At 39.0% G+C, this 72,089-nt stretch overlaps 1 protein-coding gene across 3 annotated transcripts; it reads right to left on the minus strand.

Moving 5' to 3' along the window:
- Positions 1-9,090: 9,090 nt before the first annotated feature.
- On the minus strand, positions 9,091-59,919 carry RHOBTB1 (Rho related BTB domain containing 1). Of its 3 annotated transcripts, XM_051619214.1 has the most exons (11): positions 59,832-59,919; positions 55,808-55,906; positions 33,138-33,339; positions 32,685-32,788; positions 20,867-21,052; positions 18,133-19,100; positions 17,611-17,729; positions 15,097-15,247; positions 13,318-13,406; positions 11,774-11,879; positions 9,091-11,389 (listed from the first exon to the last, which is right to left on the minus strand). In XM_051619214.1, the coding sequence occupies exons 3-11, from the start codon at positions 33,327-33,329 to the stop codon at positions 11,220-11,222; spliced, it is 2,085 nt and encodes a 694-aa protein (XP_051475174.1). In that variant the 5' UTR covers positions 33,330-33,339; positions 55,808-55,906; positions 59,832-59,919; the 3' UTR covers positions 9,091-11,219. The 3 variants fall into 3 exon arrangements, with proteins under 3 accessions (XP_051475174.1, XP_051475176.1, XP_051475175.1); XM_051619216.1 differs by lacking the exons at positions 55,808-55,906; positions 59,832-59,919 and adding an exon at positions 44,459-44,627; XM_051619215.1 differs by lacking the exons at positions 55,808-55,906; positions 59,832-59,919 and having other exon boundaries at positions 33,138-35,960.
- Positions 59,920-72,089: the final 12,170 nt, after the last annotated feature.

Here is a 72,089-nt window from a genome sequence, read left to right on the forward strand (position 1 = left end):
AGTTAATGATCAGGCACTCCTATTGCTTGAATCAGGCTTTCAACACCCTAGTCAGCTTTCAGTTTACCCCTTTTAAATGTCATAATGCATTTTTTTTTTGGTTGAGACATTTTCCTCTGCTCCTGGCACCTTTCAAAACCCTTAGCAGGTGTGTAAAATACCACAAATCTGAAGAAGTGAGCCTCACTTAAGGGAATGTGATTCTCTTTCACAACTAGCCACACAGCTCTGCTAAAGCAGACTTTATCTAAGGCAGGCTCTAGTATGTATAACTCAGCAGAAAGCAGAGCCAAAAAAGAAGCCATCTGTGCAGCTGGAACACATCCAGAGATGGTGTAAAGGTTGTCCTAACTGTTCACCTGTGGTACTGCAAACAAGCTGCTCCAGTGTTTTCCTGAATCTGGAGGTTGGAGTCTGGTGGTGCAAGAGGAAGGATTAGGAGCTGTGTGCTTGTGGAAGGTTTGAAAACACCCTTCTCAGGAAGATGAATACGGGTGAAAGCACTTGTGGTGATGATTGGGCATCTAACAACAAGCCCCAGGTTCTCCTGGGCTGTTCAGCTTACTTTAAGTATTTTCTTTTACTGTCTCCCCAGTCCAAAAGGCAGCAAAGGATACACAGTTTTTTCAAGGGCCCAGTTTGCAAACCAGGGTGCCACAGATGCAGGGCAAGTACAAAAGACACTGCTCTCCCTGATCTTTGAATCCTCCAAACTTATTTTAGAAAAAAGCTGTTTTTTATTAACCCGCTTATTATCAATAGAGTAAGCACTGAGTTTATTGGTGCTAATAGCTGAACCTAGGTGCTTCCCAAAAGGCATTTATGATAAAGTGATGTGCAGTGCCTACAATCTGCTAGCATATCTAAGAGGAATGTGTTGCCCCTTCCTTCTTTTCCAAGAAATATTGAGGACTGGGTAGTGTTGTGTTCTGTCCCACTGGAAGCACTGTACAAGCTCTTTGTCACTAATGGTGCTTGCACAAAACCAAGTTAAGTTTTTCCTATATGCTGATGTTGGTATACTCGGAGTCATCTTTAATCACAGTTAATGCCCACATTTTGCCACACAGCTTTAGAAAAGCTTAAGCTACAACAGGAAGGAGGGTGTATGTGGAAGAAGAAAACATTTCTGTCTTCAAGATAACACTAGGTAGAGCCTAAACTTTTAAAACCATATTTAACATATATGGGTTAAAATATGTAACTTATAATAAGGGCATAGAACCAGAAAACCAAAGGACAACAACTCAGAAGGATGGTTGCAGCTTTCTATTTGAAGGGTCCTCAGCTGCTCTGTACAGAAGTGAGAAGCTCCTGCTGCAGGGAAGATGCCAGACCTTACACTGCCTGTCTGGAGCTGAGAATTGAACCAGTGTGAGGTGGCAGAAGTCAGCAGGCTTGAAGCCTCATTTTTAGGTGAAAAATTGCACCTTGAAAGTCGAGTTACAATTTTAAAAAAGCACAGCACTGATCCACAAGCCAGCAAAGAACCTATCAGAGACATATAAATACAATGTCACATGTGTTAACAAGTAAACCACTCAACAAAATAAATTGTGCTGGTGAAGTGGTAAAGGTCCTTAGAAAATCCAAAAAGATTCTAATGATGGAAGATTATTCCCAGTGCAATAGAAGAAATGTGTATCACATCAAGTGATGGTTGTCAGTCTTGTGTGTGAAAATAAGTAACTGAGGAAGAGGCCTCCTAAATAGCAAGGCAGCACAGATCACTCTGGGGGTCACAACACAAAGAGCTGAATCTGATGTGTTACTTAGGTACTTGGTTAAGGTGAAATAATTCAAGATGCTTTAAAATCCCTGATGGACACCTTGTTCATGCTTTGTGTTCTCAAATAGTTTAGCATCATCCAGAACAATGACCAGTGTCTGCTGTAGACCATGAGGCCAGATTTCATCACTCAGCATCTTGGGCAGGACTAGTGCATCTTATTCCCAGGAGCTGGTATCTGGATCTGATTCCTGTGCTCAAAGGGATTTCTGTTTTGCAATCCGTAGACACAATCGCAATCTAAAGGACTAATCCTTTGCAAAGAACAATGCAGGAACACAATCTTGCAGGAATGGTTGAAGGATGAATTCCTCTGCTTTCCCTCCTCCCTCTTCACAGTCTAAGACTGTACTTGCCAGCAGGTAAGCGATGAGCTCTTGAACTGACATCAAGTAGAAGACCTGCCTGTTCAAATACAAGGGACTCTGCCTGCAGCACAGGGAGGGGAAGAAGAAGACTTAGGTATTTCTGCAGTGAAGTAGGACTGTCCTTAATAAGGGTCACCGGACCAGCAATAAGCAGATCACCAAAGATCTTCTCAGGCCCAAACTTTGCCTCTGACAGTGTTCAACAGTAGATACTTTGCTCATGTTGCTTTGTTTCCCAATATATAGTACTTGGTAGTATACATCTAACTTTCAGTGCCTTTCTCTGCCTTGGGCTTAAGAGGTGATGATCTTGTATTGGACAGATTTCCACCCCAGAGGTTTATTTTGGAAGGAGTGTGAGCTTCCAGACAGTGTTCTCAGGCAAGAAATTTTGCAGCTTAACTAATACTGGTGGGAAGAGATGCTCTTGCTTGTGAACCAGCTGTGTGCAAGTTTCAATTGATGCTATTCTACTCTCATACTATGGGAATGCTTGGTTACTTCCTGATAGCCTTTCCACCTTCCATGAGTTTGGGCTTCTCCAGTTTCAGCCACCCCCAGGGTTGAAGGCAGCCCTTAGTGTAATACAGACGTCAGCTTTCTTAGCAGGCTGGAAGGACTATGTCTTCCTGAAGAGCCTTCTGGTTTCCTTGAGTATGCCACTCCCTACAAATGTGCAGCACAAATACAGTGATGGTGCCAGCCTGCCCTCCCTATGCTCAGTTGTAGCCTCTATCAAAGAAAGAGGATGTTCATGAAATGTCAAGTGCCCACAGCAAAAGTTTTTTTTACTTGATTGGTGCTTCACTCAAATGCTGTCAAATCAGAAGATGGCAGTGTAGCTGACTGCTGAAAGGACATGGGGAAAATGTTGTGGCTGCATTTTTCTCCCTAGGTATTGAACTTAAGTCCAAAAGGGAATTCAAAGACAAGCTGTCTTACACTGATGGGTCCCTGAAAGAGTAGAGCAGTGGATGAAATGGCAAAAGAGCAAATGAATTGAACTTGTGGCTTACACCTGGCAGACCATTCAAGAATTAATTATGATTAGCTGTGCACATAAAGAAGAGAGATCAGGGGCAGGTCTTGGTCACTTGTATGACCCTGGTAAAACCACTTCTGTTTCAACTCTGCTGCAAAATAAATATAACAATCCAGAGCTAGTATGGTACAGCTTTTGGATGAACATTCAGGAGATGTAAGGTGTGCTAGAGCAGTTATGGGCTCTTGTGGATGGTGTAGAACCTACCAAGATGTGTCTTACTGAATGGACAATCCCATTAAGTGCAGGTGGTGCAATGAAGACAAATTGAAGAACTCAACCTGCAAAAAGCATAGGTGAATGTTTTTTAAATGAATGCTATCATTGCAACCCGGATTTATAATTAGTATTAGAACAGCAGAATTCGAGCATCGTGTGAGCTTCCAATAATGGATGGTGATCAGGAAAATGGCCTGTTAGGTACGTTTCACTGCAAAGGAGCACATAGATGGGTGGGACAGTCTCCCCCCTGCTCTGAATTGTTCATAGAATCACTGAATGGTTTGGTTTAGAAGGGACCTTAAAGATGACCTAATTCTAACTGTGCTGCCATGGGCAGGGACACCTTCCACTAGACCAGGTTGCTCCAAGCCCCATTGAACCTGGCCTTGAACACTTGCAGGGATGGAGCATCCATTACTTCCCTGGGCAACCTGTGCCAGTCTTGCCACCCTCACAGCAAAGAATTTCTTCCTAATGTCTAATCTAAGTCTGTCCTCTTTCAGATTTAAACTGTTACACCATCACCTGGCCAAGGATTCATGTGTCCCTTACAGTAGCTCTGACAGTGGCCAAAACCTCATTCCCAGAGAAACAAAGAACAGAATGACCAGTTAGTGATACCTCTCCTGAAAACTCTCAGCTATTTGTTTGACTTTGGAAATTGCTCCGTCAGGCATGCTTTCTATGTATTTATTAACTCCCAGTAAACTTCTCATCCATGAACCTTTCCAGATTACCAGGAAAGTAGTGCAAGCTCTTCACATCCTCAGTGTCACATGGCAAGTTCTGCAACTTGGCTGCTCTGCATGGTTGACAAGGACTGAAAAACATCTTAGAAGGAATGGAAGTGCAATGGGCAGAATGTCTGGATTTCTGTTTGGTGTCTGTGTACCCTGGTTTAAAGAAACAAACTTTTGGAAGCCTAAGGAGAGACTGTTTTAAGCTACCCTGTGTTAATGGGCTAGGAGGGTCAGGAATGTGTCCTTGGTATCTTGTAGAAAAACAAAAGCCAGGGATTTAAAAGAGAATAGCAAGGTCATCAAATGCTGTCCCTATGGTTGCAGCTTAGGCATCATGTATGGGTGCATGGTACATCTGCTCCAGGTGCCACTACTTAGTGCAAGCCACAGAACCCTTTCTGGAGCCTTATGGCAAGCTCAGACCAACAACACCTGCTGGGGTGTCTGCCAAAAAGTAGCAGGGAAGATGGAAGGCAAATCATTCTATGGTTACTAACAAACTCTGAAGCACCAGCCTCCTTGCCCCTCTGTTCAGCTATGGAGGAGCCATCAGTTCTCTTAACAGGCATGAAAATACTGCCCAGCAGCCCCTGCACTGGCCTTCAGTCCCCTCCTCACCTTCAGACATACTGGAGAGGCATAAGAAGAAAGGAAAGCAAGTCTGTAACCTAATTACCCAATTATCTTTTGATGTAGTAACATTTATTTCTCATTCCTCCTATTTTCTTAACAAATAAGCTTCCACAACACAAACCTTCTGTGACTACAGCAAACAGACCCTACATAGCAGATAAAAAAAACAACCAAACAAAACCTACATTAAGTGCAGACACCAGTGTCTAAAGCTCATTATCACTGTTTCTTTTCCACCCTTAGAAGTCTGAGAAAGCAAAAGCTGTGCAGCTGTGGGAGCTGCAGTCCTCTGCTGGCCACAGCACCTGCCACAGAGGTGCACTCTGTCCCACAGGCCAGGAATTGCATCTGTGTACTTCAACTTTACTGCCCTTGGCCAGCCAAAATGAAGGGGGGGAAAAAGCTGGGGAGGATCTGCATTAGCAGACCATCCTGAGGGAGGCAGGAAAAGTTCTGTGTGCCCCTGAGACAGCTATGAAGTAGAGACAAAGCTTAATCTCTTAAGATGAGTAGTAAGTGTGTGAGTACTTGCACTTGACTGAGGTTGTTTTACAGTGTACTGTTGGATGTCTTACAGACCACAGGACTAGTGACAATTGCATTCCCTGCAAACCAATACACCTTTTCCCATGGACTCTGTGGTGCAGGAATGGGAGGGATCCACAGAGCTTCCCTGGCCCTGGAGAGTCTTTGGAGGCTCCTTAGAAAACCCCCCTTTCTTTATACAGCTTGGTGGAAAAGGCATCATCATCTAACAGACTTATCACATGATGAGATTTTTCTAATTATCTGAAAACTAACCCCAGACACACTAAAACTGAAAATGTAGATGTGATATAATCAGCACTGTGATCCACACAACTTTGAAAGCAGGCTGTAAGTCTAATTGAGGACCCAGGAGAGAAACTGAAAAATTTCTTTGCGATAAGTAGAGCATAACCTATTATTTCTAATAGCTGGGAGGCGGGAGCAATCACATCTGATCATCCAGTCAGAATGACCAGCTTATATTTAATTACTAAGATTCATATTTAATCATATAGTCTTAAACTACTGATAATTGTGGGATTTTTTAATCTCTGAGGATACTTTTGAACACTCTGCACTAATACCTGACATGCCCTGTAATCCTTATTAATTTAAAGCCATAACATGCAAAAAAATATTAAACCTCATGGGGAATTGAAAGTCTCTTTTCTGTTTTTTAGTGTTAAAAGCAAGACTATATCCTAAGAAAATCTTCCCTGTGAAGTGTCTTTATCTGGCTGCTTATCCAAAACTTCAGCACAGCCACAATCTGGTGGGTGGAAAGAGACATTCACCCAGTGTGGCTGCTCAAACCTGTGCAATGTGGGTTGGCACCCAGCTTTCTAATCTTATTTAGTAGTGAAGGCTGTTTTTTTAAAAAAGCTGAAAACCAGAGCTGATATCTACAAGGAATCTTCCCTGCCCCAGTTTAGTATCTTTAAATGGTACCTGAAATGCTGCTTTCCAGGCTGTCATGCAGCTGGTGCTTCTGTGCTCAGTGACTTGGTCTCTGATTTTTTTTTGGAAGTTGTTAACTTTCTATTTTTTATCTTAATCCCTGAACAGGACAATGCCTGGCTGCCTCAGAGCTTTGTTCTACCACTGTGTGCTGTCGTAGCAAAGGAGACTGGCTGGAGATCCTTCATATGCTGGGGTAAGGTCCTTGCTGTTCTTGAATGTCCTTCAACATAAGACAAAAATAGATACACTATGTCAAGGAGGTGGTACTGGGCTCTTCTGCAGGCCAAAGGACAGATTGTAGGGTAACAGCTGTACAGGAAAGGACTTGAGATGGATCAGCAATATAATGTTTTCTTTGTAGCCTGTGACCCCCACTGTGGGGATGAAACACAGGATTTGCACCCGGGAACATCTATGGTTGCAGAAACAGCCCAGCAGGATGTTGTAGCTATATGGCCTGTTTACAAATGAAATAGTAAGGCTGAACAATTATAAAAGAGCCATCACAATTCTGTTGTCCCATGCCAACTGCTTACTCTGAATCACATCTTTATCTTCTTGATTTGATTTTTCTCTAGAGTTGGAATACATTAACATAATCATTCTTGCATCTTCTGGTGTTCAAATTTTCTTCTTAGTCTCCTGCAGCCTTGATCCAAAAGCTTTTCACATTTCTACCAGAAATCAAGATTTTTATGTAAGCAGCAGTGAGGAATTTAGTTTACATGTATAAATATACAATGGTCTCACTACACTGGCTGGTAGTGCAAAGTGAATCCATTAGGGAGGATATATTCCCTTAGCTAAAGGCAAAGGCATATGTTAACTGACAATGAATTATCCTATTGTAGTGCCTGCAGGAAGGGAATTATTGCTGCTAACACAGTCTTATCCTGCATGCAGTACACAGAGCAAATCTCTACTAGCAGATTTGGAACACAGGCAAGCAATAACATGTACATTCATTAGGTGGCATCTCAAAGTCCAAAGTGTGTGTGTGTGTGGTATCTTGGCCATTTCGACAGGAATTTTGCCTGCAGGAGAAGCGGACTCATGCAAAAACTGTTAGATCATTTTTAATAGAACAAAAATCTGAGGGGTTTCAGGAGTGGCAGGCACTTAAAGACACCTGCATACTACAGACCTTGGACTTCAACCCAGAGCAAGTAAATGCTGGCGTATCCAGTGACAAGGGAATAAAAAATATGATATAGAAAAAAGGGGACAGAATAGGGACAAAACTGTAGTTTCATCTGACAAAGCCAATCTCTTCACCACACTGTGATCTTAAAAAGTCTGGAGTTTAGGTAAAAAAATTAATCCTATTTAGAACATTAGAGTTTTGTTTAAACCTCTGTACAGAAGATGGAAGACTTGGGTTTCAGAGCAGGATTTCCAAGATGCCTTCAGCTGTTTTCCTAGCGCTTGCTACTGGAACATGGGGGGGAAAAAAAAACCCTGATTTTACAAATTAATCACTCAAAGGCATAAGTTATTCTTGAGGGATATTCTGTGGGTACATTGCTGAAGAATTAGGGCAATAAAGCACTGTGGTGCTCTTCCTTTATTTGCTGTGGTACAATCCTGCTTTCAGTGCTCAGGAGGGATGTTCAGATCAGTCTGTTCTCCTAGACAACCCTTTGTAATGTACCCACATATTTAGTACTATCTAGCTTACCTTTGCTGCTCATTTCCAGGCCTGATCTGACTAAAATACACTGAGTAGGTCTTCAGTGAATCAAACTAGAGAGTTGTGGTTGAAGTCTGGTCAATCCCATCTTACTCACAGAGCACTTCTATTTCTGACTTTGTGCTATTTTTGCGTGGGAAGCCACAAAAGCTGGTTTGTGTTGTGATGCACAGGAACTTGCTAGCAGAAATTCTCACTTAAAGAACAAACAGAAAAACACTGTTTCTAAGAAATAAGCTGAATGAGATTCCCCAGAAACAAAGAACATTCAATTTCTTCTGAATGTCATAGTATTTAAAAGTGTCCCAAAGAGCGATGCTTCTTACTTATTCCTTCTTTCCATGCTACTGGTTTTATCATAATCAGGAGAAACAGTTTAGCATCTAATGTCACCACTTTTCTCTTGAGCCTACTACCTTTTCTAATGATGAGTTCAAAGAAATAAATTTTTGCTTCCAAAAATAAATCACCAAGATACATAACATTCTCATAAATTAGTACCTTAAAAAAATGTACATTGTGCTGAATATGCTTGCTTTTAATGTCCTTGGCACTGCTTGAGAGCTTTAAAAATCACAAAAATAGCACAAAATTGACATCTTGCAAAAATCCTCTAGAAAAGCACCAGTTTTCTACTTCTATCAAGTAAACTATATTCAGGGAGGTAGTTGCTCAGAGTCCACTAGGATTACTGCGTAATGTTTGGCAAGTAAGGCAGTGAGGAAGCCGGGAAACCAGTGTTTGTACAAGGTTTAGCAGGAAGTCAGTGAGGCTTTCAGTATGCTCTGTTTACTTGCATATCTGTCATGAATAATTAGTTTTGTGTCCCTTGGGTAACATCATGGTAATTAAATATCACAAACCATGGGGGAAAGTGGTGACATTTTTTTTGCTGTGTAATTTAACAGTAAGTTACAAGCACCAACCTTGCACTATCATATACAAACACTGTGGGATTTCCTTGTGACTTTCCAAACCATAAGTCTTAACATACCATGCAAGTACTAGTTCAGTAAAAATCAATGACTGATACCACAACTGAATGCATACAAGCAGCACTAAAAAGGGTGACACCTAATGCAAAATTTAGGAAGCTTCTTCAAAGAGCTGGGAGACAATTTGTAACTAAACAGTTTTATTGACTTTTTTTGCAAAATAAAAACCACAAAATAACGACCAAGATTAAAGGCCATAGACAGCATTAACCAAATGAACCAGCCACTTGGTTATAGTAGCTGATAACTAGCACAACTGGATATTATTGCATATACCTCAGGTTCATTTATATATATATATCCATTACAGTTTGGCAAGATTACAATCATACAGTAGCTTTGGTTGTGTAAAACCTAGTAGCAATACTTACTTAAAATGTGACTGGTTAGCATTTTATGACAACAGATATTTATCTTATCTTAGTCTTGACACATCTCTCATTCCATTTTTCTCCTCCACAATATACATGATAATTGACCAAGAATTAAGGAGACATATTTGCAAACATCATTTATAGCCCTTCTTTATCACTGTAAGGTGATGAACCTAAGAGGGGTAGGAATCTGTCAGTTGCTTTCATTACAGAAGTTTGTAGAGCAGCATCTCCTTCCAAGCTGCGTGGCTTCTACCATCCTGTGGTAGCATCTGCCAAGAATTAGTCCATTCAGAATGCAAATATATAGAGGTGTATATGGCTTTCAGTCCAAAGCTTTTCCTGACCTACAGTACTGGGGTTTGACTGTACTGCCTTGCCTTTGAATACAGAAAAAAAAAACACAAACAGCTTTTCACATTGGTAGGCTGAGATGCCAGCACAAAACAGTATTAAAGAACCTAATACATGATACTACCTTGGTTACAGAATTGCGCCTGAGACACTGCACAGGATTGCATGTGTATGTTGTACAGTCTACTTATTTTAGTTTTGGTCTTTTTAAAAAAATGCTCTCATCCTTATGTAACCTAGTATAACACTGCAGCTTTAGAGTAATGGTTGATAAAAAGCCATAAACACACAGGCTATTTGAAAACACTGGAGGCTTTTTTTTTTTCTTGCACCACTTGTGCAGAATTCCTGCCTTTCTGCTGTCATTTTCCCTCCAGCTTTCTGGGAGTACCTACTTCCAGGGGAAACATAATCTACTTTAAAATAGTCTAACATTTTGAGTTCTACCTGGGGAAAGCTATAAAATAATTTGGATAAAACTAAAGTGATCTTGTGTGTGAAGACCCTTCTTCATTTACAAAATGCTGTAACACTAGATAAAATCTACTCGTTTTTGCAGCCCTTTCATTTGCTTGCACTGAAGCAAAAAGGAATTCAGCATGAGGAATGGCTGCATGGTTAAGATCTCACAGAGCAAGGTAACTACCATGCAGGTAATTCAAATGCAAGCAGTATAACTGCTTTTTGAATTCAGATCCATACTTGTATAAGGATATAAATTAATAAGCCCTTCTAAATTATTTTAGAAATACTTTCTTTGATCTAGATGTATAAAACCTCTGAATACTTAGAATCACTAGATTTCACATGGCCCACATAGTCATAATTATTTGCACTTACATGGCAAATATTAAAAATACATTTGCCTGCAGTTGAACAGGTAGTTATACTGCCTGTTATTCAGCTGAGCAAAGATCAAGCACTCTTTATCTTGCAGTTATTGGATCTTATTCCAACCCTTTACTTTAGAAAGGGGAAAGAACCATCTAATTATATTACCAGTGCACAGTACTTAGTTTAAAAAAGACAACCTATACTAGGCAACTAGATTTTTTCCTAAGATGACTTCTTATGAGATACTCTAAAAGCAGTCTCTAATGACTGAAGATTGTCTATTTCACTGAACTCGCATAGTAAAAATAGTTAAAATCTAATTACAAAGCTGCTACATGGTTACTTTGTGGTCTGTAAAATAAAACAGTATCCAGAAATTTATCCAAATAAAATACACCAGACAGTATAAAAATATTTCCCAACTGGAGATTGAAACATTAATGCTGGAATTTTTTTTTGTATAAAAAGAAATGTAATAATGGTAGACATTTATCTGCTTACTAGCCAAAAATATACATATGACTTCAAGGAGCTGTTCCAGGCTCACTTTCAGTGATCTTGTGCTTTTGACCCTAGCAATAATAAATGCACACATGGAACAAAGTTTCCTGAAAACCTGAACTACATCTGATTTCTAACAATAAGACTAATTTCAGACACTGGCTATGGATTTCCACTTCTTTGCTTTGTTCAGGCAACTACAGCAGAGGAATTCCAGAAGCACCACTTCCGCTTTGAATGGTGTTTATTCAGTGCAACATCTTCCTTTTCTCTTTCTTTTTTAACTCGCTGGTAGTGATCTTCTTCCTTTAAATACCAGACAGGTGGCCAGCGGTGCCTCTCAAAATACTCTTGATTATCTGATTAAAAAGAAACAACCAAAAAGCCCCCAAACAAGCCAATTAGATACACAAATCCCAGAAATGTGAGGAGGCCATAGTCCAATGAATAGTGTAAAAGACCAAGTCCTTTACAGAGGGTGTTTTTCCTTGTGGAGCCTGAAAACAGCTCTGTTCCTTTTAACCTAATTGAAATAAGTATAAAAGATAATGTTTGCCCAAGAATCAGGCTAATAATTATGACCTTTCCTTACAGATAATAATTTATTAATACTAACCAAGATAGTGCAGAGGTTCAGTCTCATTAGCTATCAGAGCTTATCTTTGTCTTCCTGTTTAATCAACTGAGTAGGGGGAGAAAGAAGGGGAAATATTGTGAGAACCGGGGAGGAAAGTTGCCCATACCTGAAGATTTAGCTTTGATTTCCTTGCGGTATTTGGAGCAAACGCTGTTGTAGTTGGTGCAGATGTAGTGCAAGCACCAAGCTGCCAGCTGGTTAGCATTGTGAAACTGTAAAGAAAAACAGCTCATTTCACTTCTTGAGGTTATCATCCATTTTGCAGCCTCAATTAAGAGCTAAAGCTAGGATGGACTGTATCTGGCAGCACTCTCCCAAGATTACAGGAGAGCTTCTGGGGCTGAAGTGCCCTCTAGATGCCCTAAATCTTGTTGCACAATTCTGCTGGAACAACCAGTGGCAGAAAAGTCTTAAGAACAGGTGCTTAACATGCACAGCATCTGGCAAACTGCATTCAGTCCCACACAGACTCTGAACCCAAGGCACACTGGACCTGAATTCTCTAGTTATGATTCTATCAGTCATGTATTCCTATCAGCTACTGCAAACCCTGATTTGAAGTAACTCCCTGGAAAAGTATGCTCATTTATAGAATTAAAGCCTTTCAAATAAAGAATCTTATACAAGCTTCCTAGGATTGTATGAAGCACAGCTATAATGAAAGTCAGATTACATAGCATATGTACCTGTTTTGGTGTTCTGACAATCTACTATGATCTTGTCAGATTATAAACATCCTACTGATGTAGGTACTGTGCATAGAGGATATCCTAACTGTAGTTATACTACTTCTGTCTTCAACCAGGAGGAAAAACCCACAAACAAAACCCTCATAAAATCAAAAGTAAAGCAAGCTGCCTTTTCTTGGAAGGGGTTCAGTCCTGGTTTTGCAACAGCAGGATAGGTATTGCAAAGGAGGGACTTAAGCAGCTGCAGGAAATCTTGTATAATGTCTAGCTTGTGCTGTATTTCAGTACTACTTTAACTCCAGACTTCAAGCCAAGCTGCAGCCAGATTCAAGGTTAGTGTAAAATCCAGAATAATTAAATTAAAAAATATTTTAGCTTGTAGTACTGTATCTGGGAGACTGCTGTAGCACTGCTTTTGGAAAACGGAGGCATCCAGTTTCACTGTGAGCATGTGCTCTGTTTGTGGTTACTGTGGCTCAGGAAATATTGAAATGTGTGTGAATGTGAAGTAGTAGGGTTTGATCAAATGACTGGCTCTGAGTAGCCAGTCTATGTCAAGTTTAAGAATACAAAAAATGTAACCTTTTCAATACAGGTCTAAATGTATCTAGAAGAACTGAATTGAAAGGACCCCAAGAATCAGTCAATATTATAAAGCTGAACAGCTTCATTACATTACATTTCATATTACTGAAACATGGCCACAGGAACAGAGCTGGGAAGCTCCACAGTCAAGAAAAAAAATGTTTGAAAGACAACTCCTCCCAGATTAGTCCAAAGATGAAACATCTATTTAAGTAATGTAGAGAACTTCTTTACAATAGAAAATAAAACTATGTTATTGTAAGTCACCCTCAGATCTGCAGACTCTGAGCCGCTTAGAAGCAATGCCCAGGACCAGTAAGGTGCTAAAAGCAAGCCCTGCAGTTGGCCACATCTTTTAAAACCAGTGCACACTGACCTGAGCCAATTCCAAATAGGATAGAACTTCTCCCTCTATTGCAATGCCGCTCATGGAGGCTTTTGTCAGCTCCTGTACTGCATGTTGTTCTGTTAGAGGAGAAAACTCATTCACTCATGTTGGAAAGTCCCATTTCAAGGTCAGATCATACACAAGTAACGGAACCAAGAAGGCATGTTCTCCCTGCTCCTTGTGTTAACTCTAGCATTATGCAAATGGAACATTCACCCAGATATCCTGAGCAACTTCAGATCTGGGTGCAGTTACTTTCTGGTGCTTAGAGTTGTGGCTGGAGATTATGCATCACAGCTACAAACTGTTTTCTGGTGGTGCACAATCCAGACCAGGTTTTGCCCCTTTGCTTAAACCCAAACTATTTATTTCTGGTTTCATACAAAATTCTTATGTTTTTCTTACAGAAAGGGAGCCTGCAATTAATAACCATTTATATAAGAACAAAGTTCAGCAGCCACCAGTCTCTTTCTGGCAGAATGATGGATGCAATATCAACATAAACTAGAAATATGGATCAGCTGTCTCTTAGGTAATACAAATGCAAGAGTTTTTAGGCAAAAGTGCACTTGCCATTGCATTCTGGGTTTATTAATGAGTGTACCCACAGCACTGATACAGAAAAGTTCACTTCAGGCCCTCAGATTAGTTGTTCCTAGGAATCCATATGAAGGCTAACCAGCTCCCCCAAAAGTCACTTCAGTTCAAGAGTCTCCTTAACCTTTTCCGAGAAGCAGAAATGTTTTAGAGGTTTGAGAGTATCTTGGGAAATGTTGCCAGCTGATTTGATTCTGCTGGATCCAGTTGTTGGCAGTAGCTTTTGGACTAAATAATATTTCATCAAGATTTAAATGGAATGAAATATTTTTAAAACAATATTTATTTTTATGCTGCAATTACTTTAAAGAATAACCAAGACTTCAGTTAAAATGTGAGTATAACATCAAGCAATAAAGATTCGGTCTGTCAGAGCTAGTGAAGACAAGGTACATAGCCCTGATGCACAACTGAAGGAGAGCACGGATTTAGTATGTGATTTAATTTTGCCTGATTTTTATGCTGTAAACATGTGTAGCTCTTCAGTTTTGGCTTTGGCCAGAACAGTGCCAATTTGCATACACAGAAACAAATAAACAATTCTCCTCCGCTGGAGGTCTGGGCTGTGTACAGATTTAATTTTAAAACCAAATTGTATCCTATCCTGAAATTTTCTCTAAATATGTGATAGGAAAGGTTTTCTTTCTGAAATGGGGGTTTTGAATCCCCACCTATATATCAAAATAACCAATTCCCATCCAGGCAATGAAAAGGGACCCAAACACAATTTCTAAAAAACATAACCATCTAGATCAGTTTTGAATTGGCTCAGTTACTCTTAGAAACATATATAGAAACACATAATGGAACATTTTATTTGTTATGCGGTGGAAAGCCTGGAGTCCATCCTGTTTTCAGGTAGATTAACAATGACAGAATGGATACTACAAACTACAGACACTATATCAATGCTAAAGAGAAGGTTTACTTTTTCTGTTTTTAAAGCACAGAATACTTCAGTGTTCTGAACTGGTTTAGCATTAAACTAAAAAAGGCAAGGGAAAGGCAAATACATTTTTCTAAGTGAAAATATCAATTTGTATTATGATCATTTCAGAAAAAATTATTTCTCTTCCCTGACACATGAGAAAATCCTGTGCTTGCTAAAAACATTAAAATCTGTTTCAGCCATTGCAGAAAAGGCTGCACTGGACAAGGCCACACACTTACCTGCGAGTGCAACCAGGTGAGGAAGGCAAAACCTGTTTGCCAATGCAATTAACTCAAGTGTGTCCAGTTCCTGACTGGAGGACAGTTGCTTGGTGTACAAGTAATCTAAAACAGCTTGCATGGAAGTCTTGTTTATGTTGGGAAGAACTACCTGGAAAAGATATTTAAGAGCCTTTAATAATTGAGGATTTTTCATGAGGATGTTTCCCTTCTGTCAATTTTCTGGACTGTCTCTTTTTCTCTTAATGTCATTTTAGACATGCAAGGAGAACATTTTTCAAAAAAGAACTTTCCCATTAAAATTCAAGAAGCTGCCATCAGGTAAGCAAACTTCCAGATTCAGATCTTCTGCCAGTTTGCATACAACTCAGTACCAGGTTACTGCAATTGGATCCACATCAGACAATGAATCTGCCCAATGCTTTCTAGCCTGCAAATAAACAGCTTTGTGGGATACATAAAAGCCACTGAGAACTTCCCATGCCAAACCTTCCTTGATAGACTTCTCAAGGAAAGCAACTTAACTGCTCCTGGCAAGGCATTTTCCAGGGATTCTAAGGATAACAGAAATCAGAGGATAACAAAAAAGCCACCTCTCTCAGTCCATTTTTAAATAAACAACTTATTGAATTAAATTATGGTTAGGAAGGGAGTGAGAACTGAAGAAATGAGGCAAAGAAAATATGAACCATTTGCCCAGGGAAGTTGTGGATGCCCTCTCCCTGGAAGTGTTCAAGGCCAGGTTGGATGGAGCTCTGAGACAACCTGGTGTAGTGCAAGGTGTCCCTACCCATGCAGGAGGGTTGGAACTAGATGATCTTTAAGGTCCCTTCCAACCCAAACGATTCTATGATTTCTCCCACACAGGTATAATTAATGTAACCACCATGTAATGAAACTACCAAGACTAGAACAAAGGCTATCTAATTTCTCACCAGCAGAACCCTAACTCCATTTTACTGCAGGAAAGCCTAAAGTAAGAGGAAGGAGACTTAGAAAGCCTCACTGTAACCTGTCACTGTAGCATCTCAACTACAGTGTGTGTACACAAACACTCCTCCAAAGGACAGGGTGTAACTGATTGTTAGGAGACTCAGGGTTGCAGCACCTAAGTCTGCTTGCAATAATCAAGTTAGTCAAATCTCATTAGCAATTTGCCATGTACATCTTCATAACTCAAGAGATTCTGAATTTTCTTTCAGCTTTGCTTGGATAGTTGGGATTCAAACCCAGATCTGTCAGTGCTAAAGCATGAACCTCTTATGCATATCAGCCACTCTGGGAAGCAGCTCAGTCCTCCAAGTAAGACGAAATAATTGTGAAGCTCATTCATTATTAATATATTTTTGTTAGTGTGGAGAACAGTAAACTCAGTGCAGGAGTTTATAAAATGTTGTGTTCCAAATACAAAAAAAACCCCAAACAACAAAACAAAACAACAACAAAAAAACAAGTAAAAAGTAGATGGGTTTATTTTTTTGTAAATCAGTTGGAGGAAACCATTTCATTAATATCTACTTGTATTTTAAAACTTCCAAAGGCATTCCTGAATGCTTTAAACTCTGCAAACCAGAAGCTAAATATTTTTTAGTTGGAAAGATGAGTTAAGACTGCTAGGGTAATAATTAAAAATAGGCTGGTAGAAAATAAATGCATGTTCTTCTTTGCTAAATGTTGCTTACTAGAATCCCACTATATATATTTTAATGAACCACTTGTTGAGCATGCCTCTGGGAAATAAATTAAATTTAAAGCTGTATTAAAAGAAGCAAGAAAAATCTAAGTAGAACACAATCTTCCAGAATATTAAGCACAAGAAACTTGAACTCCTCTTATGAGTAAGACCCTTGAGTATGGAAAGGAACATGAAAATCAAAACAAAAATCCAATCCTGGGTATGGATAAGACACAAGAATAAAATGTTAGTTGAGTGTTTAGAATTTGAAAAACAGGTCATGAAGGCACAAGAAAATACAAGGTTTCTGCTGTGAAATCTTAATTCAAAGCATTGAGATCTGGTTTGCTGAAGAGGACAATGATGTACTAGAGAATCTGAGCTTAATTTCTACTGAAGTATTGTGAAGTCAGGTCCCTTTTCTAGTTTAACAGTCTGTGTTCCTTAAACATGTTTTTCCCTTTAATTCATCAATGCTTCTGCCCTGAGTATTCCTTTTAATGCTTCTGATTGTATAAACAGATATTCACACAACTTTAAAACTTATTTCAAATGAATTAACAAATTCCTATTTAATTCTGTCCCCTCCCCCCTATTTAATAATTTAAGGAATTTCAGGTTTAAACACATACTCCAGCTTTGCAGGAAGTCTGATGCCTTGCAGAAAATGTGTTTTTCTCCTAGCCATCCTAATTTAATGCCTTAAGAAGAAAGCATCCCAGGTTCTCAAGGGAGGAATAAAGAATCATTCCAACCCTTCAAATAGATACAGAATGATGTTTTTATCACTCTAAACCCATCAGACATTACAAGCAGAATGGACAAAAATGGATACATACCTCACTGTTTGAGCTTTCAATGAATGATCCTCCAAACATAGCAGACATCCATTCACAGCTACAGATCAGCAGTGGCTTGTGGGCATTTATGGTTCCATCATCCAATTTAAATGTCACATCTGCCAGGGGAACAAAGAAACAGGTATGCTGCAAGTCTGTACTTAAAGTGATTAAAGTGTATTTGAAGTGTTAACTAGGGACTTCTTTCACTTCCTGTGATGCCAACCCTGAAGATAACTAGCATTTTGTATACTTAAGTAAAACACCTCACTTAAAAGGGAGATAACTGGCCATTCAACACTTGAGAAAATGAGGTAGCTTGTATAAAAGCTTTCAGATTTTCAGAAATTAAGCTGCAGAATCCTAGGTTGGAACTGTTGGCCCTGGGTAATCCTGTAATTTTGGGTTCATCCTTCCTCTCAGAACAATGTGAGCTGTCATAATTTTTTAGTTCTGTGAAGGAACATAACATGAACAAGAAAAGAATTAGTTCATTTCATGTTAGAGCATGTATTTCCTTACCAGAAAATGTCCCTTTTGAAAGGCACTCTTTTATCCGATTAGCTTTTCTGACATGAAATGCTTTAGTAATCTCTTGATTCATGAAGGCTTCTTTATTCATAATATTCTCCACCATCATTCGCAAATCAAATACTTCCAATATTTCAGCGATCTGAGCCAGTCTTGTGAGATCTTTTTCATTTTCATCCAGTTGTCCAGTGTATAAAAACTGCAAAACAGTTTTAAAAGGTCCAGCCTGCACAGATGAATCCATTTTTACCACAGTTACAGGACATGTCCTATTCGATACAGGATTCACTTGCATTTCCTTATGCACACTAAGAAACCCCTTTCCCAAGGATGACAGAGATCTTGCTGCAGAATTTGTTTCACCAGGTTCAGGTTCTAGCATGTTTAAAGAGTCAGTACTTTCTAGTGTGAGAGTTTTAACATCAGCAGATTTCAAGGATGTCTCATCACTGTCAACATTTGTCTCAAGGTGACTTGTCAGAACTTCTTTATTTGTATTTTCCTTATTATACTGTGTTTCATCCAAGTCTGGACTTTCCTCACATTCTGTTAAGAAAAGGTCATAAAACTTTGAAGAGGAGGTAGCTAGGTAAATCTTGTGAGCAAAAATGCAGTCCTGCTCCTGGAGAACAAACATAACATCTGCACACAGTGGGCTGTCCAGTAAATATCCAGCTTCATTCATGCTTGGTACAGGACACTCTGGAATTTTGATGACTGGAGGAGGAGCTTTTGGAGGTAGGAATGGAGCCTGAAGCAAAGGTTTTTGGACCTTCTTCAAATGAGATTTCCAGAACTGCAAGTGTCTTCTGGAGATCAAGGCAGCTCTAATTGCATTGTCAAACACATCTTTAATGCCAAACTGGTCAAATACACTCGTTTCATAGTATGGTATCCCAAGTTCCTTGGCAACCTCTCTGCCTTTTTCTGGTGGCAAAATGTCTCCTCTTTTTATTGGCCTGGGGTTAAAATAAATAAATAAACCTTCTCACATACAGCAGTCATCACAAAGTTACTTCAGAAAGCGTGGAATATTACAAAGTGTCCAAGTATCAATTCTGAGATAAATGCCATTCAAAAGAAATAAAATGTAAAATTAAACCCATAAAGCCCTTCGGAAACCTACAACCATTACTCCAGAGAGTTTTAGAAAAGCACATGCTTGTAATTTTAAGTTTGGTGGCATCTTTGCTATGTTACTAAAAGTACACAGAAATCATTTGCACAAAATGAAGGAACCCTTCTCTCTGTTAAGGGGAAATTTACAGTAAAAGAGTGGAGAGGATGCTTGAGAACTTTTCACTATTTAAAAAAAAACAACCCTCCTACCATCCCTTTCTACTCAGGTAGTCTGTCAGCTTCTTTGTATCCACTGTTTAAACTCAAAATTGAATTTCTTATGACACAGAAATGCTGCAAGTATAGCTAAATATGAAATGAGAACTATTTCTTAAGCTTATGTTTTTTAAGGAAAATTGTAGTGGCTTATGAAAAAAGTGTAACAGAACATGCACTTCAAGGCATAGCCCTGCTTTGGCTGTATAAGCATTATGTGCAAACTCATGTGTTTCCAGGGCTGCTCTAGTACACAATGTAGGGTAAATAAACCAGAAAAAAATCTGGGCTAGGATCCATTTTCCCAACAGAAAAATAATCTCACCAGAAGACATGACCCAACAGTGTGTTCTCTGAGCATACCATATTGAGCAGACACAAGCTGGCACAGACTTCACCACACTCCAGACAACAGCTTGCTTTAGTTGCCAGCTAATAATCAGTTCAGGTGGCAGAAGTCTGTACTAGACATGCAGAGTACTGATTCAAATTTTATTAATGGTGAAATCAGAAAGGATTAGGGCAGAAGAAGAATTTTGAGTTTTGAAAAAACCTTTCATTTTAAAGAGTGAACCAAAAAGCCCACCACACCCACACAATTAAGAAATGTTTAATAAACAAACAGAACTATGAAAATGCAATGTTTTCTAAGAGCCCGTAAAATATTAATTCAATCCCTTAATGGAAATTTGTTACAATAGTCTTTAATTACATAATCATGGATATTACTTCTATGAATATTGTCTCATTCAAATTTACATAAAAGGAGGAAATTAGAAGCGTGCAGGTAACTGGGACTGTTTTACCCAAACAGATCAATGCTTGTCTTCTGAATCTGGGAAAAACAAAACTTCTCAAGAATGACCCTAAACACACTTTTAATCTCAAAACTTTAAAAAAATTAATTTGCAACCACTTATTTTCTGCCAATATCTAGGATTACACTTACAAAAGATAATAGTTGAGAATTAAGAAAACTTGAGTAGAATCTGTCATTTTAAAACAGTACCTGGCAATAGCGACTGGGCAGGACATGATACACGTGCTCAATTGGAGAAAGACATATATGAAAACCTCCAGTAATCATTATTATCTCTATATTGTTGTAACGTTAAGGCAGCCAAACAAGTTGAGATGTCCAGTGTGCAAACATATTGTGGGACACATAATAACTACTGTATGTTAAAGAACTAACCAACTCAGAATTAAAAAGAAGAAAGCACATTTATTCTCATTTTACAAAAAAAAACACACACACAAAAAAACCAAACAGAACAAAACAAACAAAAAAAAACCCCAAGAAACTAGGCTCTATTATTTCTCTTTTGAAAGTACTGCACCTGATTATCTAGGTGATTTTTTAAAATTCTGACTTTTGTTTAAACTTTACCTTGCCAAAGGCCGCCTGGCTCTGTTAACAGCCTCAAGGTCTGCATAGCGGAGATCGAGTTGGCAGCCCACCAGGATGACAGGTGTGCGAGGACAGAAGTGCTTGATTTCTTGATACCACATTGTTTTCACATGATTCAGGGAATTAGGATTAGCAATTGAAAAACACAGAACTACAACATCAGACCTAGAAAGGCAACAAGAAATTATCCAATTAAAACCCATCAAACACGCTTTCTGCTGCAGCTTCACCAACTTTGTTCACTCCATCTTAAAGATACTCCACTCTACACTTTGAAAAATACACTGACACCCAGATGCCAGGATACATGTTGTTTGTGCAGAGGTTTGATAGAAGCTGCACATTTCACCACAAAGCATGGGAGCACAAAGCCATAGACCTAGGAAGCACTATCTATGCCAAGATGATCCCTGCATATATGAACAGAGCACAAAGAAAAGAGGCAGGGCTTGTCATTCTCTACTTTTACATTCACAGGTTGTCATTGCTTAAGAAATAATTCTGCTGATTGGACGTTAAAATTGCAATTCTGTGATTACTGGTGCTTAGGAATTAGGAGTTATACAAAACTTCGGAACAGCCACACAGGCAGACACAAAACCACTTCTGAACTTCTTACAGAAAAATTTCTTTATTGCACCCCTTTTAGATACTGAGGTTGTCTCCTTTTCCGTGTACTTTGCACAGCAATTCTCTGACATCTTTAATAAATTACCTGTTAAAAGGCCAAATTACTGCAGAAGCACCACTTCTACAATATAATTAAGAATAAATATTATGTTAAAAATAAGGGCAGTAAAGTGTAGAATAGGACAGTGGCTTATATCATACTAAGCATGAAAAGATTTGCAAGCTTTTAAGGATTTAGAGGAAAAAAAATGGGATGTTACAAGCAGTTCTCAAGTTCTTGGGTATCTTCTGGGAAAAAAAAAATAAATAAAAAAAATTGATTGAAACTCTCAAGAAAAATTCAAGGGAAGGGATATTCTGGGGAGACAACTTATTGCTACAGAATTGTCAGCAGGATAAGATCAGCAATACCATGCTTATGTCACTTCTATTAATCTGTAATCTAGCACAAATGTGTTGTGCCTGCAGTTTTTGTAATGTATAGAGCAGCAGCAGTGAATCTTAATATTCACCTTCTAAATAATGAAATACCTCCTCAGAACTGCTGTTTTCAACATTTCACGGAGGGCAGAGATATATCCAGCAAGACTGTTTCTAAAGATAGCTGCGTACAATACAGGTATTGTTGTAAGGATAAATTTAATGCAAGAGAAATGTTCCTGCTCCAAGTTTGTATCTTATATAAATGCAACACACCTGTCATATCTAGAAACAAGGCCTTTTCAAGCTGGAAAGTTATCTGCCAAATAGTGAAGTAGTAAGCAGCTAATATACTGGTCTTCTACACAACTGAGGCAAACACCCTTTAAACTCAAATTTGCCCCATTCAAGGTCACTTAAGAGCAAAACTTAGACTCCAGCAGACAGTGCCCAGAAAGGGTAACTCTATGTACAGCTAAGATGTAAAAAAAATAATGTTACAGATATTCTAATCAGGTCAATTGTTGTTTAATTCAAGATCATCAGGACTGCTAGAGAGGCAAGGGTCGACTGTCTGGGTGGTCATAACTATAACTAAGCATCTCAGAGAGACTGAATATCTAGTGCCCTTCAGAAATTAATACCCAAGCCAATCAACTGCAGTCACAATTAACCAACCCTCCTGACTCTACAAACCACAAGACACGTATCACATAGCTCAGAAAGTCAAAAGGAAAAAGCTCCAGTGGGACTTCACAGTCAGGAGAGGACAACAGCTCCCTCACAGCGCTGCTGCTGATCAGTGGTGGGCTGGCCACAGACCTGGGCTCCTGAAAAGAGCCAGTGATGATGCATTTCCATTGACAGGACAGGTCCAGACTATCCAGCAGACTGGCCCCAGCACAGCCCTGTGTGTGTTACAGCCCTTGCCAAGGCAGTCTCACATTTTTACCACAGAGCTGCATGTGGTTCTTGAGCTACTCATCACCTCTGACCTTCCCTGGGCGATCATAGAACGGAGCTGCAGAAGGTTGATTTATTTACAGATAACTCACAAAACACATAGTGTTGCACTAACAGGACATTTCCATCTTACTGCCTTCATAATTAAGTCAAAACAGAATAAAAAGGTTAAGAAATGTGATTTCCTTGTTATTTATCCCATTCTAAAACCTGGACTTCTCCATAAAATGAATATCCTGAGAGTTCTGTACTGAACAGGGAGAAATAAATGGCCCTGTGCCATAAATAGGGCAGATGGGAAATCACTGGGTAGTGACAGTACTCACATGCTCACAAAATACATCCACCTTCTTATAATAAATTAAGTTTTCATTCAAGTCATAAGCATGATTTGTACTTAGTACAAACTGGAAAGACTGAAATATTATTAACTGTCTACATAGGACTGAATATTTGAGGAAAACTGTCCTTTAGAAACTTTAATTAAAATACCTACAGTTCCATTTAATGTCAAAGGCACATTTACAACTTACTAATGCCTCAATATAAAGTTCGGTTTGACATTTGTTCATAAAGACCAGAACATGTCAGATTAAAGTAATGCATTAATATTTCCCCAACATTAAAAATTTACTAAGATAATGCATTAATATTTCCAAAACATTAAAAATTTACCAATGCTGTTTTAATATTCTCCAGGAACATAAAAGGATAGGATTAAAAAGAAAGAAGATCTAATTTATTGCCTTTTTGTGCAGTTTGATTACTTGGAGAATGAGAAGGGATGAATCAGGTTTACTTCTACTTTCTTATCTGCACAGCAATATATTCACAAATACAAGCTGCTTTATTCTAAAAATAAATTTCATAGCTGTTTCCCAGTAAAATTCAGAAAATATTCAAGAAATGTTTCCACAGACTTGAATATCAAAAAGTGCTTTAACACTTCTCCATCACATTCTTCCTAGAGGACCATCCAACTGAGCTAGCATATTGATAAGGCACTGTGTCCATCCACCTTTGTTAAATACAACAGAAGGATGTGGTTACACTTGGTGCATATACTGATGTTTGATACCGAAGTATCACAAGAAACACAGTATCACAAATAACTCAAAGGGAAATGGTAGCTTGGACATCCAATACATGGTCTTGTAGATTCAGTGGCACGTGTTGGAAATGCTTAACTCATTTATTCTTACATTCTGCTTTTCACAGGCTTATCAGAAAAAATTGTGAATCATCTAGTTTTATTATCTGAAACATCTGAACATACTTAAGTATCATGAAAACTTATAACTTTTGTGTGACTTGCTCTAGGGTGTGATCAAGCCCCAGTGAAACACACTGAATCACCAAGGTAAGAAAACAGGTGTCTTTCTACTTACTGGGGCTTCAAACAGGGGAGAACAATGTATATATGTGGGACTTGACAGGTGGAAAAGGAGAATAGATTCTCTCAGCTATAGGCAAAATTATACCACCACTCACATGTTTATCACATCTTGGCTAACCAGACTCCTGCACTGAAGTCTCACATTAAAGCTTAGGAGCAGAATAAGAGCACTTCAAATGCTCCCCTTGGAGTCATAGAAGTAAGTCTTAATGCAAAACATACACATCTGACATCAGTCTAGCCTGGTCTAAACATAGCTATGGACTTCTTATAGGGAACTCTTCTGGGCAAAGGAAGAACCTTACCACCGTTGCAGGGAGCAACTCCTACCTAATGTAGGTATTAACTCAGTGCATTCAAACAATACTTTCCCAGACTGATAAGAACTTCTGATGGAAGCAACTACCTCTTTAAACTTCAGAGAATAAAAAGAAACTCTCTAGACAACCAAATCTCTGGCAGGAATCTGGCATGGTATGTTGCCATCCGGTACACTCCAAGTGTGAGAGTTCTGAACTGTATCAGATGTAGAGAGCAGTCCAAGTCACTGCCGGAAAGCAAGCAGTATAGCACCGACAAAGACAACTTCAAATTATCAACCTCAATCTTCAGCAGTAGTCTGGAAGTTACCACAACAGCTAATCCTTAGACATTTATTTCTCAATAAAAAGTTGATTTCCTTTTACTCCTTCTGCCCTCATGTTTTTCCCCTACACACCCCACAGTTTTCCCAAGGATTCTCAGAGTCCTGTATCAGAGCTGAACTTATCCCACTTGAGACCAGAATTTGCCAAGAGCTATCTCTACTTTCTACCTGCATAGTCCTTCAACCACCTGAAAGGAAAGGTTGTGTAGGGTAACAGCCTGAGTGTGAATCTCAGCTCCCAATTTCCCTTACACAACAGGTTCAGGCAGTAGAAGGCCACCTAAGAATCAGAATGAGAATCTAATTTGTCAGCGAACAAAACCCTATTACATCTCCATGACAATCCAGCTGCATTTTGAAGAGAGAGATTCACTCAGTTAAACAACATTTTTCATGCATGCATCTCACTGAACTGAAACAAAAATTGTGCATATAAGCAAGGCCGATAATGTTTTTGGTTGACTCAGGTTTTAGTAAATGCAGTTGCAGCCATCACATAAAATGAGAAGAAATTCATTAAATGACTGGAAAGCATAACAAAATGACCTGAAGACACAGGACTTATGTGCACACACTCAAAACAGATGAGAGGCTAGGAAAACTAAAATGCAGGGAGTGCCTGGCATGTGAAGAGCTGAAGATACCCAGGTAAGGCAGGGCAAGACCATGCAGTGCCCTGGTCATGAGCAGGAGAATCAATTATCTCTATACTTTACCAACAGCAGTGAAGCTTCTTAAGTATTGGTGTAATGTGCAAAATTGTCAAAAAGCCCTGAAATATATTCAGATTTTGTGGTGAGTAGCATGCAGATTTATTGCTAAAATTTCTGTAATGTCATTTTCAGTAGGAAACAACAGTAATAAAAATAATATAAAGCTACCTTTAAGAAAATTGCTTGTTTCAAGACTGTGCTTCAGAAGTGGAAAGAGTTTTCCCATACATTACCTTACAAAAAATACATCATTCTAAAATGTTAAGCAGTTTAAAATATCTTCCTTTCCTTTGAGGTACTCATGGAAAACAGTGGTCCATTTACAGAGAATGATACAAAATGTTTCATATCCCAAAGAATGATTAAAACATCTCATTTTCCATTGCAGAAACGTGTAACAGCTGCTCTTACTGTACAACTCCCTGACCAGCAATAGTGTTAAAGAGAATGGCAAATTCATGTGGAACAATGTAACAAGAGGAAAACAAGTTTGTTTTTTAATTTAAAGGATGACTTACATAGTCTTGGAATTCGGTTCATTTTATTGCTGGCTATAAGAAGTAAATTTAACCATAATTCTGGTTCAAAATTTACATGTAAAAAAGAAGATCTTAGGGCTAAACAGGACTTTGCAGTTGAAACAGGCTGTCTAAAAGGTACTCTAGCATGATTCTAGGCCAAATTTTGCCAGTAGGCTCAGTAAAACTCTCTTTGGAATTAGATATGTGTGCAGTATAAACATCCACCATAACATACCAATACATGATTTTTTCCTTTCCCTGGAGCAGAGATCTTGATTACTGCATTTCTAATGCAGGAACAAATTTTCTATGAGAGATAGAATTCCAGAGGTAGTTAATTGAAGCTGAAATTCTGAAATACTCTGTGTATCACATGCAAAGTCAAGGTTGATAAAAGTAAGACACAAAGCTTGACCAGTTCCATGGAGAAGGATGAAAGAAAATGACAAAGCAAGAGAAGGTACAGGGCTAGCTGGAATACATTGGATCAACCCACAGCAAACACTGAAACTCACAGTATCATGCAAAGGAACTGATACGAGTATAGATAAAAATGCTTTTGTAAGACATATCAGCTGACTGCTGTTTCCAGGCAGTGGTCAGAAAATGAAGTAATGAGAAATAAATTCACAAAACAATGGAGGAACCAGAAAGGTGAGCTTTTCAAGCTTGTTTTCTCACATTGTAAGGAGCCAGCTTACATATGAAAACTACATGCTATCTTTCTACAGAGGACCAACTCACTTTCATCAAAGTTACTGCAGCAGAGTAGGAGAGAGAAGAAATGAACCCTTTCTACACTTCCAGCCCAATCCTCTAAAAAAACCCACAAGAAAAAAATATCCATTAGAAAAACATACTGAGTTTAAAAAAAGAAGAAACTTAGTTAAAACATAATTTGAAGCAACCTGTTTAGAAGAAAAAAATATTTCAAGGAAGAGGAGGGATGCAAGGAAGGAAAGGGAAAAAAAGAAAAATTAAAAAGGAAGAATAAACCTAGGTCCAAAAATTCACTATAAGCATGATTCCTTATAAGTACTGAGCAAGGACACAGATAGAAAGTGAGGGACAAGACAAAGAGGGAGGTGAAAATCCAGAGAAGATAAAAGGAAGATAGGGTCTGGTTTGCATCCAGTATGATTGTGATTTGTGAAGTCACAGAGTATATGAAAGCTGGACATTAACAGATATTAGATGCATCTCTTTCTCTGAGGAAAAAATACAGACTTTCGTCATTTTTCATTTCTTCTATTTAAAAAAACCCTGTAAATAAATTCTAACTACAAGTTGATGTCAGAAAGTTATTGATAAAAACACACTTTAAAAAACCTCAGTTTAAAAGTTACATCTGGTTGTACAGAGTAGTTTCCATATTCTGCCTTATATATAAGGAAACCCAGACTCAGATCCTGAGACCCTTCAAGTAGAAAACAGCTTAAGAAATACATCTAGCACCTATGCACTGAGAAATAATTCATAGAGATCAGGATTTTGATGGAAAGTTACTTCCCTGGTTTAGCATTTCCAAAAGATTTTGATGTTGCCTTGCAGTCTTTTAGGATAGAGCCCAAATACCCTCTTTCCATCCAGCTACTCAGCCACCGACTTCAAAGAGCAAGGAAAAATAGAAAATTATGTAATACCACAGATAACATTTGATACATACTTTTTCCCTCCAGTCAAGGAAGGCAGGTATTTCTCTATTATAAATAGATTACATATACATCAGATTTAGCCTCAGAACCCACCAAGCAGTAATTTGGCACATACCTCTTAAAAAAAGGATTCCTAAAAGCAATTCCATGGCAAACTCTTTTCACTCAGAAACTGGAACCGGGATGTCAAGAAGAAAAGTACTAGATATGCATTAATTTCACTGGCTTAATTACATAAAACATATTTTCTCATCAACTGAGTGAAAAAGACTCAAATCTTAATGCAGATAACAAAAGAAGAAAAAGCTAGTGCATACACACATCATAATAAGAATAAAATTACTAGAGAAATCTATCTTTCTGTGATCTCTGCTTATTCTAGTCTTTCTTGGGGCAGATCTGAGTCAAACTCAAAAAAGAAAAAAAAATCATAGCAAGTACTAAAAAATATTTTTTACAGGAGTTCTTCAGCATTGCTTGATGAAGATTCTGAATAGCTTATAAACCTCTGTAAAGTAGATGGGGAGGCTCACAGCTTCTGGAAAATGTTTCAAAGATGCTGCACGTAACTTTTTGTAGCAGAAAAACATAGCAAAAGGAAGCAACCAAGGTGACACATCTGAAAACAAGTGGATTCCTTATCAGCTAACCCTTTGTTAACAAACCGAAATACTATCTTGTGTCTATTAAGAGCTTCTACTGCCAAGACACATCTCTGGTGATCCACTCCAACCCATGCCACTAAATGGCTCACAAGGCATGTGGAAGGTGGAGAATTGTCATAACACCAAAAAAAAAAAAAAAAAAAAGGATAGCAGAACTGCAGGGGAAAGCATGGGCTTTCATCCAAAAAACTTCTGAAAACCTGAACCTTCTCTGAAGATAGAACAGGAGCTTCTGGCCCATGCTGAGCTTAGGTACAGGCAGTGAATGACAGGGCACTGATCTAACTAAAGGCAAACCGAGCAACTCTGTGAAGACACTCACCTCGCTCTAACCACAGGGAATTTGCTGAATGCAAATACAATTTCATGTCAAAGCTAAATGGCTTTTGTTTTTATAAAAATATCGTCATTAACTACCCTTTAAGAAAAGGAAACAGAAAATAAAACAACTTGAAGGGATCCGTGGAAGTCTTCAAATTTCAGAGAAAACCCTGTTCTCATGGACTCTTTTCAGGAGTGCTCAGAAGATACATTTCTATGGATTCCATTACACTGAAATAATTGGTTAAGGGAATCGTAATCACACAGAAAAAGACAAATGTGTGTGTCCTCTGTATTCATGCAATACCCAAAAGGCTTATGAAATCCATCCACAACAGAGAAAATATTCTAAATGTGTTTTAAGAGGCTCTGTCAGCAGTTTCTCAGCAAGATTCATTCACATTTTTAAGTCATGAGAAAAAAGCTGTTTGCTGTCCATGCTGCACGAACAGATTTTGTTTGGTCTACAGCTCATATTTAAGTTACAAGTAAATAAATCATCCCAGCTGAATTAACTGACAAACCACATCCATGGTATTGAAAATAAATATTTGATTGGGCCTGAATTAACTCAGCAGATTTGTGCTCATGTTTACACATACTAGAGATGCATGTATATAAAAAAAACAGTATTCATAGGATATTAATACAATTTTGCTTAAACCTGTTTGCCTGAAAAAAATGAAAAAGGATGAAAAAGGAAAAAAAAAAGTGCAAGCCAGTCTTTTTTCCGTTTTGCTTTTAGAATTAGTTTGAACACAAAGACATGGTAACACTCTCTTTCAAAATCAGATTGGACAGGAAGATAGTGAATCCTGATAACTTGAAATGTAAAGTGAGTTGTTTTCACATCTTTACACATGCAATTGTGTGTTTCCCAGGGAAACTGGTACAAAATAGCAACTTGAGCTTTATATGATGTTCTCATCTTATTTGCAGGGTTAGAGAATACAATAGCACTGAGACTAGATTGCTATTAAACAAAGAGGTGATGAGGAGCTGGAACCAAATAGTTAATCATAACAAAGACATTGTCGTTTTACACTTTGGAAGGATTTTGCATCAAAGGAAACCCTATGGAACACTATCAACAAATTGCTCTTTGGCATCACATAGTGCCTGAAGTTAATTGAACAGGATACTTCCAGAACTAAGACAACTCTAGTTCAAGGGAAAAAAAACACCACATAATGCTATAAAACTGCATTAAATTTTTCTTATACATCCCTCCAGCCACATCTCGCCATCCCAAACACCACACAGTAGGACACAAGCTGAATGTCACTCTCCATACTCCTACTTTAAAGGACAGCACTAGAAACATTAACTATTCCATCCTCAGCAGCATTCAAATATGTTTCTTTCCTTCTGTCACACAAAAATAGTGGAACATACATTCCTTTTGTCATTCTCTTTTCATGTTTCTATCTGTAGAAATAAAGAATTAGGAGGGATTTATCTTTACTGCAAGTCATATTAACTGTCCACCCTGTCATCTTTAGCATAATATATTTATGTAATATTTTATAAAGCTGTTTGGAACAGTTTTCCTATCAGCAGCAGGTGAATTAAGGATCTGTTCGTTCTTGTTACACCATGTTTAGGACAATTAAAGGTCTTGGCTGAGTTTTTGGCTGAAAGATTTCCCCCGCACAAGGGGCACGTGCATAAATTTTTTTGAAGAGAATTAAAAGGTTATATTATTATATGATCTTTCAGACAATCAGAAATATGGGGCACTTGCAGGCATAGCCTTGAGCAGTTTGGTATAAAATACACCTTTCACTGTCCTGTAAGATTTGACTCAGCTATGACTAGACTGTAGTCCAATGTTCAGAGTTGATTTAAAATAAATTCCTATAAACGTCAACCTTCAGTATAAGATATATCTTGTTTTAAATGCTACAATAGATAAAATAATAAACAGCTGGTTCAAATGAAACATTAATGCTTTTTAAAACAATGAAGTTCCTAGTCAGTGCTTACAATTAGGAAATTTTACAATTTAAATTATTTTTATACAATAGTTTCTTTAGAGTTCGCAGTTACTTTCTGCATTACAGATTTGAAGAAAAAAATAACACAGTAAAAGACCAGTAGGTTTCCAGAATGGTCTTTCAAAGTTGATCAGGGTGTAGCAAATGTGATTCCACACAGGTTCAGTTCTGCAAACAACACAAATGAACCACTCTGTTCATGTGCTTAATCCCACGAGATCTCAAGTTATTCATGTCCTCGGTGTTTGCAGGATTAGATACTAAGTATGTTGTTTCTCCCTTCTCCCGTCCTGTCAGTAAACGTTGGATCAGAGTTCAGAACATGTCTGATTTTGTTCTCCTAATCTCTAGTAATCTTCTCAGTGACACACTATCTGTTGCAGAATATCAGGGGGCCACATCAAAGAGAAACAGTTAGTGGAAACATTAAATTACGTCCATATTTATCAAAGTAGGCTCCATATGCTGCCAAATGGTAAAACAATATTCACATACTCAAGTAGCACTATATATTAAGGCAAACATTATCTTAAAGTCAGTAACTTCCCTCACTCACAAGGCTTATTTACAAATGGTAGAGCTTGTGTACCCCAGATATGTTGCTACTTTAGATCCTGACACAAAATTCAAGGTAATTTATGACTCTGAAAACAAAACTAACACAGTGCTATATACAAAGGAAGGTTTGTACAAACTGCCATATGGAGTTCTACCGTGTGAAAAATTAACTGGGGGATTTGACCACCAGAAACCTCTTCACCTGTTCTGAGATAGAAAATAGAAAAGTCTGCCATTCTTCAAAGTCGCTTGTTTCATTAGAACAGAAAACCAGCAAGACAGTACACTTAGGCAACACGAAATGCAAAGCTGAACCAGACACTTCACAAAGGGCAGTCCCAAGTGGAAAAAAAAATAATAGCATCTGTTGATGGAGCTTTGATCATCTGCAGTGACTGAAGCAGATATCAAAAGGAAACAAAAAGTAAAGAATGTGAAAAATCATGCAAGGCCTGAGACCTCTGACAAATGTCAGTTAGGAAAATATCTATCCAAAACCCATCTTCAGCTCAAGATTTGCCCAGTGCAGATTATCTGTTCTCATTAGATGTGTATTCAAATGCCTGTTACTCAAGCTGTTCTGCTGCCTGTACTGCCACAAGGCCAGATCTAATTACCACTAAGCAAAACAGAAGGACTACCACTGGCTTTAGTCTTTTTTGAAACTATACTGAAGCTATATTATATGTGCTGGAAAAACTTAGATTACATTAATTTTTATTTTAATTTTTTAGAATTTCCAGAGTTAATCAATTGAGAAACAGATGCTTGATATTTATAGCAGAAAAACCTTTCCTTTCCTAATTTTTGATCAAGAAAATACAGAAAAGCCTCACCTTTCATGCAACTGGCTCTGCTTCCAAGTTAGTTGCCCATTCAACATCACAGATTTTAACATAATAAATATTTCATTGAGTAGGAGTGATATTTCCCAACATCTCTACTTGTTAGTTGCTTGTTAAGCAACTATACCACACACTGTTTATGCAGGCAGGGAATGCTGATGTTCAATTTTGTAAAACTACAACCTGGTTTTAGGGAATGTTCTTTAAAATTCAAAATAGGGCAACAGTTGTTGACGGAGCTTAGCAGGCAGGCTGTTTAAGGAAATGTAGCACAGTGAAACTATGCTGCTTTTAAAATATTTATATCTTTTTAATCCTTGCAGCAGATAATCCTCTTTGCAGTGGGCAGAAATATGAGTACCCTTGACAGTTTTTAAGTCTTTGCTTTTCAAAATTTAGATTTGCGAATTTTTTCTGCCCTAAAATTTTTCCAGTCATTACTTAAAATTTTGCTTGGATCAATTTACCTTCCATAAGCGAAACGCCTGTCTTTGTGGTGGTCCCCAAAGGTATCCCACAGCCTGAGAGAAACACTCACTTCATCCACAACATCTCTTGAGCGTTCAAGGACCTAGAACAGAAGGCATATAACATTTTCTTTCCCTTTGTCAAACAAGCACATTTCTAAGTCATCCTGTAAGAAACTCCAAAGCATACTAGACCAAGAGTCTTTCACATATAGTTTCCAGCAAATGTTGTATTTTCTAAAGCAGGCAGAACATGCATCTTCCTAAAAATAGGTCTAATTAAAAAAAATTTACTTTGGAACAAGATACTTGGGCAGACGATGGTTGCAGTGGAGACAACGCATACAATACTTGTGAGCTCATTGCTGCATCCTGACAAAGAAAGGCTTGCCAATAAATAATAGTACAATCTCTAAGTATGTGCTCCATGTTTTGTATACCTGCAGTCCTTACCTCTTGGCAGACACGGTATTGATCAATGGCCCAGACAGTTGGTACATGAGTTGCCAGCAGCTGATACTGAGTTAAGGTTGTATTACATGCTCTTGCACAAATTAGACGAGTCTTTCCCACTGCATTGTCTCCAACCACCACACACTTGATAGTTTCAACGTTGGGTCTTTCGTAGTCCATGTCAGTGTCCATTTATCAAAAGCTGCAACAAGATAGTTGAACTTGTTTTCTTCTACTGTGCAAAAACAATGCTATTTAGAAACAGAGATTTCCACTTCTTGAGAGATGTCTGAAGAGGACACACTCTTAAGGAAAAGCTTGTAGCAGTTCCTTTAAATACTGCACAGCTATGCAAATGCACGACTGTTTTGACCTCAGTTGGTTAATGCTGTGCACATGCTATTTTCACTTTGGTTTCTGTAAACACAAGCCTGTTTGCAGAAGATAGATCTTGGTGAAACAAGGACAGCTAGCACAAACTTACCTCTTTGCTAATACTTTTTATGTCAAGGAGAAAAGACTGGACACCAGTGGGTTTGACCTGAAGGATTCCAGTATAAGCCTGCCTTCTGTAATTTTGCCCATTCAGGATTTGATTTAGGGCTGCCCAAACAATATTGTTAACAGCAAGTCACACAGATGGTTTTAGTTATACACACACAATAAAGCTGACTTGTAAGATGACTCCAGAGACTCTGTTCTCTACAAACCACAATTCCCATTATATCCTGCATGTATCACACACTCTTAATTTTCCAAAGAGAAGTTTGTACAGATAATGGACTAAAATGAAACCAAACAGCCCATCAGGAACTTGCAAATGTACTTATCTATATCCACAAATTCTTTTAACGTGACACTGGAAAGTGAAGAGAAGAAGACTTTTGAAAATACTATCTTTGTGGAAAGTTATTATAAAAAATATTTACTTAAAAATTTTATTACAACATACTGAGCAAATGCCTGGATATGAATATAAGCTGGAAAAAATAGATATTTGAAAAACTGAAGACAACTCCTGCATCTTTGCTAGTCTGTCATTTTCCTATAAAGGAAAGTGGGATTTTCATATAAAGGAACGTGGGATCGTAGTTTGATATATCTGATTTTGGTTTTCTAATGTCTGGCAGTCTGCTGAGCAATCTGATCTCTTCCAGAGAATTGTAATCAAGGAGGGAGAAAAGGGAAAATGCAAGGCACAAATATGTTCAGGAAGGCTTGCCTAATAATTATTTCAGTAACTAAACCTACAGCAATTTAATTGGCAAAACACGGGTCATCATCTGGAGTGATGGTGTCCTTTTTCATGAGAAGAAAACAGATAAATAAACTAAATTATTTGTTTTAACACCTCTTCTAAAATTTACATCTCATTTCTATACAAATATAGAATATATATTAACTGTCAGGCTGCTTAAAATAATAGATCCAGGCTGTTTTGCTGCCCATTTTTCACTGTCAGAGGCACTATGTTCTAAGAAAAAACATGTTTAGTGATCACTAGCCAAATACTACTTTTAACCACATTCTTTCATTCCTTAAATCTGTGTAAACCAAGAAGCAAAAGTCAGTGGTATAATGAAATGTTACACATCTATTTAAAATTTTGAGCATGGACTGCATGCTAATAGTTATAATGGTTAAGGTACAGGCTTAATCTTTATTTTCATGCGGATGGGAGTTAGAGGCCACATAGACAGCTAGATGCAAGGGTGAGCTTATGCCACTACTGTTTCACACTGACATTTCAGAGACTTGTCCTACATTAGACAAAGAAACACAGGCCCAGAAACTCTTCATCCTAGCACAAGTACATGGTTGCACAACTAGAGCTTTGCAATCTGCCAAATGTAGAGCAAATAACATAGCTTCAAACATACATGCATATAAAGGCTAATGGCCTTGTGATACCAACCTGATATTTTGGCAGAAGTTTTAGCTGGTAAGGATACAAAGCTATTAAGATACTGCCTTTATCCTTTCATCTGAGTGGTAACGTGCATACTGAAAGGTTACTAGTCTTGAGGTAGAGGACTACAGAGACTTTCAGTTACCTGTCTGTCATCCAACCACAGCTGCTTGTTGGATGCAAGCTTCCATGAGGCTGATAGCTGGGATGGCCCATGAGCTCTGTACTGGGCTGCACCATGGGCTCCAAGAGTCCAAATACAAGAAGAGAAATGAGAGCTAGCTCCTCTTTCCTCCTCCATATCCTTTTCAAAACGACAGTCCTAATATAAATAATAGTACAAAACCAATTTTTTTTTTCCTGTTACAGAGAATGAGACATATTTTTACACCACAGCCTCAAAGGCAGGGCCCTGAATGAGTACCAAAAAGCAAAGAAGTTTCAGTGTGTGATTTTAAGAAGTTAAATTTCAAGCTTGAGAATAAACAGCAACCCCCTGACATAATATGTAGTATTAAATTACTTCATATTTTATTCATGCATGGACTAGACATCACAGATGGAACGTGGAAATGTTTACAAGGCTGGAAAACAAAATGAAGAAGTATGGCTAGCCAGTGTGTCTGTTTGGTTTTAAACTACCAAGCACAGAGATGCCAAATCAATTTTTCTTCCAACTCAATATTCCATTAAAATGCTGTCACACAGATTAGCTGAGGTTTTATATAACAATCTGGTTTCAAAAGTCTTCATAAGTTCTTAAATGGTAATTCTGCAAAAATGCACCTCAGTCAGTCACAAAATATGCATTAAGTACAGAGTCTGGAATCTTAAAAAAATTGCAAGAGGATAACAAAGCGAGTTTAAATTGAATGACTAAATCTAAATACAAGTAAGAAGAAAATCAATACAATTATTTAAGAATCCTACAAAAGGAACACAAGAAAATAAATTTTTGTTCTATTATTTATTTAAATTTCTGATATACTTGCTAACTTAATTCAAGTTATCACAAAACTCAGACATAGCTTGCCCGAATGTCCTGTTGTAGATCAGTGGCAGTCTAATGAAGATATTTTTAGTGTGACTCAATACTGTACAGGACAGAGATTAAAATAAACTGGGAATAAAGACAAAAATAGAGCTTTGTGGCTATGTTAAGTAAAGTTCTTAAATCCATGCCAGTATATAGAGAGTACCTATGTATTAAAAATGTAAAAAATTTTAATACGATTCACTAGTTTTCAGAAAGAGATTAAAGTAGAAATAGCTCCTGAAAAGACTGGAAGACAGAAGCCTGGACAGATATTTAGACACCTCAAATAAAAACAGATGCTAGGAACAAATTACAGTATAAACAATTAGCAAAACATGTGGATTAAATGCTTATAAATGTAGCCAGAAGCTTTCTGGCTAATGGAATTATTAAAGCCAGGAATATGTACAAGATCTTTAAAATATAGCCACAGTCACTTTTTTTAAGGAAGCCTCTAGGTTAAGCTTGTGCTAAGCCTATTGTATAATCACACTGATTTAAAATGCTAAACATGTATTTACAAAACTTAAATAATAAAAAACAAAATCTAGACTTGAGCTCTGAAAGCCTGATAACATCTGGGAAGACCAGCTGGAACTGAAAAAAAACTGGTTAGACAAGAGCAAGCCAGCTTACATAAAGCTTAATTGAAACAAAACAAAAACCAGAACACAAAAAGCACAAAATTCTAAGACCAATTAAAAACTTGCTAAAACCAACCTACAACCTGCAATAGTTCAGTTTAGCAACAAAACAAGATAGGGTAAAGAAGGAGGAAAGTTACTGGAAGTGTGACCAGCCTCAGAGAGGACACTGCCAAAAAAGCCAGAGAAAGACAGAAAGGGCATAAAACAAGGACCAGCAAGAAACCTAGTAAGTGACAGATACCATCAAGTATGGCTGTTACAAAAAAAAAAAAACAAAAAAAAAAACAAAAAAAAAAAGAAGCAATGAAAGATTCAGCTGCTTAATCCAGTTCTAAAGAAAGATGTGCAGATGGATGGAAATGAAAAAAGATACCTGCAAGAATAACACAGGATCTCAAAAATCTCCTAGGATGTTTCTATTTTTATATTGTCACCTGTGATTGCTTGCAGATCAGGAGAGAGAAGCAGCCAAAATGCAGATGTGAGTAGACTCAAGACTTAAGCCATTTAATTGAGTCACTCAATTAGTACAAAAAAACTATTCCAAATAAAGCTGATTCTTTTTTCCAAAGAAGTACAAGGTTACTGTTCTGTCCCATGGCTTGCAGATGGTTATGGTCACTGATTTCTTTCTCTGTTGTTTCACCTCAGATTGCTGTAGGGTGCTTGGTTTAGCTTTTCCTCATTGCTGAATGAGTTGTTATTATTATCACTAAAAAACAGTTGTGGTTGCCATAGCATGCAGATCCTTCTTGCGAGTCAGCCTCAGTAATGAAACACTGCCTTTCCAGAGAAATTTTCCATAAGATCTGTAGATGAAGCATACCACTTGATTTTCTAGTCCACTGGCACACAGATTAAACACAATAGATGGACACAATCTATGTATTAACGTAGGTATATTTATATAGGAAAGATAACCAGATCCTAACTCTGAACTTGTCTTAAGAACATAGTTTAATATATGTTAAAGCTATTATTCCATTTTTATCTGCTGGAAAGAAAGTCGATGAAGATCCAAACCCAACAATGTGTTTCCTGCGTAGTATCAGGAATCCATCTATGGATCTCACTGCCAGTGCAACTAACTGCCCAATTTGAAATTTCTAGATTTTTTAAATTGTCACTTTGCACAATAGTTTATGCAAAACATAGCCAAGATATTTTCAAAGTGCAGTAGCTAATTATCAATCCTTTTCTCGTCAGCAAAATGTCACCAAAAAAATCACTGAAAAGTGTCTACATTAATCAGTGATTATGGAGTGATCCTGCAGGCATTTACTTCTTAGCTCAGTACTTACACAACTCCAATAAGACTGAGATAGCACCTCTTAGCATGAAAACAATCAAACAAGTCACTCAGCTCTTGCTTTAAGAGCAAACTCTTCAGCTGAAGGTTCATAGTGAGAGTATGTAAGAACCCCGCCTGCCCAGTAAAGCTTCTAAGTTATTCCATGGAAAACTAACTTTCAAACAAACTTGTTTCAGGTAGTCTGACCAAATGTGCAAACTAGGAAGTCCTTCAAACAAACAGGTCACTTAGCACAACTACAACATCAGAATTATTAAAGGAATATAATGGAAAAAGACACCAACATCTACTACCACTTAATATGAATGATGTGAGTGGGAATTATTTGAAAACTTCAGGCCACCAGTAAGGTAGCAAAACCATTAGCACTGATCTGTGAAATACACAGTCTTTTGAAAACATAAAAAAGAACATTTGGAGGTACTCCTACAGTCAGTCTATCCTGAAAATATATCTTTGAGTATAGTTTTGGAGTGATTCCTTCAGAGAGCCATTATGCAATAATGTATCAAAAGGAGCATCAAAAATGTACAAGACAACCCAGTGCTCTTACATCTATCCCCAAGTTACTAAATTACAGCTTGCTACCACAGAAACTTGAAAAGGAGATGCAAAATGGCAGGTTCTTCAGACACTGAAGTCACTACTTTACACTTAAGAACCCCAAGGCACAAGGATGCTGGCAAGGACCAAAGAGCATGTGAGCCAGAGCAAATGTATGATATGTTTGTTCTCAATATAAAACCTACCGTGTTGCTTCAGAATCTTAAGGGATTAATACAAATATGCCAAGGGAAAAAGCAAGGGGACTTATTGTTCATTTGTGCAAGAGCATACAACTCACAAACAGCTCTGGTTTGGGGAAAGGATAGGGTCCAAAAAGCTGCTTTATGTTTGGCTCAATTTAATCACTGAATTTAGGGCCCCACCAAGTATATTTGTGAAATAAATCACAACATCATATCAAGTAACAGATAAACTGTAATAGCTGTTGAAAGACCATCACAAAACATTTTTCACAAGGTATAAATTAATATTAGGATTTTATTAATTTTCAAGAGGGCCAGCGGGGAGATTGCTTTAAAAAGAAAACTATTCCTTGTCAGCATTGAAGAGCCAGATGGGTAATAAGGGTAATAAGACTCAAGACAGGATCAGATCACTAGGTCACCAGCGGACAAAGATGAGCATGATGCGTATCAGGCTGGATTTCCATCCAGAATGAAGAAGCATTACCCTACTGCCATTACTTAACCTTCTGGCACTTTACATGGAAAGACTGAAAAGAGACTGACCTGGGAAGAAGAAATTAAAGATTAATTCTGGAGTCTATTAACTTCTTGCCCTACCTGGCCCATTGACAGAAGACAACAACAGATACAGCCAATGCTTGGGAATGGAGTAAAGCCCCTCTATTCTAAAGTAAACCTTACCTGAAACATGAGAACCTCAGATCTATCATGGCTAGAAAGAGACAGGTATCTGACTGAAATGTTGCTTCACTGATGAGGTGATAAATGAGATGACCGTGGCTGTTGCTGCCCACAAAAGGACACTGCAGGTCAGCAGGAGTACCTATATCTTCCACAGGGGCAGAACATAGTTCTACCTTTTTCAGCTGTTCTGGAATAGTTGGGATGTTTTCACTGAGGGCCAGTATCAACAAAGAAATAAATCCCACAGAATGCTGCTCAAACTTGAACCAGCTGGGGAAGGCAAGTACTGAGGTTGTCATCATGACAGACTCTACTTGGCTTGCCTGAACCACCTTCTTTCACAACAGCTTTTCACAACAGCATCCTGGATGCTACACTTACTGTATATTACGTGCTGGAAGGAAGTTATGAAAAGCCTCCATTCAGTAGCCATAATCCCTGCTCTGTCCCTCTTCAAAGAAGGGAGTAAAAAATTACCATGGCTACACACAGATATGAAAGGAGAAGCCTCTAAGGAAGGTATAAAGCTGAAGACAGAACAGACATCTCTATATTTAACTAGAAAACTTCTCAGTCAAATCATCTCCACAGCCTCTTTGTAGAAACTGTAGAGACAGGAAATAATAATTCATGGTTTATAGTATCAGAAGTCTGTCAGTTTGCTCTTTCTTAGGTTGCTCAACTCCAGATTTTTTTGTTTCTAAAGGCTAGTTATTAGGACCTTTCCTCAAACCCAGGCTCCATCTGTGATGACACAACACCTTTTGATCAGTAAGAATGAGCACTTCCTTAGACAACAAAAAATCAGAGATACTAGCAAAACAGAAATTCTTCCCACGTTACTGTATAAAACAGACTGCTCTGAAACTCAATAGCTGAGCATGAAAACATCCAGTTTTAGGTACAATAACTGATTCTCTTGAGCCTCCTGAAAATGTGCAGCCCACAAGGACCTGTCTTTGTGTTATACACACTCACAGTCTATCAGACCAACTAGAGATCCAAATGCGAAGCTCAGCATCAGACTTGAACTCTGTCAGTTTTCTGGTAAGTTCTGTAAGACCTGAAGGGCAGAAATCAACAATCTGATTACACTGAGCAGCTTACACATTATTTTGACCTGTGACATATGTTGCAATATCCTTTGTGATGAGATTATCTCTCTAGAAATTAATCCATACAGCAGGTGAAGGACATCTAACCATTTGAGAACCTTGCATGTGAGAATCTGTGATGAGCATTTTCTATTTGGTGGGAGAGTCTGCAACACTGCCACCCCTCCCTTTGCCAGTTTTTCAGGGTCTACCTCAAGAACAGGCCACTAACACAAGACATTAGCTTGTGGGTCTTTTTGTCTCTTTTTCTTGTTCAGTGAGATGTGAGGAAAGGTGACCACACTGGACACACTCCTGGGAAGAGGGAAATAATCCATAGCTGGAACATGATTAAGGCTTGTACTGCAGCTTTGCAGATACGTTTGTTAGGATCCTGGATAAACCTGGCTACAACTGACTGCTCTTTCCATTTACCAGTGGTGACCTGAGCAGACACAAGGGACTAGGCACTGACCAAGACCTGGCATTTCTGTGAGTCATAATCTGTCATATCACCAAAACTGAAATTAACTGTGGCTGACATTAATAAAAGTGGCTGAGAACAAAGTAACTTAAGAATAGACAACAGTCATTGATGGTGACAACCATAAAAAAGCCCCAACAAAACAGCTGGTACTTTATAAAGCAGCCAAGCCTAAATTGCCATTGTGCATTGAGTCCTTAGGTTAGATTACACTACAGGAGTAGATTAAGGGTACACCCCTCCTAGCATTTTAGTTCAGACCAATCATACATTTTTAACCAAAGCGTGGCATGTAGTGGTTCACATCAGGGGCAGCCATAAAGTGCACAAACTTAACTCCTTTCAGATGAATCTGAAATGAAAGATGTGCCACTCACCATTCAGTTCAGAGGACCAGATTAAACGTAATCTGAAGTAATACCCTTTGTCCCAGAAATGTGTGCAGTATAAAGGAGAAGGTATAAAGGACGCTAGGTCCTTAGCACTGACTTTCTCATCCCCAGATCTGCTGCTACTACATCACATCACCCACTAATGTAGATAGAACATCAGATGCTCTGGCTCCTGGTTTGTTATTTGGATCAACATAATTGCGGCAAAGTTGCAGATGAATTCTTAGTAACTGTGATGCTCAAGAGTATCTGGGGTAACATAAAACTCAAGTTTAAAGGGAGAAGTATCACTGAAAAAGCCTTGTTCAACACTACTGGCTTTCATGGTAATAAAGTCTATGAAATCCCTGATTCTACTCATGTGATTAAGAGCAACAGAAGCTTGTACAGCATTAAACTACTCATACTGTAGCATAGATTGTTACTGATTTTGCCCATTTATAAGGACTTTGTATGCTTTGTTTGGTACAGACATTATTCTGAGCAGTGTTCCAATAGGACAGAAGGGAAAAAAACCCAACAATAACAACCAAATAAAGCACTCTCCCCATTTTTGCACATTTCTGTAGGGAAAACATTTATCAAGTTTTACTAGAGCTACAAAGAAAGAAAAATAATCCAGAGACACTGGTGACCTTCTAGCCCAGAGAGCTGTTGAATATGCTTCTGTGCTTGTTCTCCTTCCAAAAGAGAGAATCAGGCTCTTCTTTTCTTGAACTTTACTTGACATTTCTCAGGCATTCTCTTCTTTGTTAATCAGTGATGTTAGAAAGATATTATGAGTTTATTCACTCCCATATGTGATTGCTACAAGGGAATTACACAAGGGAAGTGAGACCTCATAATGGCAGCAGGTAAAATCCCCCCAAAGACCTAAACACTGACAAGAACAGTAAACATTTCAGGATGGCAGACTTCAGATAAATGCTACTTTCAGATCTTGGGTCAAGTTCTGCAATTATGTCTCAAATGCAAATCCAGTGACATTAACTGAATTGTGCAGGAGACGAATAGATGTGGCATTTACTTGTACTGTCTAGTGCCACACAGACTCATTCGCAAAGAAAAGAAAAATTAAAAAAGAAGAGAGAAATTGACATCTCGTGACTTCCATGTCAGACAGAAAGGAGAGGAAAACAGAAGAGCAGAACGGTGTTGGATGGGAACCAAAGAGAATCCATACTTTGATTTCCTGAACCTGCCCCTAGTAACACAGGGTCCAACTGTCATCACATGTACTGCAGACTTCACCAAGCCTAGCTCACACACTGTGCCACCGTTCACTCCTTCAGCATGAGGTTTTGAGCTCTTTTATGGAAACCAAATCAATGATCCAATCACACCAGTCTGACTAGTCTTGCTATGAGACGCTCTGCAAGTCTGCTGTATGCAACAATTGCAGACTGCTCAGCCATTCCTTCCCTCCCTCCTGAGCACATATTTTGTTCTACAGCACTTGTGTACTCTTCAGGCAGGATAGATAGGAGCAAGGAAGAAGCATGTCAAACACCTGTCGCTTCTTTGCTTCTCTTACTTCAAAGTTTCTCTGCCTTTCATCTCCTTCAGCACCGGGCAACATCTGGATGCGGGACTTACACATTTTTACAGCAAATAAAATGCATTAGCAAAGAATCAAACATTGGGATTTAGAGATCAAGTCATCAGCTCTTCCTCTCAGCCTAACGCTCTACATTATTTGTGAAGCCTGGAGTTTTAAAAGAGGAGGAGATTTAAAAAGCTCTCAACAGCTAACAGTGGTGTTTATTTCTTCTGGATAAAAACACTTATATGCATCTGAGCCTGCCCCAGATCTTGTTCTCCTTGAGTATCATGCCATTTAGATAAACAATCCTACTACAAATATTCTTTTTCTTGTTAATAGTGAATAGATACATTGCATACTGGAGATAAAGAATCAAGTGCATAAATCCAGTGTGCATGTAAAAGAAAAGCATAACCTAATGGGAGAGGATCTCATAAAAATACTGAAAAGAAATTAAGCTATTCTGTTTCCATGTACTGTGATTCCCAGTCATACATAGATGTGTGCCCTTCAGTTGCTACTTAGGCTGAGATGTCACATGGCAACTCTTCAGTGTAGTCCTAACAATATTGTTTTTCTCCCCACATGTTTTATTTTTGCCTAGAAAGACCAGTAGCTTAAGAATGCCCTTTGAGCACACTGAACAAAATAATTCCCACCTCAGCTTCTGTTACAGCTCAAGCTGAACGTTTGGCTTTGAGTCAGCTGTGTGTCCTGAAATAGTACACAAACTGAGGATGAACAAAGTCATTGAGAATATTCTGGCATCACTTTCTTTCTCTTGCTGTGACCATATGTAGAGCTCCAGGGGCTTTCTTTTATTATTATCCTTTTTAAAACAAGGCAACTTGGAGCTTTCCAACTAGTCTGCATCTGTCTGTTCAGTGACTGATGTCTCATTGCTTTAGATGTTGGATGCCACAATACCTGCTAAAGGTTGACTTAACTAATTATAGTGTAGTACTGTTTGTCTCTACAGCCACCTTCTATGGCCCCAAACCAGGTCCCAACACAGACACCTGATCAGCCGTGTGCTACAAGACCCCATGGCAGCCTCCTACTGTTGTCACAGCAACCCACAACAGACTCCACAGACAAAGCAGGGGAAAAAAAGAGGGGGCAGAAAGAGAAATCCTTCAGGTTTTTAGTAAATGACACTCGAAGCGCCAGGTTCTGCGTCCTCTACACTTCGTACCCCTCTAATTTTGCCTTGCACCTTGTGGCCTCGCTGGAAGAGGAAGCCAGCCAGATCTGCTTCGTCAAGGACTCGGCCTTCTCTGTCCTCAGGGGAGGGGAGGATGCCTCCTCCTTTCTCTCCCGACAAGGCAGGAGCGCACCTGCGGGAGACTGGACGCGCAGGGCGCCGCTACCCGCATCCTACGGTGCCGCTGGATGCCAGCGCAACCCGGCCCCGCACACGCAGCCGGCAGGTCGGAGCACGATCGCGCCCGGGCGACGCGGGACCTACCCGGGTGGGCGGGATTGCCGGCAGCCGGGGTGCACGCAGCGCGGCTGGCCCCCCGGCCCCAGAGGGACGGGGTGGCGGCCGCCGCCGCACCCCTTTCCCGCAGCTCCTCACGGCGGCGGGGCAGCGCCAGGAGCCAGCCCGGCGCGGCAGGAAGGCAGCATGACCCGCAGCCCCCGCTCTGCCCTCCCGCCCGCCCCGCGGCAAAAGGACTCGGGCGGCGGGGCCGGCAGGAGCCGCGCGCGGTGACGTCCGCAGCCCCACGGTCTATTTATAGCGCGGCGATTGGGTTTCATTCATGAAATGCGGCCGCGCCTAAAGGGGCGGTGACCGGACCCGCGCCCGCCGCCTCCGCCCGCCTGCCCGCAGCGCGCACCCCAAACCTGGCACCAGCGCACCCGCGGCTTTCTCCACCAAACTAGGCAAAAAGAAACGCGTGCACACACAGACGTGTCTATGCACAGTCTTTAAATACCGGGTATGCATAAAGAACGCAAAGGTCCTGAAGGCCTCCCTAGGTGATCCCCTGAATTGCGGGCACAATTTCTTAGTGCAGGTGCTGCTGGTATGGTTTGAAATTCTCTCAATTTCCACTAATATTGGAACCCTTCATGTAGGACAGAAACAATTAAACCACAAACCTCCTTCTCTTAAGTTGACAATCAAGACTTGGAGTTTTCTAACCAGTGAACATTGCTGAAGGCCCTGCCTGTCAGTGGGAAAAGCACTCACAGTTCAGTCCAGGCTCCCTCCTAAAACACGGCTCTTCAGCTCTTCTGTTCACCACTTCATGTCAACAAAAAAATGCAACTAACCTTTTAGTGCAGTGAGGAGCATGGGCACAACTGCTGCAGTTAAGGGAACTTTTTTTACACCGTTGTGACTGTTGGAAAGAAAATATTCTCTTAGGGCAACCTGGACTCAGTGTCATTTCTTGGAAAGTATGTCAGAGTCATTTTAAAAACACTGCTTCCAGTAATAGTCAACAGTACCAATACCAGGTTAAAAGCACCTAACTGCATGCAGTTATACTCAATTACTCTCATTTTTAAAATAGCCAGAAGCCAAATGCCTATTAACCAGGTCAGACTGTGACAATTTTCAATTGAGTACATCTATGCCAGGAAAAATTACAGTTCACAACTTCATATCACGGGTGGCTATTAGGTACAGGAGAACAATGAGCATCATCATAGGTATCACAGAAATATTGTGTTCCTTTCCTAGCTTTGCACCGGGGTTTAGTGGACAAGACAAATGCATCAGAAACAAAACCCTCACTCAGATAGTTGCTTACAATCCAAGAAATATCAAACTGATAATGCAGGCAACAAAAAGTAAATAAATGTAAAATATTAAATCCTACAATCCACGGATTCAAAATTAATAGTTCAATTACCTTCCATTCCTTAAATTTCAAGCTCTACATGAACTTTTTTTCTCCACAAATGAGGGTTATAAGTTTTCAGTCTATGCAAGAACAACAAACCCTGTGTATTCACTTGTCTCTAGGACACGCAACTTTTAGGAAAGCGATAAGGCCCATGTTTATCTCACTTAATTCAGGGGTCTGAGCAACTCAGGGTGATAAAAGTAGCATGATGCTAAAAAGGGTATTAGTTTTACTGGGCTGTTTCAACATGACAATTCTTAATTCCTTATTGGTGGTGCCTTTGGTTTACAGTCTAAGTGATCATTTTCTGAAGACAAATCACAGAGCTACTACCCAATGTCACTACTAAAACCACCTAGACTACCACTGCTACACACAGAGGGAACACTATTGTCATACCAAGTAAGTTAGCATCATGCAGAAGAAAACTGATACAAAGTAACCAGACTTGCTCTGATACTGACTCAAAATGTATTGTACAGCAATTAAAAAAAAAAAAAAGAAACAAAACAATAAAATCCTTTAGATCCTCTTGCAAGCCTACAAGAATAAAGGAAGATGGCAGTAAGAAGGGAGAAAGTATTATTTTTAGTGCACACAGTATATTTAGCAGAATACAGCAATGACAAAGATTAGTCAGGAGGTCAAAATAAGAAAGAAACAAGGGGTTGCTTTTGATGGTGATGAATAAAAGGTCTTGAGTTTCTTCCTTTTTTTTCCCATTTCATCAAAGGGTACCCAGAGCCTGAAGGCTTCTCTGCATCTTTGGAAACAGCTACATGCTACTATGTAGTTTCAATTTTGATGACTGTCTACAGCAACTTTTATCATTGGGTGCTTTCCCACCACAAATGTATAACTTCTTATACAATTCATATTGCAACTTTTCCAGCAAAGTATAAAATACTCAGGATAGTTAGAAGCTGTCTGCTCTTTGACACATAATCCTTTTGAACTGTATTGACATTTTTCCAAACTTTTAAATAAACAGTAGAGTTTTGGCCATAAACTTGACTGATACACCTTGAGAATTGGCTGTAACACAACTCTAACAGGCTGTAGAGCAACCAACAGTTTCTAGGCTTTGATACAAGAAAGCACAGCAATAAGCCACAAGTATTCCCACTGAGTTTGCATAAGCATAAAAAATATATGAATGGTAAAGCTGTACTCAATTAGATGTTTAAGTATTCCAGGTAGCCAGATTGGATATTTTTTTTTTTTTTTAATTTGTTTTCTTTCAGGGGAGACTAAAAGCTAGGGGGAAAGATAGAAGGAAAAAAGCTCCATCTTTGCAGCAATCCTAAAGGATATGGGATTGGACCATGGCTAGCATTTAACTATCAAGTCCGCTTTTGCCAAGTCCATACAGCTTTCCATAACATGATTATGGGCTGCCAAGCGTGCCCCATCATTGCATCTCTATTATGTGCTTTTAACACAATCACAACTTAAGAGAATAGCTGGATAAAAAAGTATAAAATTATTATTTAAAAATGCATTCAGAACCATGAAGAATTCTACTTATTCAGGATTATTTTAGTTTTCTAAAATCCAAACCACATTTTTACCTGCAAATGTAAAGGTATATTCCTCTATGCTCCAACATCTTATTTGTTATTCTGGGGCTAAATTAACCTTTTGTTTTTGAGAATATATTTCTCAGATGATTAAAAAACGTCAGGAAAGAACATCAGTTGTGCATAAATGGTAACTGAATTTACAAATAACCTTTCTACTCATGGATCTGGAGAGCTAGTTTAACTTCAGAGGCTGCTCCAATGTGCAGTGTTAGCAGAACTCCTTAGGGAGCTTTTGACCAGCTCAGAAATGCTGAAACTCAGTGCTCTCAGGCCTTTCCATCCTCTGCAGTCCTGAAGTACCAGAGAAAAGCTCTGGAGTAGATAGGTTAAAAAAAACCAGCTAAGGATAACAGGTGGTGCAGGAAGAGGGGACTACAAGCATTTACTTTAGCTTCTTTGTCACAGCTCTTCTGGTAGAGGACAAAATGGACTAGCCTGTGGTTCTTAGGAACCCCATCATAATCGAAGTCTGCTGTATCTGCAGAAGAATGGTAGTCTAAGCGGTAAGTCTGAAGTTTAGTTTTTATATTAGTGTTTACCAGCCTTCTGAGAAAGTCTACATCCCAGACTCATCCAGACTTGAGACCATGTGGAAGCAAAGGGTTCTTCCCTCTATTAGAGGTCTAGGTAGATTCTATCACAGATGCCTGTTTTAAAACTATAATTAAAATAAATCAATAAAAAAAATCTAGTGATGTGGCCTGTTGCTCTCTCTGAGGACCCACTCAAGCTTTTAATTCAGGACAACAGAGATTAAATCCCCTTTGCTTTAGGTAGTAACACTCAAGCATGAATGCCGTTTCCTCAGACAAGTTACACACTCTGACAACAGTCAGCATGGACAATTCCTGGACTGGACTTCAGTGTGCACTGAGAAAGGGTAGATCTGACATTGCAAATGCAGTCTGGGACAGTCCAAAAATGATACTCAGGACAAACTAGAGCTCCTCTCCCTTCCTTATCCCTGAATGCAGGGGCCCTTTATATTAGAAGACTTTAAGAACATATTAAGATTAAAAGATTATTAGTGGAAATAAGTTTAAAAGTGCAAGAAATTAAGTAAAACAAAGGAATTTAAATTATCCTATGTGGGCTCTATGCTGCATATAGCAATCTCACAGGGACAGAAGTGCTCTATACAGCCCATGAAATCTGCTTTCAACAATACAAAAGAACATGAATGAATGATGTACAACCAAAATAAGGAGCCATGTAGTACTTCAGCTATGGACATCACCATCCACCCATTGTGTGATATATGCAGTCTCAGCCAGCTGGAAGCATGTGAATTAAAATATTAGAATTACTCAGCTTCTGTCATTGAAAGCTACTTTTTCCTCACAATTAGGCTTAGAAGCTTTAATTACGTAAGTAGATGAGAATAATTTCTAACTACTTTTATAATGGATTAGCAAATATCCCATTAGATATTATCCATTTAAAAAATCATAAAGAGAATAAATGCCTTGAAAATAATATGTAAATGCATATTCTATACACATTTAAATAAAATTCAAGTAATTTCATGTCAATACAATTTTTATATGAACGGGTTTGTATTCAGAACTGTAATGTACTCATGCCAAATGCTTATGCATTCACAATTACCTTTCTTTTCAAAAGTATTATATATTTTACACAATTCTTTTTTTCCTTTGGTGTAGTAAGGACAGAGCTTCATGTTTGATGTAAGGTGCTTCTATTTAGTGATGGCAACATAGATTCTCAGCCAACTTCGTTAGTTCAATGCCAGTTTGTTAGGCCAGTTGCATCCTTTTCATAATATCCCACACAATCATTTTAATTCTCGGAGATGGAGACACATAACACATACTTCTCTGTGTGCGTTAGATACTCTAACAAAGACCACTATACATTTATTTCTAAGTTTTTTTTCTGTTATTCACTGAAAGCTAAATATAGTGCAAGGCCATCATTTGAGAAGCCTGCAATGCACCAGATTCTACTAGTGCATTCTATGAATGATATACAGAACCAGTTGTTTGTCTTAGGAATTGTATTTCCACAATCTTTCACTTGCAGAGGGATATAAAATGCTTAACATATGCACACATTTTAAACAGCTGGGTAAACAAGAAATGGACTTTCTAGAGAAGGAAAATGCCAATACTTATAATTTGGAATAAAAATTAGATACCTACTACTTTTTCAGAGTTTTATTTCAACAATGCTTTAGTCTAATCACATGTAGGATATTTGCTTACCCCCACTTCCATATTTAACAGGTTAATTATAAAGACACTGCTCTCCCCACCTTACCCCACAACAGAATCATTGCTCTTTTGTTGTGCAACTGTGAGAAGAGTCTAGTTTCCCCTATAACCTCTTGTTAGGTACCTGAGATAGTAACTAGATGCCCTCTCAGCCTTTTCTTCTTCAGACCAGATAATCAGCTCCCTCATACTCTCTGTGTACATCTTGTGTTTCAGTCCCCTAACTGTATTAGTGGCCCTTCATTGCATTCTATTCTGTTGATCAGTCTCTCTTGAGTACTGTGAAGCATGACAACTGGACTCAATTTTGACCTCCTCTTTTCAGATGTCCTAGCACAGCCCTGTATGTTGTTAGCCCTTATTGCTGGAAGGGTGCCTTCCTGACTCAGCTATGTCTCAGCCTGTTCACTTGTCAGCATTTCTCTCATGAAACCTTACAAAACTCTGATTTTGCTACTATACTTTTTCTACAGGCTGCATAGTCTGGTTTTAAAAGGGGGTGAATTCATTTGAATAGTCCCAGTTTGCAAAGTTAGGTGTACAAGGATACAATTAAGCAAAATAAGTTTTTTGCTTAATATGAAGAGCAACATGAGAAACAGCTGAATGGTTACCCGAGAATCTCCCCAGGGAAGAAGTGGCAGTGATGGCTCATTGCATTCACAACCCAGAGAAGACAAGGGTGTGTTAAGAATTTGCTGCAGAACATGGTTTTGTATTAGATGTGTAACTTTTTTTTAATGGCAACAAGGTTGCAACAGCTTGTGTTTGCTATATTCTCTGCTTCTACATCCTCAGAACTACAACATGGGCAAGAAAAACTTAATCAGCTTGTAAAAACTGTTCCAACTAGAATCTAAATGGGAAGAACTGACTAGTAGGAGGATTTCTTCTTCAATGTTTCATTTTGCTGTTTGGCAAGGGAACGAAGCTAGAAGTGACTACAACAAAGTGTCATAAGACTTTCTCTCAGCTCTCCAAAGCATGTCAAATTTATCAGCTATGCTCAGTATTTCAGGGGTTTTCCAAGGAACAGGAGATTCATCTTTAAAATCAATTGTTTGCCCTTTATGGCAATCTATTGGAGTGTTAGCTTTTATAAAGCTCACTGACCAAAATTAAGGTTAATGCTATGCGTAATGCAGCTATGGAAGGCTGACAAATACACAAAGTATTCTAATTTCTTGTTAATTCTGTCCCTACCTACTGCCTCTGTTCACAGACTGGGACACACCAGAAATACATTTTCAGCCCAGAATCACTCTTTATTGTCACTTCACAGGGCAATATTCACACATATATGACATGCTAATCCCAGCAACAAATCCTCACCTTGAAGAAGTGATTTCATGTATGTATTGTTATCCATTTATCTTATCTGAAGTGCTGGCATCTGCATAATTGTTAAAAGTTTCTTTAAACATTTCTGCCACCTAATAAGATGTCAATGGAATACATAGAACTTCTTTGCTGAATGAAATGAGAATTACAGAAAATAGTCAGCTGGGGAAGATCTTCTGTTTGACCTTCTGGCTAGCTGATCTCTGCCCCTCCTCTATGAACATCAGTCAAAGTGCACTTCTCAGAGTACTGGATTCAAAGAGAAAGTGCTATTTTGGAACCCTTTTATACTGCAAAAGGAAGTTTTCAGTGGCAAACACAGTCTTTGTTTCTCACTCTTGATCAGAGTGATTGAGTTTTAAAAGCCATGTACATGGATCAGCTCTCATTCTTTAAAACATTATTAAATGCTCTTCCTGCCTTTTGAGGCTTGTAAAAATTATCTAGTGTATTGAAAGCCTAGTGGCTTTATATGCAGAAGGATACAAAATGTAGACCAAATTTTAGAAGCTGAAATATTGGTCAAAGATTGCATAGATTCTACAGGAGCAATTAATAGAGATCCCTGCAACAATATGCCATTATTTCTTTGATTTGCTTATACTGGTGCTATAAAGAGATCATGAGGACAAGTCTTGAACACTGATCTCTAATTACAGAAACTGGACAGTGGAGGGTAGGGATGGTGAGGGGAAGAGAAACAAAGTGGATTTTCTCTCCTTTTGCACAGTTGCAAAAGATTAGTGTAATTGGTCTATGAATCACTGCTTATATACAAGAAGAGCAGCCAACAACCATATTCTGATCTTTACAGGGTGCCAAACCAACAGAGCAGGATCAAGTAGTAGAATCAAGGACAGCTTAATCTCACCATCATTAATCTTTGAGAAACAGTCTTGTTAACTACAACTTACTCTTCTGCACCTCTGTCCCATAGTTAGCTAGACAAGAAAGTAAAAAACTCCAGTTATGTTTTAAGAGTGTGATATAAATCCTACTGAAACTGAGAAAGGAAGGATTCCATTTACTCCTCTGGGGTTAAAATGAGGTGAAAGTTAAAGAAAAAGTCCACAGAGTTTGTTGAAACATGTCTGTTTCGAAAGATAAAGACAAATAACTTAGAGTAGCTGAAATAAGAGTACTGAATGAAACACCTGTCACTTCAACATTTTTCCATCAGGTTGTTCAAAGAATGTACTAGTCTGGATTAAAATCCCCTGCATAAGATTACATTACAATTTTTTATTTATTTGAATAGTGTGATTTCCCACAGCAGCAACACCATGGCTTTAATTATTAAAGATTCAAATTAAAAGTCTCAAATTCCTGTTACATTCTGCACATTTCAACCATAATTTTTTTGAAAGAGAATACTTCTCCAGAAAGGTAAGACGTTGTGATTCTTACAACCATTTATACCAGTTTAATGACATGATTTAGTTGCACAAATTGCCTTGCAAAGACTGCACTTTCACAACACAAACTTAAATTCAGTGGATTAGACAGGATTATTTCAACAAAAGGTTTCTCCTGCTCAAACATTGCTCATCTATTTTAGTGGTTTACTTCAATATGTCTAAGCAAATCTAGTTACCAATTTTTTGTTTCCCTGATGACTTGAGCCCTTAGATATTACTGGAGTTGGCTCTGATGGACATCATTCTGTCCCTGAAACACTTTCTATAAATTACAGTAAGTGTATGTAGTTGAATGACAATGGTGATTGCAGGAATTGCAGAGGAATACACACAAGTCATCCATACAAGTGAATGCACACAAGCAATTCCAAGTCTAAGAGGCAGGCAATGAAGACAGTCTGCGTGTTTCACCACAGGCTGTTTGATGAGCCTTTCCAAAATTATGTTTATTAGGAATAGTTACCAAAAAGGATTCTGTTCCTTCTTAATTACACCATTCAAAAGCCATCAACCATGAAAGCACATCTTTCTTGCATGTATTTGTAGTTTTAGAGGGTGTAGAACATAATACCTCCAGGAGCTGTCAAAGTAACATTGTTACAGGCTTGAAATACAGATTAGGCAGAAGACAAAATGTTTAAAGGATTCAAGCTACTTTGTATACTGTGTGCTGCAAAGCATAGAGAAAAAGACATCACTTTCCAATCACACATACACAAACAGATAACTGCAGCAATTAAACATGTCAGGAGCAGTATTTACCTTTGTGAAATTAAAAACAAACTAGAACTGCCACCAGTGGTTTTGAAGTTCATCAGGCAGTTAGTAAGGTTTAACAAAATCAAAATATTTCAGTGCCTTGAATTTTGTCAAGCACTCATTGCTTGGAAGACATTTTGCCATAATGAATTCTACTAAGAGTTGTTTGTTGCTGTGTTTTGTTTTGCTTTGGGCTGTTTTGTTTTGTTTTTCAATAAAGTAGCAAGGCTTGTAACCTTTTATTTTTAAAGAACTCTTTTCAGTCTTTTCTGAGTGAAGCCTAAAGTAAGTTCCTAGGTAAGAGTAGAAGAGAAGAACTGCAAAGTCATCTGAATTGTCAGATAAATTAAATTGCTAGTCTTTGTGCTGTAGTGGCTAACACAAATGTATCCATTTTATTCCACAGACTGTGGAGAAAGTAATCTCTGAGAAAACAGTAGCTTCTTTATCCAGAGAGCTAAATTTACTACTACTCCTCTCATAATGCCCCAAGAGACACCCAAGCCCATAAGCAAATAAGCTGTGACTGGGCTATTAAGGAGCAAATAACACCTCTACAAAGACATGACTTCCACAGTTGCAGCACTTGCTGACTCAAGCACATGACAATGTGTAAGCTAACTTTCATCCTGACCTGCAGACAGGTTCTCTTCAAGATGTGAGACCCAATCACAGAAGCAACAGAAACTGGTGTGGAAACAGTGAGTTCATGGAATATATCTTCCAAGACCACTATTCTGTAACTTATCTACACAAGCTATGTGTGCTACCTAGAAATTCATTTAGAAACAGAAAAATGAGGCTGAGAAGTGAGACTCCAAGCTGGGAGCAGAGGTGAAGAGAGATACTGGGGTTCTTAGGTGTGCCATTTGCCTTAATAAGTTCTCCATGATGCTGAAGTGGCTTTTAGTGTATTGAATAATACATAGGCTCACAACTTGCATAAGTATAATATTATATACTGGCTTTCAATAACTGCATTTCCTGTAAAGTGACCTCTATTTCTGTTCACAAAGTATATGTTTGTCTTTGATGATGTGCTGGAGGGGCTCATTAAATTACTAATGTAACTATTAAAGCTATTAAATTACCAATCTTGAGGGATCAATGCAAAGCACATTAAGATAAGCATAAATGCAAAGTAAACCGTGTGTCTCTCTAGTTCAATGACGCTCCTATGAGGCAGTGAATGCTGAAATCTTTCTCCTGACAGCATTAACCCCTTCTTTGTATGACCCTCCCTGGCCAAAACACAAGTAGTTCTTCCAGAGCTAATTAAACATTCTGTTTGGTAGTACATAATGATAGGAGGGAGCACTTGGTTGGTGTTTACTCATACCCAGTGGAGAGACTGCTCCCTTAGCTTCCTGACAAGATGCTTATTTTCATTCACATTGTCACTATGTTTTCCCATGAACAAATATTTATACTTCAGAGGAAATGTTTCAGTAACATGTATCAAGCAGAGTAAGCAATATGTTCACTTCCCTTCCTTTATTATGAGAAAGCAATTTTGCTCACATGAGAAAGTAAATAAACAGATTCCCTAGAGATGCCTGGGAAGGGGCTCATTCTTGCAGGGAACCAGTCTTGAAAATATTGGCAAGCATGTCACTGTGTTAGATGACCTGTAGAGGTTCCCTTTGTAATTGCAAGAGATGAATATATCAGAGAGTTATTGTTTCCTTTGTTCAGAGAAACAGGCGATTGTTGTATATCTCTGTCTAAACTGAAATAATTTCTCTTCTGACAAATTTTTGTAGCATGTTGTATTCCTATTTTCATTATTATAATATACATTTAATACATATGGCAAGATAGAAATTCAGCTTTTGGTAATGCTTCTGAGCATTTATCACATTGGGAAGGCAAATTTGCAAAAATGACCCAGCTTCATTGAATATTCAGAAATTTGAGCAGGGGGCTGGACTATAGGACCTCCTGAAGTTCCTTACAACCTGAAATTTTCTGAGATACTAAATCAAGGAGATTTACTTGGTTTTACTAACTTACATGCTTACTGTACGAGCCAGTGAAGATCTGGGTGTGATATTCAATTCAGCAAAAGCATTATTATTATTATTATTATTATGCACTTGTAATTCAGGTTGGCCACAGCCCCACGTTTTTCCTGGGCTGCACAGAGCAGGAACAGAGAAAGCTGCCTGGTTGCATAAAACAGTATCTGCATATTTGTGGTACAAACTCTTTCCTCATCCCAGGTTCTCATTCATTTCCTGTCTCTACAGCTAGTTTGTGAAAGTATTCACTTTTGAAAATTAGACTTGGCAACTTCCATTTCTTTGATATTTTGAAGAAAAACTTGACATTAGGTCAAAAGCTATGTGCAGAAGCTGCCCATTACACTAACTCTGCAACAATGCAGATCCTTTATACATTTGTTTTTATCTACTGGAATATCAGAACAAAGCTGACTAATCCTGTAAGTGAATGGATTAATTCTAGGACTTTTCAGTTTAAACCTTTAGTAAAGTTCTCCAAGTCACAGATGCAATAACTTTAAAATACCTGACCAAATGCTGCTGGACAGAACAGCAGAGGCAATAGGCAACACTAAATAAGTCAGCTTTTCTTTTTTAAAATTTCTCTCTAGGAATACATACCTCACTGGAGAAAATAACGTTCATATCCATTTTTAACAGTTTCATTAAAAGCAGAATTCCATTAAAGATATCTCATGGCTTTCTCTTACTGTTGTTCTCCTGGAGGTGAAAGGTGGAAAAAAAATATATTAAAATGAGAGAATAAACCTTACTATTTTTAACCTAATATTGCAACGCATGCAATACCAAAGACATCTCTTATGATCTATTTTATATTGTGAAGCAAGCCTGCTTGGTCAACAAAACAGTCTTTCAAAGTTTCAAACAGGTCAATTGCATGTCTCCATTAAAATACTAACTGTTCACTCCAATGTTCTGAAGAAGTCCTGGTGATGAGCTTTTGAGCATAACTGGAAATTGACACAGCTCTGTTGAATAAAGCATGTTCTTGAATAAGTTTCCTCTGAATTAGAGTTAAAAAATCATCTTATGTGTCAGAATCAAACCCTGGTGTATCACAGTTAACCAGCCCTTCATAGATAAACTATCAGACTCTGAGAAGATAGTTTCAGCCCACATTGAAGAAGGTCACAAGACTTTAAAATATGAGCTGACAGACTGATGACATGTGAACTGGGACTTCCATCTTGCTTCCACCTTTGGTCTTGAATAAAATCAATTATAGAAGTGCTTTGTTTGGTTTGGTAAATGTCTAGATAATTGTGGCTAAACAAAGCCTAAGGTTTTCCAAGAACCTAAGCAACATTGATTTCACCTCAGATGCAGCCCTAAAAGGAACACTCAATGAGACAAGTAGCTTTCAGAGGTTTCATGCTAGCTTGAAAAGGAGGAGTGAAACACAGATTCTCCAGCTGAAAAGACTACTGGCGTGCTTAGCTTTTCTAAGCATTTTTTCTTCCCAGTAACATTCCAGAGCTGAATTTAGGACTGAAGTTAGTTTCTCACAAGAATTTTGCAGATATCCTGCAAAATCACACCTTTTGCAGATACCCTGCACAAGACAACAGTGAAGGAGAACACAGAAAATGAAGTATCACCTCATTCCACCTTTGTGGAATAGGCAAGCCACTGGAATCAATGATAGAGCCAAAGAAGGGGGAGGAATCTGGTTTGTCTGATCACAAACTCAGAGCTTTCTCCATCAGCCTTTCACTGCTTTGTATTTATTAAAATCTACAGACATAGCCATCATAGCTATCATAGCCACAGATACACAGATTCTTCTCGCTCTTAAAACAGACATGCAAAGCCCTTCCATCAGCTCATTCATAATTCTTTCTCAGAAAGGATGAACTATTTACATTATTGTCCTATTAAAGGCCACATTAAGACTCTCCCGCTTGCTGAAAGATTTTTTTAAATTGTTATGCTGTAAAGTCAGAGCAGTTGTTTGAAAAAGTGTAAACAGATAGAAATGTAGTTAAACCTGATTTTCATCATTACTAAAGCACAAGCCTAAGAGTTCCACTTCACAGAAAAAACGTTTCTATCCTCCATCCCTCAACCTTCAATCTTAATTCCACTTTCAGGTTTTGAAGACAGTTGGGATCACAAAACAAAGTTTCTAATCTCAATTAGCATTATGCTGCCTGATTACACCTCCAAATTAGAAACAACTTCCATACCACGGCAGTGGAGGCAGATCTTTTATTTCTGTGATGATGATCTGCACTCAGAAGAACAGAGCAGCTAAATCTGACATGCAGCTTCCTTATCTGAGCGTTGAGGAGGTCACAGCTGAAAAGAGAGCTGGTGTTATGTGACTCTAACCCTGTGTGCCTGCTCAACAGCGCATCAGTTCTGGCTGTGGCAATGCAATTCCTTTTCTCTCCCATCTGCTCCTCACCCTGGGAGGCATTACCTGAACTAATGCTCACCCACAGCAGCAAGTGCCCTATGGTGGTGTCCGCAGGACATAAATTAAGGTCACTGAAAGCTGAGAGAAACTAAAGCCAGCTGGAACAGAGAGTAATTCAGCAAGGCATGTACTTATATGGTCTAATTCTCCAAGGTAGGAAGGGGAGGAGCAGGTGGCTGTTGCTGCAGGTTGGCAGGTGATATAATCGCAGCACAAAGCAGGCCCAGAAGAAATGCAGATGAGACCATGTGGAATGCTGTGAGCTGGCCTAGGAGCCTCTCCTGCTGTGGAAAAGTCATTCCTCTAATGCGATGACACTAGAGAAAACTCAAGAAAAACTCAGCTCAATTTCCTCCTCAAATCCACCCCAGCTTCACCTCTGGGTTGTTCAGTAGATTTATTCAGTCTTTTATTCTGCACCCCATTTTTGCTTTGTTTTGTTGTTGTTGTTTTTTAGAAAAAGATTTCCACCAAAATAACAATATTGCAGAATCATACCCTCTTAACCTAGTTCAGAGCTTTCTTTCACTAGCCTATCATACCTATGTATTGTTTTCACATTTCTGTAACATCACAGATTTTCAGTAGATATCCCCAAAATCTCTTCAACAAAATTTGAGGGATTATATGGAAGAAAAGTAACTGCTTATAAGCATGTTTCTGCTTTGTTTAATATGGTCTTACTTCCAAATTTGACTTCAGAAGTTCAAATACTGGAAGAAGTTCAAGTAAAAGAAAGAGCAAACCCCAGTTCAATGTTGTAATCTTTGCTATGACACACCTCACTTGCTGTACATTACATGGTTGAACAGACAGTAGAAATGTTACTTCCCATTGATACCCAAACCAACATTTCCTCTAAATATATTTCAAACCTTTAATGTTCCAGAATCCACAGTTAATGTAAATGTTTTACCCTTCCTGCTTCACTTTAGACAAGTGTGCTTTTTCTAGGTTCTTCTTTAGAGATAAGTATATCCATTACATAGATAAAAGTAACTGGTTACATGGTGCAAATACTTTTATTTAACTAAGTACAAACTATCGGTTCGGTGAGAAGTTGACCATCAGGTTCTAAGGTAGGACGTGATGATTGCCACTAACCTTACCACAGGAGCACCCACAATAACTCAGTTAAACATCTGCTAAACAAAAGTGTATGCATTAAAGCTCTGGTTTCCTATGCTCCCCATGTAGGAAAAAGTTTTGCCCTTTTCTCATCTCCCTTTTCTGAGAGCTGCAAAAGAGTGGGGCAGGGTATGGTCCACACTGCTTCTCCCCCAGAGGTCCTCAACAACTGTGAGGAAGAGAAGGGGCTCTCTAATTTATCCTTCCATTAGCATTTTTGGAGATGTGTTCTTCTTCACAACTGGCTCCTCTTGTATCTGGTTCTCTACATGCATTTGCACTCTGTACCACTTGCAAATTTCATTCATGTAATGCAGAGATCCATTAATAATTGAACATTACAGAGGAACCTAGGGGCAGGAATATTCCATTTTTGCTCATGCAATAGATGTTACTTTGCTAGTACGTCAACTCAAGTTATCTTTGTGCATGCTACGTTAATTCAGTAAATGGCTTTTCAAACAAAGTGCACTCAGAAAGTGCCTGGAGAATCTACACAAGAGGAAAGTTTAGTTTTTATAGCAAGATCAGTCCCAGAAAGAGAAATGAAGATTTTAGTTTTGCCCATTGAGTTTCCAAAAAGTGCAGATAGACAGAAAGAAGAAATCGCATAAAGTCGCCCTCTGCATGAACAAGTAAAAGTCAGATCAGGCGTACCGATAAATATCCCAACGCACGGCTTACAGCACCTTCAGAGGAACCCTGAGCACGCCTAACGGTACTGAACAGCTGCACGGCGTTGCGGCTGGACCGCCTGCGCACCCCAGGGAGCTGCCGGCTTGTCGGGCCGTGCCGGGGAAGGGAACGGGACAGCGGGCCGGGCAGGCAGGTGCCGGCTGTCCCCAGGGGCTCCTCGCAGGACCTGCCCTCCCGGCGGCTCGCCCGGCGCTGCCTCAGCCGCCCGCCTCTCCTTCCGCGCTCCCCTCAGGCCCGCAGGAGCTCGCCACCCCGTCCGGCCACCGCCAGGTCACCCGAGCCGCGGAAACACTCGCACAGCGCCTGGCAGAAGCGGCATCTTCCTCCCACCCTCCCTCCCTCCCTGGCCCGCGGGACAGCGATCGGGGCCGCGCGTCTCACCTGAGCGCGGAGCGGGACCCGCCGGGTGCAGACCGAGTGTCACTGCCAGCCGCCGCGCCGCCCGGCAAGGCCCGCCTCTCCAGCGGTGCTTCGCTTCGCGGCCCGCCCCGCCCTGCCCTGCCCTGCCCTGCCCTGCCCTGCCCGGCCGGCCCGGGCCCCCGGCGGAGAGGCGCAGCGCGGCGCGGCGGGCGCGCCCAGCAGCCAACCGGCCCCGGCGGGCTGCGCCGGGCCGTCACGTGGCCGCGCTCGAGCGCTGGGTGCCGTTACGGCCGTTAGAGCCGCGCGCGGCGGCGGGAAGCGGGGGGGGAGGGCGAGGGCGGCGCTGTGTGGCGGCGCGCGCCTCCCCTCAGGTGAGGGGTGAGGGCCCCGCAGCTCCCGCAGCCCCCGCAGCCCTTCCTGCCCTCGGGAGAAACCGCTTCCAGGAACTGAGGGGCTGCAGAGGCAGGAAGTCCTGCGGGGCCCTGCGAGGGGAGCGGGGAGGTCGGTCTCCTGTCCCCCCGCACGGTGCGACCGGCCAGGACGCCGCGCTGCGTGTGAGCGCACGAACGATGAAATGACCTGTCCCGTGGCGAGGTCAGGGTTTGTATATTTCAGGGGAGCGTGTGTAGTTCTGTGTTTATAATTTATGTCTGCTGAGTAAATTATACTGCACTGTTCACCTGAGTTTCCCAACAAAGAAATTCCATGCCGAATCGTCACTGGAAAACAATCTTAAGCTCTTTTTCCCAACAGGATGCTTTCCCTTTACACTGTCCTCAGAGTGTTTGAACTCTGTATCATTAATACACTAACAGATATCTTTAAAGAACAATAGTAGGAAGTCAGAAGTAATCTAGTGCCGTACACTATGCAAAAGGGTTGTAGAGCATAGTGCTGAAATGCTTAGGTAAAGTTTGGGGAACTGCCCAGTAACCTGGTATTAAAGGAATTCTTTGATCACTCAGTGTCTTGTAGTTGGTTTTCTGCTCTGGGTCTTTCTGTTTGTAGGTTCAGGAGGTGCTCGGGGGACTGTGGAGAGCAGGTATTGAGCAATTGCCAGTGCTTCGTGTCACTCAGCAGTGACATTTAATATTGGTTGTAGAGTGTTTCTGACAGCATAGCTCTTCTAGGCTAAATAAAAAGTGATACAAGGCTTAAAGACAGCAGGAGCTGGCAGTACTACAGGTAGAGGCAGGCTGAGCTTGTTGCCAAAATACTCCTCCATTTGAATGGCAGAGGTCAGCTATCCTTCTGTTTACAACTAGTGAACTAGCTCCCAGATCATGAAAACCAGAACAAAAGCAAGGTTCATTGAATTTCTTTTATTTTTTTGACACTTGGTATTTCATGTGCTTTCCTGTGCAGTCATGGAGGCATGAAACTTACCTGCTATGTTTTGTATCAGTACTGCTGTATATATGTTTACTGTATCAGCACAAGCTAAATCAATATGCTGAACTGTGCTGCAGGGTGAATTAGCCTGTGTGGATCTCCATGCTGCCGTGGATATACTGCCTTCAGCACATAAATCATTGCTTTGGAGTACTGTCAAGCACTGGCATACCTTGTGCTTTAGCTTTGTAAAATAAGTGTGGGAGGATAATCACAGGATTCCAGGATCTGGGCGTTTAAATAAATGACACTTGGTATGGTGAGCTTCTTGTGAAGTGAACAAAAAGCAAAAAGTGTTAATTTGGCTAAATTTTAAGCCTTTGAATAAATCCTAAAAGAGAATGACCTTTGTTGTATGTGTGGTACCAAGGGCAAAGAAAGATTGCTGGGCCGTAACTAGTCCCTAGATAGTGAAGGATTATTTTGTTCAGGAAGATTTTATTCAGAGTTCTGGTAACTTATATTTAGAGCCCCATTGAGGAAGCCTCCACAGTGGTTTCACAGAATTGTGTGCAGAAATGTGTAGTTGTGCAATTTAAATTAGCATGAACTGTCTAAATTCCTATGACTTGTGCTGGAAACACACTATCATTCACAAGGCAATTGGAGCAGACAGCTGAGCTCACAAGGTTATCGTCTGCATCTGTTCAGAAGGTGGCCTCAGACCTTGTATTGGCTAACGTTTTTAGCTCTGCTAAGTAAATCCATGTGAGATAAAAGTCAACCCATGCAACAAATTCTGTAGTTTGCTTTAAATCAGCTGTGCTTTGTGGACAATGAATTACTTGCTTCTATTTCATGTATTTCCCTCAGCACTTCAAAATGAATTTAGGTTGTGTAAAATGTTATTGCCTGACAGTTTTGGAAATTGAAGTCCCATGTTTAATTCCAGAATGGGTCCAGCACAAGCAAGTTTCTCAATGCTACCAAGGAAGGAAACTTTGCTAGGCTGAGGATAGTCCGATCACTTATTTTCTCATGCCAGCAATGGCAGGATTCCTGTTTCTTCACTGCCCTGTAGCTACTGCCCTGGGTCTAGGATATTTTTGTTACATTAAATCTATGCTTTGGGTATTAGGACTGCGTATTTAATTCAGAAAAAAAAGTGCAAGTATTTTGTAAGTCATCTGCTTTTTAAAATATGGTTACTATGTTTCAGCCTTAAATTAGTTTGACAGTAGTATGAAAAGTAATGGTCTTTGTTTTTACTGATTTTTGCAAATTAAGTTATGCATTTAAGCTGCAGCTTCTTTTTGTGCGAAATTGCAGGTGTTGAAGCTATAAGCAGAGATGGAGAGTGTGATATTATCCTTTAAAGTCCACATGGAATGGATCAGGAAAAGCTGTGTAAGTCCTAGGCTTCCAGGAATGGATGCCAAAGCATTTTATTAAATTTGCTGTTAAGAATAATTGTTGGCTGACAGTTGTGTGACTTTATGACATTATCTCTTGAACCTAGTCACAAGGCAGACTGATACCAGTCGTGATGTCAAGACTGTGATTATATTGCTCCCCATTCACAGAAGATACTGTGGTGACAAAAATATTTATGGTTGTGATTGCCGCACCATTGTAGATGAACTGCAGCTGAGTTACTTAGACTATAGTAGCACCAGATGACTCATGTCTTCCATTATATGGCTGAATTCTTAGAGGAAAACAGATTTGAGAGAGGATTTTGTTCTGTAAAGAGGTGATACAAAATCTGTTCTGTGGTGGCTGATGGATTTGTTTTCTTCAGAACCCACTAAACATAAAGGATGGAGCTAGGCTGCCTGAACATTCTGAAAGTCCTAATACCTGTTTTCAAACAGTGCCTGGAAGCATTAGGTCTATCTGACAGTTAACAGAGCTTAGATCTTTGTGATGTGGTGGAATACAGGTTATTTGTGCACTCAGTTCTGCCTAGTGAGCTGTGGTGACAAGGGAGGTCATATGTGAGATGGCAATGAGCAGGTTAATGAAGTAATGTCGCTGACTTTCCTGGCTAGGAGCCAATGTATCATTATGTTACAATTTACTGAGATATTTTCAATACTTTACCCTCTCTTGTCACAACTATTTTACTGTCTATGACCTCAGGATTATGGCTGTAGCCCCTCCATTCCAGACAGGAACTGGCTTCAGAAAGTTGCACTGCATTGCTGAGTATTCTCTGACTCTGTCCACAACCTGCAGTGGGCTGTGCCAGCTCTGGCTTACATTCTTATTCCCTGTTATCTGGAGGTAGGACAGATGAAACTCTCATTCTCCACATCTCTGTGTGGAAAAATATTGTATTGGCCTTCTGGCTGCTTCTTTGTCCCAAGAGGCATCAGAATCACAGTGATTTAGCTACTGAGGGCTTTCAGAACCTTTCTTAGAAGGCCTTATAACGGCTTTAAGCTGTAATACAACAAATAATTTCAGAGTAATGATACGTTTCAGTTCTTTCCTGCAAGGTTTTGGCATGCCTACACCTGAAACACTGTTCATAGTTCAGTTATGAGTTGTGAGCAGAGCAACAGCGTCAGAAGGCACGCTAGAACCTTTTGCTGAAGGTTTACACCATCTTTATAGGCTGTTATAAACATAATATTATAAACACTGAAGCAATCATCCCTATGAATCACTTTGTGTTCATACTAGAAAAATCTTCTACGTAAGACTGGCAGAGATTTGTGTAGGTAAAGACACTGGCTTGGGAACCACATGAGAGAGAAAGAATTTAGTGGCAGATTGTTGTAACAGTGAAATATTTTAGCATGAGCAGAAATACAAGCTAGGTTGTGGAAATGGCAAATCTATAATATTCAAAAGTCACACAGAGGGAATCCATTCCTGATTTTGGCAAACCTACCCAAATCTCCCATTGCTTTGTGGCTCAGAAAATAGCAGGAGTGAAATGACAGCAGAATTCCTGAGGTCCAGTGGTTCTAACTTTTGTTAACTCTGCCTTGATGGACAGTTTCTGTTTATCCAGCATCACTCAATATTGTGTCCTCATACAGCTCCTTCTTTTTAAATAAAAAAGCTTATAACCAAGTTGGATGAACCTATAAAGAATACACTCCAAAGAACACTAGAAAAAAAACAGTGCTATAGAAGGAGGACAGAGAAGACAAACCTTTTCCCTCTCTAATTTCCACAGTTTAATTAAACAAAGTCAGTGAATACATTTACGCACACCCAACTAATCTTTTGGAAAGCACAAAATTCAAGGAAAGCTCATATGACTTTGCAAATAAACAAAATTTAGCCAGGCAAAAAAGGATCATAAAATAATGTAAAAAGTTAAGGTGTCTGAAGCTTTTCCATCTTTGTGTTCAGATGTAAAACTGAGACAGAGCAAGAACTGATAAAAAATTCCTATCCTATCCTTTATCTACACTACAACTACAGAATAGAGGGACATACTTCCAAGGGGGAAGGAGAAGGGACTAATACTCTCCATTTGTGTGGGGCTGTGTGCTCCTGCAACATTAGGTAGAAGGATCGTGTCCATATAGTCTTCCTTTGCCTAGCCTGAGTTGCAGGATTTCATTCCTGCTTGAAATCAAGGTGGTTTGCAACAATGCATAGTGTGTGCAGTTGTTTACCCTGCCAGTATAGAGGATTTGCACCCACGTAGCTGCATTCCTAGGAAATCCTCAGTATAACAAGCCAAGGCCTGTGATACCACCTGGACTTAGTTCTCAGCAGCCTTTCACCATAACATCTCACCATGCAGTGTGAATGTGAAATGCTACCACACTAGAACAGCACAGTTTTACTCTGCTTTAGAAAGCATAAGCGACCAGAGATAAGTAACAGAGAGCAGGCTCACAGTGGATTAAATGCCAGTTAGCTGAAAATGTACATTGGTTTTAATCAAATTACTTGTTTGCCAGTACAAATTCTTCTTCTGACCATCATTTTCCAATAAAAAGATACAATTTTCCCTATTCCTGCGTTTAGCACAATTCAAATGTCAAATTGCTTTGTGTGCCTTCATTACTGATCTTGAAGTCTAGAACCAGTGAGGAAGAAGATGAGAATGAGCACACTATTTTTAACCTTTATGACCTATGACCAAACTCTTCTTGTGTAGTATGTGTGGTAGCCTCCCATAAGCATCACGCTTACATAAACATAATTTTTGTACTGACCATATGCATCAGTTCAAATGCAGGTTGCTGTAAAATAACTCTGGAGCACATACTGGAGCTACCATGCTTGCTCCCTCCCATCCCCTGTTTTTCCTGTTCATAAGTTAGAAAAAGAAATTAAGGATATGAAATATGACTTTGTTTCTGTCCTCATAAATACTGCCATTACCAATGGACTTTGGCCAAAACAAGCCAGTCTGTATAACCACAGGAAAAACAGTGCCTTCTGATGTCTTAGGTTCTGATGTGCATGCAAAAATGGATACACATGTATCTGAAATGGCTACACTGTCAATTTTGAGAGTTCTTGAGCTGAAACAATATGTTGTTTTAGCAATGTTTAGTTGTTGAGTGTTTGAACCTCACGTAAACATCCTTTTCCAGACCTGGTAATAGGCTACTTTCTATAAAAGGAAATTAAACTATAAATAGTATTTATTCATGCCGTTTAACCTGCTTACTGTCTGTTTCCACTTCTTTGTGCTGTCTCTCTTTTATCAACTAAAACATAGGTGTTTGTATGCAATTTTGCAACCCAAGTTTTTGCTTTTAAAATGCCCCAAAATCAAACCTCAGGCTGTAATATCGAGATTCCTCAGATGCCAAAGCCAAAACAGCACAAAGCCATCTCTATGAAGGCAGAGAACCTGAGTGTCGAGTAGGCCTTCTTTGCTGTATGTGCAGTTGGAATCCCTGATTTGTCATTAGCTTACAAGGCTCTAACAGAAGCTTTTGATTGAGAAATCACCTTGCAGTGTATCACCAGGCTATGACAATGGAGAATGCTGTAAGTAAGGAATGTCTGCTACAGTGGTAATGTCAGTTAACAGTTCTTATGTCTGGATGCAGATTCTGACCACTTAATTCTAGCAAGATGTTAGGTCAGATTAATGCCTTCAAATTATTTGGATTTTAATTGTATGTGGAGGTGGAGAGCAAAGATCAAGAAAGAGGGTTATAATTCTCTTGTTGCCTCTACATCTTAAGATTGTGGTATACTGCATGAGAAAACATTCACATTTTCTCTGTGCATTTTCCCACAGGTGAGATATTGAAAAGATGCCAGATACTTTTAAATGAACCCATCAAAATATAAGAAAAATCGAAAATATGGAGAAAAAGAAAGGGGAATCTGAGTATTACTTTCAAATTTTTAGATTTACTTTTTAATGGAAATAATCAATTAAATAATGCCATACCATTATTTCATCTGCAGAGCTTCACTTGAGCTGGGGGTCTGTATGTCTTGATAGCCATAGAAAGGTTGTTTTTTGAATACATAACTAGCCCCTGTAAATATTGCAAACTGCATTTGTAAATTAAAAAAGAAAAAGCATGAAGAAATTTTTAGTACAGATAGAAAATTCTGGCAACTTCCTGTGTTTTGTTACCAAGTGCTTACTATTTTCCAACTGAGTGCATATGCCACTAAACATAAGAAGGTTTTCCATTGTCCTTGATGAGATCAATCACTGTCAAAGCTCCTTCACTGTTTCTAGATATTGATTACTACTCTGCTAGCAATTTCAGGAAACACCAGAGTCTTTGAAGAATCATGGTTTGAAATATTCCAGGAACATTCAGATATTTGAAATCTGAGAAAGGTGCATTAGTGGGTGCAAACTATGTTGTTATTTAACAAACAGCTCTTAAGCAAGTGCACTGAAGTAAACTTTCAACAGTTTGTAAAGAGTTAATATATGTGTTCATTAAGTGCTTAATATTTTGGTTCAGCCATCATAATTATAACTATTGATGATACTTTTTTTTTTTTGTTCAGGACATGCTTAAAACTTATATTAATCATCAGTGAACTTCGGAATGTTATATTTTTATTTCTATATAGCTCAAAAATAATGAACTATTTTGGTTTTCTTTTAAGTAGTCTATAAATTTAGTGCCCCTTCAATTATAATATATTAAGAAGAAAACACCTTTAATTTCACCCTGTTCCTTGTCAAGTAGACCTGCAAGCACAAGTGTTGCCATTTGACTGACATGCAGCTTAGAAACATTTCCTAATGTCTCATCAACCTGAGTTTTGAAAACTTCTTGAAAACTGAAAAAAAAAAAAGCAGTATTTCCATGTTCTGAAAATGCAGAACATTTATGACATGACTTGTTATTTGTAACCTGGAACTTGTCAGTGGTTTGGTTTAGCACAATCATCTAAGACTAAAAAGGATCAATTTGCGCTTGTGTCTCTCAATGCAAGTATGAACCATTTCATTCAGTCGGGACTGTACACAAAATTACTAGCCAATAAACAAAACGTAAAGGGGAAACTAAATAATCAAATCTGGCCACAAATTCTGAAACAGCAAAATAATCTAAAAGAAGAGTCCTGCCAGTTTAGATAGCAGCTACTAAAGTTGCTAAGAGAGTTTTTTGCAAGTTACCTGCATGAGCTTTGTTTATTCCAAGTTTCCCAAAATAAAACTTCTGAGATCCAAGGCTAGGATGGAGTTTAAGGCTGTCAGTGAATCTTCAACAAACAGTCAGGCTTTCCAGCCTCAGGGATGAAGGTCTGGAAACCCTGATACTGTGATCCCCAGCAGAGCTTACAGGGCATCAATATTCAGTTCTATCAAAAGGGATTTGGACTTGCAGCTTGCAGTGACATGGACTTTCCCTGCCCAGTATAGAGAGGAGCACTTCTGCAGGGTCTTATTTTAAGACTACACTTCTCATCAGCAGGTCATAGACTGTGGTACTGGTAGCAAATCAGTTACAAGGACCTACCCGAAGAAGTAACCCATAGATAGGTCAGTACTTCTGACTATAGAAACTTTCCTTTATTTCTAACCCTGAATCTATTTTGACTCTTTGAAAGATAACATGGCAATCTGTCCTGTCATCTGTTCTATCAAATGGCTTATACTGTTATAAAGTGTAGCTCCAAAGAATAGAAAATACAGTGGAAAAACTTGACAAAATCCATGGTTAAAAGATTATTTTTAATTTTTTGGTTTGTTTTGTGGAAAATATATTACTTTTTCATTTCTTAGGCTGAAGTTGATGTCTGAGGTAAAAAAAAACAAGCAACAAAGAAACAAACTATAGGCCCAGTGACATGATTGGTCTTCTGAACTATTTGGCAAAGGCATTTTAGTTGTTTTTAAAGGAGTTTTTTCTTACTAGCCTGATTTTCTGTAAAATGTACTTTGTCTTATTTCTCTGCTGTGTCATGGGTTAGGAGTTAGGGCTTCTGAACTAAAGCCCTTTATTTTTTGTCCCCTGGTATAATGCAGCTGCAGCCTGCCAAAGAGTTGAGGTACCAATAAGGGTATTGCTGTAGGCTCAAATTGCCATTAGTTCAAATGCTGTTTTGGGCCAATGTGGTTACCTTGCTTTTGATTCTGCGGCAGCATGAGTTTCCTAGATATATGTGGTGCTGATCTCCTGTTTGTGTTCTGTGGGAATAACTGGCCCATTTTTAGGGCCTTTTTTTTTTTTTTTAATGGAGATGCACAATTACAGGCATTGCTTCAGCCCTAACAGAATCAGCATGACAGCTTCCTTAAGAAAAGATTTACCAATATGAATAAATGAAACATATTGAATTTGTAAGAATTCATACCCAAACTTCACAAATGAGGTGTGATAAATCGACTGTGTGTTGAAGGTAACATAAGGTGTATCATAAACAAGGACTTGCTGTTTAGCAGCCCCCGTTTATGTGGAACATTTCAGTTCACTTAATTTTGCTGCCTCTCATAGCTTTTTCCCTATCTGCAAATCATAGGGCGAGTGTTTGAAGAAGATCATGTGTCTCAGAGTGTGCAGGTGAATGGAAGGTTAAATATTTTGACTGGCATTCAGATGAGTCTTGTGCAATCAATCCCAGTGATGCCATAATCAGTCAAAAGAGTTGAGAGTTATGGGGAGAAGAAAAGGGAGGGGGAAGTTGAAAGTGAGGCTCTTGAATGTGTCCTCCAGTGTTGCATTAGGAAAAAAATACATTTTTGGGCTTCAATTCTTAGTTGCAGCTGGGTCCCTAGCAGGTATGAGGATGTGCTGAGTACTTGCCCACATATTCAGGAACGCAAGAAAAAGGGCTGGAACCCAGAGCCACCCTGTTCACACTCTTCCTGAGGTGGCAGGCAGAAGGGCAGAATGGGGCCTTGCCTGTATCCTGTAAAATAGTGACTGTTTCTTTGTGTGGTTATAGAGAGGTCAGATATACATGCTTATGCATTTGGTACTTGTGTAATAAGGCAAGACAGTTTAGCAAGAAAGAGAATCTGATCCTTTGTCTGCAGTGAGATACTAAAACGTAATTTTCATGTTAATAAATACACAAGATAGGCAATGTTTAGGTAGTGCAAAGATGATGATAAGGGTGATCAGAAGTTCTTTTTTGACATGGAGCTCAGAATTTAGTGAGACAGTTCTAGTATTGAGATCCACACAGGTATAATTGTACAGTAGTTAGAAGAAATTAGTTTAAACCTTAAGGCTGAGAGGCAGAGAATCTCTTTGCATTCTTTTTCAGTTCCTGTTTCAGTCAGCTCTCAGCATATTGGTAGCCACTTGATGGTTTGCAAAAAGTTAATGTTCTTGCCTGATTGGAAATATTTTTGTTTGTTTGTTTATTTTGTATATTAATTTCCTGAGAAGCACTCAGTCAAGTACACTTCCAAGTGCAAGTTCATCCATAAACTATATTTGCTGGCTCACCAAGGTTTTCTTGTGGTGCTAAAACATTGGTTTTCTTGAAATCACTGGACTTCATCAGATTTCTGATCTTTCTGGCTGCCTTTCATGTAAAATTGGGAAGAAATATCTCTTATTTATACTCTTGTAAGTCCAAGTTATATATGGGTGAATGCCTGTTTCTTCTCTGACAGTTAGTGATATTAGTGATATTAGTTAGTAATATTAGTTAGTGATACTCAAAGTCTTGAATGCCTAGGCTATTTCAAATGATACAGAAACGTCTGTTACCAGGGAACAGGAATTGCATGTTATGTCATTACATAGAAGATATAGGTATCAGTTCTTTCTTTTGGACATTTGGGTTATATGCTTATGCAACTGGGCATTTGCATATTAAAAACAGCATGGTAGAAAGGAGCAGATCAAGTAGTTTTGTACAACTAATGTTTACAAATGTATACCTCATTGCAAAAAAACCAAAATAATTGTTTGAAGGAGACAAGGTGGTGAAAGGAGTTAACAGAGGGAGCATGGGACATGAAATTTCATGTATCAATAGGCCTTTGGAAAGATTTCAAGAGTGATTTAGAATCTGAGGAGAGGTGGGACACAGAGGCAATGAGGCAACTGTGGATGGCAATGTGTTCCTAAACAGTTCCGCAGTTCTGCACAAGGAGTAAGAGATATAAATAAAAAAAAAAGGCACATAGGCAAAAAGATGTATAATCTGGTACATTGTCCTCTTAAGAGTGAAGAACAGCCTGTGTTCTCCTTTGCTTTCTAGCTTGCTGCACCAGAGAGTGCAGCTACCTGAGCACTTTTGCCTTTACAACTGACAGACAGTTACTGAGAGAACAGTTAGGCTCCAAGGTCACTGCACACCAGACACTGGGGAAACGTAAATACTGTTTATCTTAGAAAGACACTAAAGGTGACTTGCACCCCTCAACCTGCCCTGCCCCTCCCCACCCTCCAATAAAGCACATACTTTTTTAGCACCATGTACCATCACAGAGGGAGGTGTTTGATTACATTTTTTATTTAGTTACGTGTAATAACTGGGTGCAGCACAGCAAAAAACAGAGGTAAACTAGCTAGGGAAATAACATAATCCTCCTCGGTATCAGTTTAGTGACATCTGCTATAGTTGTTGCTATATCATGGTTCTACGGCAGCTTTATGAAAAGATCTGTCTTCTCCAGTGGACAGAGCAAGGAAGAGAGCTTCATCTAAATACAGAAGATTCCAGCCACTAATAATGGTATCTTATGTAGAATTTAATTCAGGATTTCATAGCTACCAGTTTCCTTACAGCCACCTCTTCTCCTACAGTCATTAAAATACATATGTTTTGCAGATGCTGGGAGGGTTTTCAAATGCCTAACGTAAAATGGAAAAATTACATTTGCCCTTAATACAAATCATCTTTCTTATTGAAATAAAATGCTTTTTCCCAGATGTACAGGCTCATTGCTTTTAGTGGCACTTCTGCTGCCTTCTTTCTGAAAAGTGTGGAACATTGGTCTTTGAAAATCTAGTCTTTTCACAATGTCTCAAATTTGACATCTCTTCAGAATCCTGGCTATTATCTTTACTCAGCCCAGGTCACTGCACATTACACCCTAGCGAATTTGCTTATCATGAATTTCTGTTTAAGTCTTAAATCTCTATTAGGCAGAGCTGTTATTAGTGTTCTATTCCATATTAAAATACAAAACCACATTACCCAACCTAAGGCAGTGCTCCTTAGAATCCAGAATGAACGTGGCAGTTTAACTTCGTAAGCTTGAAATTACATTCCAATTCCAATTTTTCCCAAATGGTACTGTATAAAACAGCATGTAATTTCCTTTGTTACACATTTTGCACTTCATGATCCTGGGCAGAAATAATGGAAAAAAAACCTACTGCAGAATAATGAGGAAGGAACTCTTGCAATAATAGGTCAGAAAACACTCATGCTGTGGGGATCTCTTATCAGCCTTTTCTTTTTTACTCGCAGCATTATTAATCTGGATAAAGCTAATTAAATGTCTCAGATGCATTGGAGATATATAGCACACACACTTTTTGTCCCTTTAGTAGCCTTACCTAGCTCCTC

The sequence above is a fragment of the Apus apus genome, chromosome 4 (assembly GCF_020740795.1).
Source record: "Apus apus isolate bApuApu2 chromosome 4, bApuApu2.pri.cur, whole genome shotgun sequence".
Classification (NCBI taxonomy): Eukaryota; Metazoa; Chordata; class Aves; order Apodiformes; family Apodidae; genus Apus; species Apus apus.

Excerpts from the sequence above, each read along its gene's own strand:
- RHOBTB1 (XM_051619214.1), bottom strand. The coding sequence starts at position 33,329 with ATGGACACTGACATGGACTACGAAAGACCCAACGTTGAAACTATCAAG. Across the intron at positions 11,880-13,317 it reads CCTATTTGGAATTGGCTCAG|TTTCACAATGCTAACCAGCT; the intron begins GTCAGTGTGCAC and ends TTTTCTTTACAG. Across the intron at positions 11,390-11,773 it reads AATCAAAGCTAAATCTTCAG|ATAATCAAGAGTATTTTGAG; the intron begins GTATGGGCAACT and ends CTTTTTAATCAG.